The 72,089-nt window shown below is 42.9% G+C and overlaps 2 protein-coding genes and 1 long non-coding RNA gene across 3 annotated transcripts; 1 reads left to right on the top strand and 2 right to left on the bottom strand.

The window, feature by feature from the left end:
• Positions 1–3,351: 3,351 nt before the first annotated feature.
• Positions 3,352–4,025, bottom strand: LOC117830460 (nuclear apoptosis-inducing factor 1-like). The gene is made up of 2 exons (XM_034708595.1): positions 3,599–4,025; positions 3,352–3,521 (listed from the first exon to the last, which is right to left on the bottom strand). The coding sequence occupies exons 1-2, from the start codon at positions 4,008–4,010 to the stop codon at positions 3,352–3,354; spliced, it is 582 nt and encodes a 193-aa protein (XP_034564486.1). The 5' UTR covers positions 4,011–4,025.
• A 4,967-nt stretch (positions 4,026–8,992) lies between these two features.
• Positions 8,993–13,499, top strand: LOC117830459 (G-protein coupled receptor 4-like). Its single transcript, XM_034708594.1, has 3 exons — positions 8,993–9,187; positions 12,694–12,869; positions 12,974–13,499. The coding sequence occupies exons 1-3, from the start codon at positions 8,993–8,995 to the stop codon at positions 13,497–13,499; spliced, it is 897 nt and encodes a 298-aa protein (XP_034564485.1).
• Positions 13,500–35,949: 22,450 nt separating this feature from the next.
• Positions 35,950–36,805, bottom strand: LOC117829611. Its single transcript, XR_004634645.1, has 4 exons — positions 36,729–36,805; positions 36,517–36,621; positions 36,237–36,390; positions 35,950–36,098 (listed from the first exon to the last, which is right to left on the bottom strand). It is a non-coding gene; the product is annotated as an uncharacterized LOC117829611 (long non-coding RNA).
• Between the last annotated feature and the right edge of the window lie 35,284 nt (positions 36,806–72,089).

The following is a 72,089-nucleotide window of genomic DNA, read 5'->3' as shown; positions in this document are numbered from 1 at the left end:
CTCGGTGTCATTACCGATATCAAAATGGGAGTCAGATCTCTCAATAACAACTAACTGTGACTTCTGGAATCGAATCTGTATATACAACTTCAATAAAAGCATTAGCAAAAACTTACAACTTATCCAGTATAAAACCATCCATAGGACACACTACACTGTGGCAAAACTACACAAAATGGGATTATCAGAAACAGACAAATGCACCAACTGTATTCAAGATACAACAGACACATATCTCCATGCATTTTGGACCTGCACACCGGTCCGCCAATTCTGGCAACAAGTCATCGACAGATTGTCAACCATGCTCAACTGCAACATCCAGCTGTGCCCAACAACTTGCATCCTTGGCGACATATCGGAAATAACACAACATAATAAACATTCCACCATTCTCTTAACGGCCCTAATCATAGCAAAGAAGACTATCCTCTTAAATTGGAAATCAAAGAGGAATCTAAACATTAAGATTTGGGAGAATCTTCTAATGGACCAAATATCAATAGAGAAATGTTGTGCGACAGTTAATAATACACTGGACTCATTTGAAAGCAGCTGGCTTCCAATCATCACTAAATTAACAGCTTTAACTAACTGATCTCCAAAACAACCACAAAACAAAACAAAACAAAATAGTAGACTGCCAAATATTTTCATGACTTGAGTTTTCCCATATACTTCTCTCCAACCTATTGACTTACACCCACATTCACAAACACATGGACACCCTCTTACCAGGGTTCATCATATACACACAATCACAAACCACACACATACACGTTAATATGCTCACACCCGCATACATATACAGGAGCTTTAAAGGAGCCTTGCGGTAACTCTCGGATGGCCCTTGGGATTCGGCCTGGCACGGGTGGTCGGCCCTGCGCCCGGGGTGGTTGGGGTGTTGGGTTTGGTGGGGCCCTTCGTGGTGTGGGTGGCTGGGGCCTGTGGTTGGGCTCGGGGCCTTTTGACGGGGGGCTGGCGGTGGTTGGGTGGACCGGTTTTATACTGGGGGGGGGGGCAGATTGTGGTGCGGTAGTGCGCTGCGGCTCTCCCCCCTCTCTCCCGCCCCCCATCTGCCTCCCCCCCTATTTTAATGCACCTCACTAGATACTGATATAGGTAAAGATATAGGGTCGGGGGGGCGGGTTTTATACGGGGGGGGGGGGCGGCGGATTGTGATGCAGTAGTGCACTACGGCTCCCCCCCCTCTCTCCTGCCTCCCTTCCTGCCCCCCCTATTTTAATCCACCTCACTAGCAAACATGCATACAACAAAAAAAACAAACAAAAGAAAGTTCAAATCATATCACACACACACAGATCAGGTTTGGCGGGGCCTTAGTGTTTGGCTCAGCCCTACTCGTTGGGGGCCCATCGGGGCTGGGTGGGTGGCTGGTGTCCCTGTCACCCTCCGCCCCCCCTGCTGCCCCCTCCCCTGTGGGGGCCTGGTCCGCGGCTGCCCTCGGGGCCGGGTTTCCCGGGGTTCCCTCGCGGTCCTCTTGGGGGGGTGGGGTGGTGCGCAGCTGGGGGGGTGTTACTACGGCAGCCATTGGGGTGTCCCTCCATGCCCCCGCGGCCTGGTCCATCAGTCGCAGGGCATGGGTGGGGGGCGTGGCTTGGGGGAGTGGTCGGGCCGTCTGGGGGGGGCAGGTGGGATTGGCCCTGCCGCCTCCGCCCTCCCCCCGCTCCGCCGCGCCGGTTGGTGGGCTCTAGTCCTGGTCCTGCCCGTCTGCCTGGCTGTCTGCTCCTGGTGCCGGGCCCCCTCGGCCCTGGTGGCTCCTTTGGCTCCGTCTTGGGGGGCTGTGGGGGTGGTGTTGTGGGGGTGTCCCTTGGGGGGGCTGCGGGATCTCTCCCCCCTCGCCCCCCTTTCCTCCTACTGGGTGACCTGGCGGTCGCCCTGGGTGCTCCGGCGGTACCTGCTTGCTTCCGGTCTGGGTCCTTGGCTTGTCCCCTGGCCTGGGTCTCCCGCGGCGGTTTGGGTCCTTCGGTCTGACTGCTCTCGCGGCCCGGGTGCTGGGCCGTACCGCTCGGCTGGTCTGACCCAGGTGGTTTCATCTGCACCAGTGGTGGACTTGTTACACAAATAGAACACAGCACGGCGGCAACCCTCTGCGACCCAAGCTTCAGTAATGATTGTGGACACTAAGGGTTGCTTAATCATTAGTATCACCCCACGGATTTTCTTTTTGGCATCATGGTGAGATGGTCCCTCTCCATCTAAGTGTGTTAGGTCTCTCTCTCCTTCTCTCTCCCTGTCCCTTTGTATATCCTTATGTAATCTTTCTTTCACTTTATCTTATTTTTTTTATTTTTTTTGGCCCACCTAGGTGTGCACGCCCTCTTTTACAGAACATGATATTAGCTGTCAATAAAAGATAGGCCAGAGTTCTAAGAGGGATGGTGATGGTTGCATGCACACAGTCACAAGCACAGAAGAAAAAGGTTTTCCTTCTTTTCTTTTGCTGCAAGAATAAATTGCATTAATATTTGACAGTTTGTGACAAACATGACACAAACCAGAAATATATATGCAGACAAGAGGGGAAAAAAAAAAGAAAGAAGAAAAAAAAAAAAAAAAAAAAAAAAAGAAAACGAATATGTGTATATAAACAGAAAGCATGTTCATTCAGTCAACGTGCAAGTAATATGTGACCCGAACATGGTGTTTGAAAATATAGTGGCAAGATGGCCTGGCTCAACACATGATTCATTCATCCTGACGCACAGCAATGTAGGCAGGAGACTACAGGCAGGCACTGTGCCTGATGGCTGGCTTCTTGGTAAGTAAAACTATCTAATTGATTACAACTATTTATGTTATGTGTTTAATTGCTCTTAAATTGTCTTGCAGGTGATAGTGGCTATCCCCTGAGGCGCTGGCTCCTCACCCCCTTCCAGAACCCACAGAGCGAAGAGGAAACGCGCTTTAATAACATTCACGCTCATGCGCGCTCAGTTGTGGAGCGTGCAATCGGCCTTCTAAAATGCAGGTGGAGGTGTCTCGATGCCTCTGGTGGCAAGCTATTATACCACCCTACAAAAGTTTGCAGGATTGTGAGGGCGTGTGGGGTTCTTCACAACATGGCGCAGAGGTTTGGTGTCCCTCTCCCCCCTGGACCCCCTCCCCCACGAAGTGAGGAACCTGAACCCCAACCCCCTCCTCGACAAGAGGGGTTTCAACAAGGGGTAAGGGCACGAGAGGATGTAATGCAGCGTATATGAAAAAGACAGTAAGTTTAACTTTTTAACAAGATCTTTTAATGTTGTTGATATTTCACTCAAAACAGTGACGATGTTGCTCATTACAGCTCTCATTTGGCGAAGCTCCTCAGAGACTGTATGAATAGCACTAATTGTGTCTCTGTGACTGCAGAACAGCGTCGGTGAGCACGCGGCCAGACGCGCCATGTGCGCGGGGCTCACTTGTGCCGGCATGGTCTGTGCGCACAGGCCTCGCACCTCGGGCCTCCACGCCGGCAGCCTCCCCGCCGGGAGCCTCCCCACCGGGAACCTCCAATTCTGGAAGATGAAAGATGCATGAGCCCACTGTATTCTATAAAATGTCATTGTTCATTTATACAAATAAAGTGACTTACCTGGTTCATCCGTAGCCTGTGCCATGTCTGTGTCTCCCTCCCTCTCCGACACTATGCCACAGACACTGGCAACCCCGAGGATTGAGGCCATTCTGTCCTCCAGCGGTGTGAGCTCGGGGGTGCCCGTACCCCCTCCTGTTGCAGTCACGCTCTGGCGGTGGGTAGCGATCCTCCTTTTAGCCTCTACCTTTAAATCGGACCACTTCTTTTTTAGCTCTGGCACCGTCCTCTCCGTCCCACTCACCGTATTAACTGCTGCAGCAACCTGTTGCCACTCGCTGCACTTTTTTTTATTTGTCACCCCAGTGCCATGACTCCCGAACAAAACGTTTTTCCTGGACTCCACCTCACCAACCAGCGTCTCGATCTCCGACTCTGAGAAGTTTCTCTTTTTGGTTCTTTTGTCTGCCATTTTTGAGTATAAAACCATTTAATCAGTCGGCTTATTGATATGCACGGATATTCATGAGGCACTTTGCATTGACCATCTATGGTTGAATGTGGGTGTGTTAAGGGAGGACTTTGATCATGATTCACGTGCGCACATTTCCAGGTGGTTTGTGATTTATAAACGGAACATTGCCTAAAGTTTGCGTGCGAACGGTTTTATAAATCAGAACTATTTTTGGCTCACGCCATTTCCGGGTTTTCGGAGTACGTACTCTTTTAGTAGGGATTCTACGCACTCTTTTATAAATGAGACCCCAGGACCAGAGCACACCAACCGGCGCGCCGGCAGAGGCGGCAGGGCCAATCCCCCCCGCCCCCCCCAGACGGCCCGACCACTCCCCCCAGCCACGCCCCCCAGCCACGCCCCGCGACTGATGGACCAGGCCGCGGGGGCATGGAGGGACACCCCAATGGCTGCCGTAGTAACACCCCCCCAGCTGCGCGCCACCCCACCCCCCAAAGAGGACCGCAAGGGAACCCCGGGAAACCCGGCCCCGAGGGCAGCCGCGGACCAGGCCCCCACAGGGGAGGGGGCAGCAGGGGGACGGAGGGTGACAGGGACACCAGCCACCCACCCAGCCCCGATGGACCCCCAACGAGTAGGGCCGAGCCAAACACTAAGGCCCCGCCAAACCTGATCTGTGTGTGTGAACCTGATCTGTGTGTGTGAATAGATAACCCTCTCCTATCGGGTGCTCTAAATATGAACCCCTTTCTATCAACCCCAGACCCTGAAACAAATAGAAACCTACCCACACTCATACCTACCACTTAGTTCAGTTTACTCGTTCTTACCCTCAGAACACATTTACAGGGAGTAACTTTTTCCTCTGGCACTAATCACCCCCTATACCTCTCTATCTGATGGAAACCTCCCAGCATGATGAAGAGGCTGTTAGTTTCCCCGGGGACTCTTTGCTCCCAGAGACATTGGCTGTTTTCAAAACCGCCTACTATACTAGTAGTTCAGAATCAGAATCAGAATCAGAATCAGAATCAGATTTATTGGCCAGGTATGCTTGAACACACAAGGAATTTGACTTGGTAAACTGTGCTCTCTTTGTACAAGGCATAAGAATAAGACCTACAAATAAAAAAAAAAAAATGTAATAACAATAACATCAGCTATAAATACAAAAGAACAACAAATAGGCTTGACTAATATGTACAGGCTAAAATAGTGGTGAGTATGTTATTTAACTATACTTTAACTGTTTCTTTTCATTGGTTGTCTGCAACATAAACACCTGCAACTTAAGATATCTCAATTCCTGAGCTCGATAGTCCAGTAATGTAGACTGACAAGACCTCTTATACAGAGATCATCATACCCTCTCAGAGGTCCTCTTGAAGCTCTTGTAAAGGATCGGTCGCCATAGCAACTGATCTAGAAGAATGGTTAAGAGTTATAAGTTAAAGGTTATCAAATGCATGACATTAAAACGCTACATGTACACAGTGTACTGGTTGTGATTGCTGTAAGTGCTAACACTGTTAGAGGAGTTTGTTAGTTGGTTGATGGATCTTGTTTTTCATGTGTGGATGTTTTCTGTAGGAGCATTATGGGTTCCCTTGGTTGTGGGGTTCTTGTGTTGTATAACTTTTATTGAAGAATAAAAATATTGAAATCAATATGCTGCTCTCCTTTTCAGGGGAGTGGGTGGGGCTTGGAACAGGTGAATTTGCAGGGACTGCACAGGGCTTCTGTGAGACTCTCCTAGAACGCCAGTCCTCAGGTACCCGCCCGGCTGGGGACCCTGAGTTACAGTGACTGGCCTGACCAGGAGGAAAAAAGCCTCTCTCAACCTTGTTGGCAAAGTGAACAGCTCATGCACAAGGCTGGATCATTCCTGACTCTCCTCATGTGCACAGTTTGCCTAACTAGTCTGAGTAAGAGCACTTATCTCTAACCTCAGATCAGAAGTAAAAACTCATCTTCTGCTTGACACCACTTCCTGTTTGTGAGGCGATCTGTGGTTGAAATGCATCTCTTTCTCTGAAAACACATTATCATATCTGAATCATTTTTTGACTTCCTTCGAAGAGTCGAGAGATAAACTCAGGAGCCTGGTGGACGTAATATCTTAAAGTGATCACTGTAGACGGGGAAGAAGCAGAGAAACATCAGACACTTGAGCAGGGACTTCATTCAGGTAAGATCTGGACTCTTTAGAACCCTTCAGTAGTCAACAGAGTTAATATTGTGATCTTTTCAGAAACGTCAGTGAAAGAATGAGAAGAGGAACAAAAAGCCATGAAAATGAATGTTACAGTAATGACATTTGTAATGCTTCTATCTTCTAGTTTTATTTGAGATGATGTCCAGTGTGTGATTGTAAAGACAAAAAGTAAAGAATATATATCTATTTGCATATAAGCTCTGTATACCTACAATATTGTTCATAGCCTTTGACATATTCCACTCCTCATTATTCATTTTCACATTGTCTGTTCTGTATGTTTGGACCCAACAGGAAACTAATGAGGGGTAATTATGGGATGTTTTAAATGTCCAGGCAATGATAACAGCTGAGACATGAAGAGAACTTTGTCTCCTTGCAGGTTAGAGACGTGATATCTGAGGCAGATTACAGTCACTTAGAAATATAGTCAATTATCTTTTAGTGAAAAAAGCCTTTACCCAAAGAATTTATGTCCATATGTATCCTTTATTTGGCAGCCATAGACTGTAAATTAAAATGGACAGCGTTGCTCCGCCTCTTCCCGTTGTACAGTTCTGAAGCCAAAAAATCCCTCTCCTGGGCGCAGCCATTGTGCAGCCAGAGCCTGTGAAGCCACTGTAATAAGCTCTACCCAAGCGGCAAACTCCGGTCTCAAACGATGAAGCCAATGCGGAAGTGATATAAACTGCAATACATCGAAAATCCTCTTGAGGCTGGCTGCAGAAACACAGGAAACCACATAGATATGAATGGGAAAAAGACGATCTTTGCAGCATTAATAAACATGTTTACAGCCTGGTTCAAAAAACGTCTTGGCCCTACAAAGCTAATCTCTCTAATGGCACACACTGTACGGGGGGTGAATTTTTTTCTAACATGACGGTTCAGAAGATTTTAAGATTATGAGTTTTGCCCAAATAAGGACATGACTGACGTGACTCCCAATCGGGAACACACAGCCATTGGCTAAGAGACTCACACTACGTCACACTCTGCCTAGTTGAGTTCCGCATTACCAATATGGCTGCTGCCGTCGATTTGCTTCAAAACAGCTCTCAGGAACAGATGGGTGACGTCACGGATACTACGTCCATATTTTTTACAGTCTATGGCTCTACCCTACAGCGTGACGTCACAAGACGCTGTGTACTTTGAAGTTTCACTCCACGGCGGCTGTGAATCAAAGGAAACCCAGAAGTAAAACCCCGTTTTTTAAACTCTAATAACTAACGAAAAAGAAACTGTTCAGGAAAAAGAGTCCTTGAACACAAAACACTCAGATACTAACTACATATAACCACAGCATACGGATGTGAGAAACATTCGTATGACGAGTATTCATTTTTTAGGGGAGACGGATTTTTTGACCTATACTGCACCCAGCCACCAGGGGGCAGACACACTGCTGAAAGCCTCACCACCGGCCACCGGAACCTCTCCCTTGTTGGCAGCCTAAACACGCCCTAATCAATCAATCAATCAATCAATCAATCAATCAATCAATCAATCAACCAACCAACCAACCAACCAACCAACCAACCAATCAATCAATCAATCAATCAATCAATCAATCAATCAATCAATCAACCAACCAACCAACCAACCAATCAATCAATCAATCAATCAATCAATCAGCCTTTATTTTATGTTTTATTTAAAGGGTAACCCCAGGGGTGCATCTCGCTCGGCTGGAAGTGAAGCTTCCACCAAAACTCTTCCCCCTAGTGGCTGGCTGCAGTATAGGTCTCCCCGTTCATGTGAATGGGGCTGCAGTCAAATTTTAAAAAATAAATACACGTGGTACGAATGTTTCTCCCATCCGTATGCTGTGGTGATATGTAGTTATTATTTGACTGTTTTGTGTTCAAGGCCTCTTTTTCCTGAAAAGTCTCTTTTTCGTTAGTTATTACAGGTTAAAAAACGGGGTTCTGCTTCTGGGTTTACTTTGATTGACAGCTGCCGGAGAGAGAAACTCCGTAGGGCCTCGTGACGCTACGCTGTAGGGCGGAGCTCGTTACTGTGGCAACACATAAATTACCATGGCAACACATAAATTCTGTGGCTTCGCAGACTCTGACTGCACAATGGCTGCGCCCTGGAGCGGGGTTTTTGGCTTCAGAACCGTACAACGGGAAGAGGCAGAGCAACGCTGTCCCTTTTTATTTACAGTCTATGGGTAACGAGTCAATTACAGAGGCATTTAAAAACACAGAACTAGACTTGAAGGTCTAGTACTGAAATGTTGCCATGAAACATGTATTATTTCCAAGTTGAACATTGTGCAGGATTCTTCAAAGTCCAACCCTGAACACAACTATATACAGATTTCCAACTGCAGTCATAGCTCCACCCTGTGGGAATACAGAGTACCAACTCTTACACACAGTGTCTGATCTAACAGGGTTGATGTCGGTCCCAGCCTCAACTCATCTACATACACACTGTGGTCATAGTCAGACCCCCACCTATTGGAAGCAGACAAGATAAACCCCCGTATACAGGTTTTATCTTTCAATCTTAACTGTATGATTCATGTTCTGTCATGAACATTCACAACATGAACACAGGTGATAACTCAGTCAAGGTCCATTAAAGTATTCACACTGATCTCAAACGTTTGAATAAACTGAGCAGGTTAGATGAAATGCTGATGTTTAGTTAGTTTTAGTTTTGTGATAACCACGTTATTCATGTTTCTGCACTATGTTTTTTAGTAACTGTTATTTTTCCTGATCTCTATAACTTTAGATTACACTGAAGAATGGAAGCAGAATTCAATGACACCATCTACGACACAGACTACTACTATGACACAGACTTCACAGGACTTCAGGATGACATTGACATATATAAGGAGTACATGGATATGCATTACATATTCTATGTTGTGACATGCATAATCATCAGTATCGGCCTTCTTTTGATGCTCGTGACCATCTATGCTCTTCTGTCTCTGGTATGTACTTTGTGACTTTATTTACTGTCTATGTCATGTTTCTGTGGAACTGTGTTCTTGTCTGTAGAGGATCTGGATCTGGGTTTGGTGCTAGCTTTGATATCAACCCAAAGATAATGTGAGTTTATACACATGCAGAATGCTTCTGCTTACACTGTAGAGCAGGGGTAAATACAAATCTTGAACTCAACTCAACTCAAGTCAACTTTATTTATAAAGCACTTTAAAACAACCACAGCCGGAACCGAGTGGTGTACATACATAGACAAACAACGCAGGCAAAAAACAATTAAAACACAGGATAATAAAACAATAAAAACAAGCCATAAAACACTAAAACAGGAGCAGAGTCTCATGCAGGGTTTTAAGATGAGTTTTAAAAATGGACAGTGAGGAGGCTTGTCTAATGTGGAGGGGAAGCTCATTCCATAATTTTGGAGCAGCAACAGAAAAAGCTCTGTCCCCTCTGAGCTTCCGTTTTGCCCTCGGTACCTCCAGGAGCAGCAGACCAGCTGACCTGAGGCACCAAGCAGGAGCGTAGGGGTGAAGGAGCTCAGAGAGGTAAGGCGGGGACCATTTAAAGATTTAAATACAAATAACAGAATCTTAAAATGGACTCTAAAGTGGAGGGAGGCCAGGATCGGAGTAATGTGCTCCCTCTTACGTACTCCAGTTAAGAGGCGAGCGGCTGTATTTTGCACCAATTGGAGACGTGCGAGGGAGGACTGACTAACTCCAATATACAGTGAATTACAGTAATCCAGCCGAGAAGTAATAAAGGCATGGATTACTGAGCTCCAAGTTAGACACAGATAAACCATGAGAGAGGATGAGGTCTAATGTGTGTCCATGTTCATGCGTGGGACCAGACACACACTGCACCAAATTAAAAGAGTTAATAAGGCTTAAAAAGTCCTTCACCAAAGACTTGTCAGGACAACACACATGAAGATTAAAATCACCAAGAAAAAGGACACGGTCATACTTGGGCATGATTTCAGCCAGAAGACCAGAAAAGTCATTCAGAAAGTCCTTCTTGTATTTGGGGGGTCTGTAAATGACAGCGCACAGCACCGGATCGGAAAGACCCACCTCAAACAAAGTTACCTCAAAGCTGGAAAATGAGGATGAGACAGTGCGCTGTTTGCATTTAAACACATTTTTTTATATACCGTCGCTGTTCCTCCACCAAGACCCGACGTCCGCGGGGAGTTAAAATAACAACAGTCAGCAGGTGAAAGTTCGACAAGATCGCTGCACTCACCGATCCAAGTCTTTATCACACAAAGGAAATCCAAGGCCCGGGAGCTGAAGAAATCCCTCTGGATGAAAATTTTGTTTGCCAGGGATCCGGTCGTTAACCAAGCCAATCCTGGTGGGAGCTGGGGCCTGAGGTCCGGTGGAACGGGGAGCCCAGGGCAGCGTCTTCAGGAGCCGGTGGTTTACCCCGCGCTGAGGGAGCCGAAGAGGGCAGAGGCGGAGGGGCTGGAGTCCCTCAACTGAGCCGGTGACAGGTACCAGGCAGGCGTCGATCGGGTCAAGGAAACACCGGGGCACAGTGAGAGGAGGGAATAATCCATGTCCTGTCCGGAAAAATGGATGAAGAGCGTGACAGCCAGACCTTCAGCTTCACTAGCCGACTGCCGCGTCTACCGCGGCAACGGGGATGCTTCCGCCGAGGAAGCAGGGCCGGGGCCCGGTACAGGTGAGACGGGATCCCCACCAATAGTGAGGGCACAGTATTTTGTCTACCGTGATCAAATGCATCTAAATCTCTGACATTGTGCCAGAGAGACAAAAGAGACTGGCGATCATACACAAGCAGAGAATTAGTTTAGTGCCAATGGTTAAAAACAGTACAAACACAAAGCATTGCAGGAGTAGCAGGCGTAGCAGACGGCCAGCCACACACACAGGCGCCATCTTAAAGGGCAACAGATCATTTTTTCAATGAGCCAAAGGTCCATTTAATGAGGTTGGTCAGACCATATGCAATAATACTGTAATATTCAAAACAAAATGTCCTTTTTGTTCAAAATAACAACAAAAATATGAACTCCAGTTGTGCTCATAAGTTTACGTACCCTGGCAGAATTTGTGATTTTTTTGGCCATTTTTCAGAGAATATGAAAGATAAAAGAAAACCTTTTTTTTTTACTCATGGTTAGTGGTTGGGTGAAGCAAATTATTATCAAACAACTGTGTTTACTCTTTTTATATCAGAATGACAGAAACTTCCCAAGAAATCATACATTCTGCCAGGGTATACATACTTATGAGCTTATGAACTGTAAATGTTGTTGTGTGTTTTTGTGTCATAGATGTGTCAAGAGTCCTGCTTGCAGCTTGATATGATGATTTCAGTGTATTTATTTTGTAGTTCTTACCTTTGAATTTTGAGGAAATGTCTCTTCAAAATTCCTATGCTTCGTCTCATAATACCGTTTCAAATTGGAAATCTTCAGCACAGCTTTAGTCTCCTGGTATATTAAGCACATGGGTCTTGTGTTGGTTGGAGGGTGAGTGAATTCAAAAGTTTCACTCCATTCTTCTTTCAATCGCTGATTTTCACCGTCCACTTTTCTTTGAGCTGCAAACTGAACACACCATTTTCGTGCATTCTAGGGTCCTACAGCTGGCAAAGTGCCAATATGTGAACTGCTCCATAAACCAAAGTGAAAGTTAAAAATTGTTCTGCAGCAGTGGACTTTAAGTGACCCAGTAACAGCCTGTCTGTGCATCGTTGACATGGAGACAAGTCCTGGTAAACACGTGGTGACCCGACCAAAACACAGAGTGTTAACAGTTTGGGGGCCACAAATAACACTATTGAGGGCCTCTGCTGTAGAGGAAGACACAGCAAAACACACTAAACTTGGTCAGTAAGTTTGATTAAAAAAGGTCAAAGGAGTGTTCAATTCTGTCAGCGTTCATGGTCGTCAGAGGATGAAGCCAACCTACTTTTTTATTTCATGACTTTTGGGCAAAGAATAAGTAAAACATAGTCTATTCCATCAGTTCTCAACATTTGTGTTTTAAAAACTAGAATAAAAACTATGGAGAAGTGTTCCACTTTGTGAGTATTCATGGTCTCCAGAGGCTGACTTTCCCTCACCATTAAAGATACTCTTAAATTAACCAGAGATGGACTTTTTGTGAAATGTCTGAAGTGTCTATAGATATATATAGTTAGTTCAGTGTAATACATAGTTCACATAAAACATAATTCACTAGTGAAAAATCATCTTCTCCATTAGTTTCAGGATAGTCCCTGAAATGTGTGTAAAGTTATAGAGGTACAGCTTCTGAATGCAAACATGACACAACCCACACTTCAGCCTTGTGCTCCTGTTTGACTGGGTCAGAGTGCCTCCCCATGAGAGCATGAAACACAGGTCAAAGTCTGAATACAGTGAAATGCCAGGATGTCATGAGAGTCATAGTTTGATGAATCATGGCTGTTACTGCAGAGAGTGATGTTTACTTCTACCTCTATTCTTCTGCAGGTACGCCAGGGTCAAGTTGCTCCGATATACGTCATCAACCTTCTCATTTCAGACATCATTCAGCTCTGCTGCATGATTGCATTTGTGTCAGATCATGAGACTCTTATGACTGATGATGTCTACCGCTGTGGTCTACTGTCGAGTGTTGGCTTCATGGTGTGCATCTCACTGGAAAGGTAAGGTCTGTTTAAAGCCGTGTGTAGTGCTACAGTGTCTGATAATCATGTTTCTGAATGTTCCTGCACCTCCTCAAAGACAGTGTGTCCCTCTGGTTTTGCAGGTACCTGGTCATCGTCCACCCACTGTGGTACCGATTCAAACGAACCATCAAGATCTCTGTGGCGGTCTGTGCCGTGGTCTGGGCCTTCCCTCCTGTTTGTTTCTTTATTATGATTCCCTGGGCTACTTATATGGTTCAATTCATGGTATTCTCAATTATCCTCATCATCCCCTTCCCACTGTTCATCTTCTTCCTGGTCAGGACCCTCAGAGCCCTCTCTTCTTCCGTCTCGGTCCACTCTGATGAGAAACGACGAATAGTTGGAACTTTGGTGGTGGTGCTGCTCATTTACACCCTGCTGTTCCTGCCCATCATCATTAGGTTCCTGTTACAGGCGACTGGCTTTTACTCTTTTAAGCTTGACTTTGCGTCCGATGCGTTTGTTAGTCTGAGTCCTCTGGCAGACTTGCTTCTGTATATCTTCATCAGAAAGCAGACCATGGGCAACTGTCTGGCCTCTGTGTGTTGTTGCATAAAGGAGAGCAATGATCCCACGGCATCAGCAGTGACTGTTGACGACATTTAGACAGAAAGCTTTAAAGGGATATTTTAGGTTTTTTGAAGTGGGGTCGTATGAGTTACAGTACACTATTGCTCCTTCAAGCCACAAGGAGTGCCGGTGAGGTCCTCTGGGAATTTTTTTTTTCTTAAAGGGGAAGAGCTCACCGGCGCTCATTGTGGCTTGCATCTTTTTTTTTTTTCTCACAAATGAAATCCTTCAAAATAAGCTTTTGGAATATTCAGGGTTTATACTCTAACACTTTTGGTCTTAAGACCACAGACCCTGATTTCTTAAATAATATAAAGGATATTGATATTTTGATTTTGTTAGAAGCATGGTGTCGATCCGATACAGTGACTCAGTGTCCCCCAGGCTACCATGAAATCATAGTGCCTTCAGTTAAGATGAAAACAGTACACCGTGGTAGAGACTCAGGAGGAATAATAATTTGGCTCAAAATTAATATTACCAAACACATAACAATCATTAAACAAAGCAAAAACCACATTTGGCTAAAAATTAATAAACACATAGACATTTGCGAGGTAGATTTATATCTATGTGCAATATACGCCCCTCCATCAGAGTCACCATACCACGAAGAAGAGTTCCTCAGCTCCCTACACACAGAGATATGCCACCTTCAAGCCCAAGGGAAAATACTCCTGTGTGGAGACTTTAATGCCCGAACAGGTACAGATCCTGACTGTATAGACCACACAGGAGATAAATATATATTCAAAGAGTCCCCTTTGACCCCCACACCTACAGCAATGAGGAACAACCCTGACAAAACCATGAACAGAAATGGGAAAGAGTTAATGAACCTCTGCAGGGCCTCCGGCCTGTATATGTTAAATGGTAGGATCAGAGGAGACAGTTTGGGACGTTTTACTTATAGTTCAGCTCTTGGGACAAGTGTTGTTGACTATGCCATCTCAGACATGGATCCCTCCTCATTCAGTGCTTTCACTGTTCAAACACAAACCCCCCTTTCAGATCACAGCCAGATTAATGTATACTTGAAACAACACATGAGATATAGTATTAAGGAACGACCCAGTAAGCTGTACAATCTGAACCAATCATACAGATGGGCTCCAAACAGTGCTGAACAATTTGAACAAGCTCTTAATTCAATTGAATTAAGACATGCAATAAACACATTCAACTGTTCACACTACCACAGTAACTCTGAAGGTGTCAACAAAGCCACGGAAGTTATTAACAATATCTTCCAAAAAGCTGCATTAGATGCAAAGCTTAAAAAAAGTAAGAAACCCCACAGTCAGCACTGTAATCAAAACCCTCTGAAAAACAATGGTTTGATAAGGAATGTAAAGACATGAGAAAACACTTAAGACAGCTATCAAACCAGAAACACAGAAACCAACATGACCCAACACTATTACATGAATACTCTGAACACCTGAAACAGTACAAACAGACCATCAGACAAAAGAAATCCCACTACACCAACAAAACACTGGAGGAGATTGAAAATGCAGTAGACCAGGGTCAGTTCTGGAACATGTTGAACAGTTTAGAGACCACAAAGCCTCAACAATTAGCAATACAAGATGGAGATATCTGGGAAAAAATTTTCATGACCTCTACAAAAGTATCCCACCTGAAGATCTAAACATTAATCAAACTGAAATTAAAACTAAATTAGACAACCTTGAATCAGCCATCAAGAATAACCAAAACCCATTAGATTACCCAATTACACAGAAAGAGTTAACAGAGAAACTGAAAACTCTTCAATCCAAAAAGGCTCATGGCACAGATTGCATCAAGAATGAGATGCTGAAGAACAGTACTCCTGAATTTCAAACTGCAATTATTAAACTGTTCAACATGGTGCTGACTGCAGGCTGCTTTCCTGATGTCTGCAACCAGGGGCTGATCACCCCCATCTATAAAGATGGTAATAAAACAGACCCCAATAACTACAGAGGGATCTGTGTCAACAGCAACCTGGGAAAAATATTCTGTAGTATCCTAAACTCCAGGATACAAGCTTTTGTTGAAGAAAAAAATATTCTTAGTAAATGTCAAATTGGCTTTCTCCCAAATCACCGAACATCTGATCATATATACACCTTACACACTTTAATTGACCAACATGTCCACCAAAAAAAGGGGGGAAAAATATTTGCCTGCTTCATTGACTTTAAAAAAGCATTCGATTCCATTTGGCATGAAGGACTTTTCTTCAAAATCCTTCAAAGTGGAATAGGTGGTAAGGTTTATGATCTCATTAAATATATGTACGAGCACAACCAATGTGCCGTGAAAATCAACAATCAGAGAACAGAATATTTCACTCAAGGGCGCAGTGTGAAGCAAGGATGCTGTTTAAGTCCCACATTATTCAATCTGTATATAAATGAACTTGCAGAGCAGCTGGATGGTTCAGCAGCTCCAGGCCTCACACTCTTAGACACAGAAGTTAGATACCTGCTTTATGCAGTTGACCTTATTCTGTTGTCTCCAACCAGAGATGGTCTCCAACATAACCTGACCATCCTGGAACAATACTGCCAGAACTGGGCATTGGAGGTCAATTTTAAGAAGACACAAATAATGATCTTTCAAAAAAAGCCCAGATGTCTTGAAAATAAATATATTTTTACTTTGAATAACACTCAAATTAAACACACAAAGAATTATACTTACCTTGGTCTGAACATATCTGCATCAGGACATTTTAACATGGCAATAAATGCACTTAAAGAAAAAGCACAGAGGGCAATCTATGCATTAAAAACCAAATTATTCAAGATTAACATTCCAATTAGAATCTGGACCAAAATATTCGATAGTGTGATTGTACCTATAGCTCTGTATGGAAGTGAGATCTGGGGCCCCCTCAGTAGACTGGAGCATGGCTCATGGGACAAACACCCAATAGAAGCTCTCCATACTGAATTCTGTAGAAGAATCCTAAATGTTCAAAGAAAAACTCCAAATAACGCCTGCCGAGCAGAGCTGGGACGTTTCCCATTACTATTAAACATTCAGAAACGGGCAATCAAATTTTGGACCCATCTAAATTTAAGCCCAAAAGACTCACTTCAATATAAAGCACTAAAAACCCAAGAGCTGAACCCTGAAAACTGTCCCCTTAGTCAGCTGGTGAGGAAGCTAATCAGCCAGACTCCAGTCAGCACTGATCCAAAACACAACCAAATGAAACTCATCATGAAGCACTCCAAAGATCTGTATTTAGATCACTGGAGAAACCAAACAAAGACCCAAAGTAGAATGAATTGTTATTTGACCCTAAACCGTGATTATAAATTATCTGAATATCTGTACAGTGTCAGAGATACAAAACAAAGATGTATCCTGACCAAATACAGGCTGAGTGACCACCAGCTGGCTATAGAGACAGGGAGATACAGGCAGACATGGCTGCCCAGAGAGGAGCGTCTATGTGCTCACTGCTCTACAGGGGACATAGAGACAGAGATGCACTTCCTCCTCCACTGCAGCAAGTTCTCTTCTCTAAGAGATTCCCACTACAGGGACATTACTAACATGGTACCAAACTTCCCAACATTAACCCCAGAAGAGAAACTGTCAGTTCTCCTGGGGGAAGGGTCAGCAGCTCCTCTGGCTGCTAAATATGTGTCTGCCTGTCACAGCCTGAGGGACGCACCATCCCATCCCATGGGGTTTGATTTTGGGTGGAGGTTTTGTGAGCGCGCCGAATCGGGTGAGGACATTGAGATATGCTGTATAGGTGACACCATCGTTCATTAATGCATATAAAATATGTAATATATGGTTGATATGTATGTGATGAATATAATATGTAATGAATATGGTGTGTGATTAATGTATATATGGTGAGTGTAATGTGTTGTGAATATATATAATGTACTGTATGAATTTATGTGCTTTGGCAATAATATCTCGTTGTTCATGCCAATAAAGCAAATTTGAATTTGAATTTGAATTTGAGAGAGAGAGAGAGAGAAAAAAAAGAAAACAAAGCAAATGTACTCTATAATCATAGTATATCCAAAATGTACATTCATGTCTATCCAAAACCCTTATTGCATGAAGAAGGACCATGTTTGTCATGTTGTTAATCATCTTTGAAAGCATGAAAACTAGCTACACACACTTGTGGATCTTTAATAAGTATATCTTTTACTTCTGCAGCAACCAGAACTTAGCTTCATGACTCCTCCCACTCCAGGAGTCAGTTAACAGATTCAGTGATACAGCTGCTAGGCAATTCTGATTACTACTGATAGTTAGCAGAAGAAAAGCGCTAGGCTAACGTAACTTTCCATCTCTATCCAATTCAGCTTGAGAAGGCATTTGACAGAGTAGAGTGAGGCTTTCTGATAAAGGTCTGGGAAAACCTGGTTTGGGGCAGAATTGATCAAATGGGTTAAAGTGGTCTACGCAGGGCCGAGAGCATCAGTGCTCACCAACGGACAAACGTCCCCCTTTCTTCAACTCCTACGCTTCCATCTTCAAATGTTCTTCCTGGCACAGAAATAAATCACATGATGAATTATGTGTAAATGTGTGTTTTCTTTCAAGTGCAGACACAAAACTGAAATAAATCCAGTAACCTCTACAAAACTACACATGGACTGTGCAGAGGCTACTTGTAGAAATCTAAAGCTCTGTGAACTCGGAGATCCCTCATCTCTGTGCTGCATTTCTTCTTGCACGCCGGCTGCCAATCACGTGGATCTCCGTCCCCGCACACCGCCCTCCTGCTTCCTTTTCCGTGTCGTGAACCCGTTGTGTCTCGTTCTTCTCTCAGTTTGCACCGTCTCTCGATATGCACCCAGCGTCCTGTTTCGTTCCCCTTTTTGGCCGACTGAAAGCTCCTCTTGTATTGTTCTCCTTGTCTGCAGCCACCGCCGCACCTGCTACTGATGACCTAATTAAAGGTGGAGGTTTGACTCAGCAGGTCCCAGTTCAGTGTCTTCTAGACCAGGGGTTCTCAAACTTTTTCGGGCCAGGGACCCCTTACAGGTGAGAAAAAATACCAAGGACCCCCTCATAATTGTAGCATAGATTAAGCACATGCTCACTACCATTTGCCCTCTCAGATACCCTTGGAACGATTTGTATTGTACAACTTAGTAATCTAAATACTTCAGACCTGTTCCACAGTGATAAATAGAAGCCACTTCAATTTGAATCAAGTAATTACCACTTGTATACTTTAAAACAGAGGCTCATTTTATTCCTTGCGGACACAACATTACAGCATTTATACCTTTCAAGAAATTGATATTAAAAACTTTCAGAAAATTTAAAGTAGCAAGACTGGTATAACCCTTTTCATAAATCCAGACATTTAAAATTACCAGTCTAATTCTGACTTTTATTAAGTGCTTCAACTTTAAAGTGATGAACTAATGATTGCTTCTTATTCAAATCATTTGCAGAAAGCACTGAGCAAATCATAACAGAAGTTATCATAACAGTGTTGCAGACTACATCATATTAATTAAGCATATTACTTCAGAACATTTTGATTGGAATTTTTGCAATAGGACTTCTTATCTCAAACTATTAAAGGGGACATATCACGCTTTTTTCATCAATATATATTGGTCTAAGAGGTCCCAAAAACATGTCTTTAAAGTTTATGCTCAAAAAAACACTTTGAAATCAGATTTTGGCATGCCTGAAAAGTCCTCTTCTTTATTCCTCATCAGAACACTGTTTTCCCTCTGACCACGCCCCCTCAGGAAGTGGATGTGCCTCGGCTCTCCAGCACGTTGATCTAATGTTTACATGTTGGCTGAATATACACGGCTGCTCACAGATCACGTTACTTCAACCCTCTGAATCTGATCCTGACGGAGAGGCGCCTGTAGCAGGACCTTTCTGAACGATTGGTCATAGATTTAGTGTTTCTTGTTGTTTTATTTATCAGTATGTAGACGTGTGTCTTGGTACACAGCTACGAACATGTAGCTATGTGGCTTTGCTAACTAGCGCTAGCACTTATCCATGATAAATAAAAATCATCCACTAGATCTTCAAATCTGCAGACGTGGGGAGTAAAACCGACCTCTGCCAGAAAGGCAGCAGGACCTTTTATGAAGGATTGGTCACAGATTTAGTGTTTCTTGTTGTTTTATTTGTCAGTATGTCGACGTGTGTCATGGTACACAGCTACAGCTACAGCTACAGCTATGAACATATAGCTATGTGGCTATGCTAACTAGTGCTAGCACTTATCCATGATAAATAAAAATCATCCACTAGATCTACAAATCTGCAGACGTGGGGAGTAAAACCGACCTTTGTGTTTATTAAGACAGCCTACAACTAGCATGCCTCCCTCCTAAGCTCCTTGTTAGCACACATTTGTGCAGGTAATGAAAAACGGGGGAGGGATTCAGTATTATTTTATACAGTCTATGGGCTGAACAAGCTCCGAGCTCTGACTCCATGACAGACCGGATATTGTTGTTACGTAACAAAAACACTGAAGTCTGAAACGGCTCGTTTCACACACATTTACAGAAAGGTGGAGAAATCAGAACAGGGGCAGAATGGATTTTTTTCATTCTCGGGGGGTTTGTAGACATGCCAGGGAAACATATTTCAGGTAAAGAACCATTAAAAAGTCAATTTTGCATGGTATGTCACCTTTAACAATTACTCAAGTGATGAGCTCACCTAATAATTAATGAGATGGGTGAGCCTGTCTCACACTGCACAGTTTCTCAATTCTTGGAGTGATGGATGACAGGCACACTCTAAGATCGTTCTCCACATGCAAGCGAGCCCTGGACTTAGTCTTCATTGCAGTCAATGTGGAGAATGATGATTCACAGAGGTAATCTGTAGGAAAGGGGAGCAATATTCGCATGGCCTCAGCAATGAGTTCAGGATACTCACGTGGGAGGAAGGGCCAAAAGTCTGCATGAGGTACCTGCTGGAATCGGGCTTTCAATGTCCTATCACAGGATAGGACTTGGAATCATCTACCAGTCAGGGTCCGGGAGGCAGACCCCCTCTCTACTTTTAAGAGTAGGCTTCAAACTTTCCTTTTTGATAAAGCTTATAGTTAGAGCTGGATCAGGCTTGGACCAGCTTTTGTCATGCTGCTATAGGCACACTGACACACTGGGATCCTATCTCATCTCAACCCCCCCTCATCACTTACTTTAACTCTGCCTGTCCCATTAAAGTTACTAACCATAGACCTTTCTGGAGTCCCTGAGCTCCCTTGTCTCGTAGATTCCTCTGAGCTGCCGTAGACGTCCTCCTGCTGCGGACGATCTGGACTCCAGCTGATACGGACGTGCTGGACTCCAGCGGCAACAGCTTCTACGACTCGTCTCATCACTATCACCTCTCTCTTACTCCCCTCTATCTGTCTTTCCAGACCCAACTCGGTCGAGGCATGATGGCTGTCTAACATGAGTCTGGTTCTGCTCGAGGTTTCTGCCTGTTAAAGGAAGTTTGTCCTCACCACTGTAACTAGCTAAATACTGTGAGGTGTAATGCTCATGGTGGATTAAGGTGGGGTCAGACTGAGTCTTACCCTGTCTTGAAGTTGGGTCTCTGTTCATAATTTGACATAGAGTGGTCTAGACCTCCTATGTTTGTAAAAGCGTCTTGAGATAACGTTTGTTGTGATTTGGCGCTATACAAATAAAGATTGATTGATTGATTGATTGATAAGTTCACCAGCTCCTCTTCTGCCCTACCAGAAAGGCCACTTGTTGCAGCTGGGGCAAAGGGATCGCGCACCCAGTCCCAAGCATCGGTGTTCACATCAGAGAAGAACAAGCTGAAGTGCTTGCTCAGTGCTGTGAGGCGAGAGGTGGCTACCTCTCTCATGATAGCCACAGACAGGTTGAAATGCAGCCAGTTGGGGGAACATGTCTATTTCTCAGTCTCGTATCTTTCTTCTCCATAGCTCTGTTTTCTTCATAAAGCCGGTTATTTTGTCGCTGACTTCCAGGATAGATGCATAGCCTCCTTGAATTGAGAGGTTCAGGCAGTTTAGCAAGTTGAATATGTCTGCAAGATATGCCAATTTGGCAACACACTCCGGCAATGTCAGGTTTGTGCTCTCTCATAAACTGACATCTCACAGCGCAGCTTAAACACCTGCTGCAAAACTTTACCACAAGACAGCCAACACACTTCAGAGTGATACAGCAGTGCGTCATGCCCAGCTTCCATCTCCCCACAAAGCTGTCCAAACAAATGTGACTGCAGTGCCCGTGACTTCACAAAATGAACTGCAGTCACAACTGTGTTCTAAACAGACCGCCTTTATCCGTGCAATAACCTCACTCTTTCGGCCCGTCATCGCCGCTGCACCATCCGTACAAACGCCCACACTTTTTCGCCAATTCAGTCCAGCTTCAGTCATGAAAGCATCCAGGAGTCTAAATGTTTCCTCACCCGTTGTCCTGCCAGGCACTGTCCAGTAGTAGCTGTGACTCAATGTCAAACAAAAGGTCTTTAATTCTTCTGCTCACAGTGTCATTTGAGAGCGGTATACCTTTCAGTGTATTAGCTGCCTCGGTCCCAAGCATAATTTCACAAATTTCAATCGCCACTGGAAGCATGAGATCTTGTGCAATTGTGTGTGGCTTCCATAGACTGTAAAAAATATGGACGTAGTATCTGTGACGTCACCAATCTGTTTCTGAACGCTGTTTTGAGACCAATCGGCTGCAGCAGCCATATTGCTTCTGTGGAGCCAGTGTGACGTAAAGAGGCGGGCTTTGAGCCTCCTAGCCAACAGCTGCAGTGTTCCCACAGGCAGCTGTGCCTCTCATTGGAAGACTAGTAATCTCAATATCTTCCAAATTGCCGAATTAGATAAAAATTCACCCCCCTCACAGTGAGAGGACGTCGAGAAATTAGCTATCCAGACTACACTCATCTTTTGTACCAGGCTGTGACACACATATTTACATCACCATATCACCAGGGGATTATAGTCCCATACAAACACTGAGTAAATGCATCGAACAAATCAATGACTGGACGAGACAGAACTTTCTTCAGTTAAACAAAGAAAAAACTGAAATGATTGTTTTTGGAGTCAAGGAAGAAAGGTTAAAGGTTACTGCTCAGCTCCAATCTGCAATGATGAAATGTTCAAACCAAGCCATAATTTCAGCAGCCACATTAAGACAATTACAAAGTCAGCCTACTATCACCTTAAGAATATATCAAGGATTAAAGGACTTATGTCTCAGCAGGATGCAGAAAAACTGGTCCATGCATTTATCTTTAGCAGACTAGACTACTGTAACGGGGTCTTTACAGGACTCCCTAAAAAGTCCATCAGACGGCTGCAGCTCATACAGAATGCTGCTGCTCGAGTCCTAACAAGGACCAAAAAAGTAGATCACATCACTCCAGTTCTTAGATCTCTACACTGGCTTCCTGTCTGTCAGAGAATAGACTTTAAAATCCTGCTGATGGTTTATAAAGACCTGAATGGTTTAGGCCCAAAATACATTGCTGATCTGCTACTACTTTATGAACCACCTCGACCTCTGAGGTCATCAGGTACTGGTCTGCTTTCAGTCCCTAGAGTCAGAACGAAACATGGTGAAGCAGCGTTTAGTCATTATGCACCACATATCTGGAACACACTCCCTGAAAGCTGTAGGTCTGCTCCAACTCTCAACTCTTTTAAATCAAAGACTAAGACTTTTTTATTTGCCACTGCCTTCCTATCTTAGATTATTTTAACCCACTTTAAATTAAAATTTTAATGTAATTTTTAATATATTTCTAATTTTCCTTTTCTTTTCTGTTTTATCATATTTGTCATTTTAATTGTGTTCTTTTATGCTTGTCTGAATGTCTCCAATGCTTTTAATGTGTTAATGTAAAGCACATTGAGTTGCCCTCGTGTATGAAATGCGCTATACAAATAAAGCTGCCTTGCCTTGCCTTGTAAACATGTTTATTAATGCTGTAAAGATCGGCTTTTCCCCATTCATGTGTATGTGACTTCTGGTACTTCCGGAGCCAGCCTCAAGCGGATCCTCCATGAACAGCAGCTTTTAACACTTCCACATTGGACTCATATTTTTAGACCGGAGGTTGCCGCTTGGTGGCTTCTTAGTGTAGCGCCCTTAGTCTTTCTCAAGGATAACAACAATGCTAGTGACACAACTTTTAATTATTCTACTGATCCGCTCAAAAGAGAGAAACGTTAAAGGTGACATATCATGCAAAATAGACTTTTTAATGGTTCTCTACCTGAAATATGTTTCCCTGGCATGTCTACAAACCCCCCGAGAATGAAAAAAATCCATTCTGCCCCTGTTCTGATTTCTCCACCTTTCTGTAAATGTGTGTGAAACGAGCCGTTTCAGACTTCAGTGTTTTTGTTACGTCACAACAATATCCGGTCTGTCACGGAGTCAGAGCTCGGAGCTTGTTCAGCCCATAGACTGTATAAAATAATACTGAATCCCTCCTCTGTTTTTCATTCCCTGCACACATGTGTGCTAACAAGGAGCTTAGGAGGGAGGCATGCTAGTTGTAGGCTGTCTTAATAAACACAGAGGTCGGTTTGACTCCCCACGTCTGCAGATTTGAAGATCTAGTGGATGATTTTTATTTGTCATGGATAAGTGCTAGCGCTAGTTAGCATAGCTAGATAGCTACATGTCGTAGCTGTAGCTGTGTAGCAAGACACACATCTACATACTGACAAATAAAACAACAAGAAACACTAAATCTGTGACCAATCCTTCAGAAAGGTCCCGCTGCCTTTCTGGCAGAGGTCGGTTTTACTCCACACGTCTGCAGATTTGAAGATCTAGTGGATGATTTTTATTTTTCATGGATAAGTGCTAGCGCTAATTAGCATAGCCACATCGCTACATGTTCGTAGCTGTAGCTGTGTACCAAGACACATGTCGACATACTGACAAATAAAACAACAAGAAACACTAAATCTGTGACCAATCGTTCAGAAAGGTCCTGCTGCCTTTCTGGCAGAGGTCGGTTTTACTCCCCACGTCTGCAGATTTGAAGATCTAGTGGATGATTTTTATTTATCATGGATAAGTGCTAGCGCTAGTTAGCATAGCCACATAGCTACATGTTCGTAGCTGTGTACCAAGACACACGTCTACATAATGATAAATAAAACAACAAGAAACACTAAATCTGTGACCAATCCTTCAGAGAGGTCCTGCTGCAGGCGCCTCTCCGTCAGGATCAGATTCTGGATCAGATTCAGAGGGTTGAAGTAACGTGATCTCTGAGCAGCCGTGTATATTCAGCCAACATGTAAACATTAGATCAACGTGCTGGACAGCCGAGGCACATCCACTTCCTGGGGGGCGTGGTCAGAGAGAAAACGGAGTGTTCTGAGGACTGCTGAAGAAGAGGGATTTTCAGGCAGACCAAAATCTGATTTCAAAGTGTTTTTTTGAGCATAAACTTTAAAGACATGTTTTGGGGACCTCTTAGACCAATATATATTGATGAAAAAAGCGTGATATGTCCCCTTTAAGTTGAACAGTGACCGTTTTATTGCCTTAGAACAGTCAATGGGCAATATTAGCACAAGATACAAAAATAAAATATCAACATAAAATACAAAAATAAACCTCCTTTAGAATAATAAAGTGAAAGTTTAAATCCAAATGTCCTTTCTTTGGGTGAAAGTGAAAGTTCAGATTCTCATGAGATTCTCCTTTGAGGAAAAGAGAACAAAAATCTCTTTGACTCGTATGAAAACAGTTCCTATTACTACCCGGGTAGATTTTGTAGTGTTTTGTGTCTTATCTGAATCTTAGTGACTGAAGTGAATCGATGTCTGAAGGTCGCTGAGGGCAGAACATCCGGCTGGCCACACTGCGTGTTTGGTCCGTCCACAGGTAACTTTTATGGTACTGGCTCGCCACTGAACCCTCCAAGGTTCAGATTCAGAAGGATCAACTCTGACTCCACTGAGGGGAAAAAACCAATCTACACACACAGTGTAGAATATACATTACTATTTCTTTCTGTTCATCATATTACTTCAATCATTCTAAATATCTTTTCATGTGAATTCAATTACACAGGTTACATGTTGCTTTAATCATTGTGAAATGAATTGACATGAACCACAATAAAAGTATTTTAGTGTAATCAAATAACACATCATGAATTTCTAAGTCACAGTTAAAGTTTTAAGTAAATCATGTAGTATCAATGAAATCATACAGTATCATGAAATCACCAATTTTCTCAACATTTCACCTCTATATTTATATTTTTAAACTCAGTAGATGAACTAAATCACCACTCCTTTTAGAAATGAACTACATCTGCATTATGAACATCAGAGTGAGAGAATACTTTCCAACAAAATGACTTTTCAGTCAACAGAACTGAGTTGAATGCACCTTCAATGCTATACCACATTATCACTGCTTCAGAGTGTTATCAGGACGACAGCTACTTAGCTGCATAGCATTAGTGGTAACACTCTCATTGAATTTAACCTTAACATTAGCGGTTAGCATCGCGCTAACGTTAGCCGCTAGCATCGCGCTAACGTTATTAGCGTCTTTTTTCCAACCCTTCTTTACAATTACAATGACATTAGTTACACCACTGTACTTTAAAACGTTAGGCATCATACCTCCGATTGGTTTTTAATCAAATATCATTACCAGAAACTAACCATCATGGCTCTATATGCCTACTACTCACTAGTGCTAGCATTTCGTGATGAGAGGCTCGCTGGGTGAAAGCGGCTCCTCGATTCAGTTTTATAAACAGGATTCGTTCCTAACAAGCAAGCACTTATTAATACATGACATGTGAGGATTAATCATGGATTTATGTTTTATCATGACTCATACTTAGGGTCTCTTCAGATTGAGCTCGGAGGGACTGTGCTCTCTGGACAATGACTCAGATGAAAAAGAAAGAGAAACTCGCGGTGCTACATGGTTAAACACCAACAGTGTGGCACTGTTGGAGCAACGTGCCACCTTATGGCAGGGAATGAAACTACACCTCTAAATAACATGTATGGGTTTAGTAACCAGATGTTTCATGTGGGTTACATTAGCTTTAGCAATCCGTCAAGCCACTAAATAGGAAGCCTTCTGTGCTTTCTCTGAAGTTGTGGCCAGGTTCACCATCTGTGTTTTCTGGCGGATGTATTCCTCACTCGTTCGCTGGAAAAAGTCTTTAGTCTTGTCCTTATATTCCAGGGTGCTTTGTGATAAGGTGTCGCTTTAGCTTGGCTGGCTTCATAGCTTCGTTCGCTAGCTCCTGAAGACACATGACGCATTTTGGTCTCCTGTCACTGTTCTCAATAAATCCAAACTCTATATACCTGTCGTCATATTGTCTTAATTTAGCTAGCTTGGGCCTAGCATAATTTGAGGAGTAAGCAAAGCTACATTGTAGCGGGAACAGTTTGTTGTGACCGGAGTGATGAGTGAATGAGTGATACATGACAGATTGATTTGACGTGTCACAATCATATCAGTTTCTGCTAACTAGGGTGCTAACTAGGGTGGGAGTATTGGGCACATGCTGGTTTCATTGCACAAATGGTCCTCATCTGTATATATGCAGTTTTTAATGACACAGCACAATTTTATAATTTATCAGAAATGTATTTTAATTTTTCACGGACCCCCCCCGTTGTGGTGCACGGACCACCAGGGGTCCAAGGACCCCACTTTGAGAACCACTGTTCACAATCCACTGATTAAAACATCTAAAACATAATAAAATCAGTTCATAAAAACATTACACAAATGCACAAAAACACAGCAATCCATTAAAGTATAACTGAAACATACATGGAAATAAAAATGTAAGTTAAAACACACATTTATCCATTCTGTCGATTCAGCGTTTATATGAACACCGTTGCTATGTACGTGCCTGCTTTGTTTACTATTCCACCGCAGAAAAAGCGTCCAACGTCAAGACAATAGTTTCACACAAGTTCCCCTGGCCGCACGCACCCCCCCCCCTGTCAAGTGGCCACACCTCACACTTTGGGAACTACTGGACTAAAGCCGTTTCGCTCTGAGGTTGTAGAGAAACACATGAAGCTCTGTGAGCAAACATGGCCACATAACACAGGACTTCCACCAGCTCCGTGTCTGGTCCGTCTCTGATCTGCTGCAGTCCGGCTCCGTGCTCTCTCATCCCTCAACACCCACCGGTTGCGTTTTCAGAATGCAGCACAGAGCAGGAACGCCGGACAGCTGGAGTCATGTGACCGAGGTTTTCCTGCAGTAATCACTGAATCAAGGATTCTCCTCCTCCTCTCCTCATCCATGTTGTCTTTCTGGTCCTCTGAAAACCTCTGACCTGTTGACTCCAGGCCTGGCTCCACTCATCATGACTTTGGTTTGTTGTTGTAGTTAAGTGAAATACGATCTGGTGATAACACAGAGTGTTTTATTCTGAAAATTAACCGGATGTTTTCATTTTGTTTTGGTGAAACCTGACTTCCTGTCCCGCTCCATCTGCTCTGTTGAGATTGATGCGTCATCCTCCGGCATCCGGCAAAAATAGAAGTCTTGTGAATCTGATCCGGAGGACTCCGACCTGCTTGATCAGAGACGCAGCCGGAACGCATTGGAGCAGATCCAGTGGAAGTTAACACCCATCCATTCATCCATCCATCCATCCATTTTCTTCCACTTATCCGGGGTCGGGTCGCGGGGGTAGCAGTCCAAGCAAATTGACCCAGACATCCCTCTCCCCGGCGACACTTTCCAGCTCCTCCTTGGGAATCCCGAGGCGTTCCCAGACCAGGCGGGAGATATAATCCCTCCACCGCGTTCTGGGTCTACCCCGGGGCCTTCTCCCAGTTGGACGTGTCCGGAACACCTCTAAAGGGAGGCGTCCGGGAGGCATCCTTATCAGATGCCCGAACCACCTCAGCTGACTCCTTTCGACGCGGAGGAGCAGCGGCTCTACTCCGAGCTCCCTCCGGATGTCCGAGCTCCTGACCCTCTCTCTAAGGTTGAGCCCAGACACCCTTCGCAGGAAACTCATTTCAGCCGCGTGTATCCGCGATCTTATCCTTTCAGTCATGACCCACAGCTCATGACCATAGGTGAGGGTTGGAACGTAGAAGCTTTACCTTCCGGCTCAGCTCCCTCTTCACCACAATGGTCCGATACAACGTCCGCATCACTGCTGACGCCGCACCAATCCGCCTGTGGATCTCACGCTCCATTTTACCCTCACTCGCGAACAAGACCCCGAGATACTCCCCCACTTGGAGCAAAGTCTCACTCCCCACCGAGAGAGAGCAATCCACCGTTTTCCGGCAGAGAACCATGGCCTCAGACTTGGAGGTGCTAACTCTCATCCCGGCCGCTTCGCACTCTGCAAACCGTCCCAATGCCCGCTGGAGGTCCCCGCTCGAGGAAGCCAACAGAACCACATCGTCTGCAAAAAGCAGAGATGAGATTAACACATTGACTAGAATAGAAACCTATTAGATCCGGTGCTGTGACGGATCGGAGATGGACCGGACATGGATCTGGTGTAATTTGGCCATATAAGGAACATAGAGTCATGGTAGCAGTTAGACTGAACAGCAGCAGAGAACAGACTTAATAAAGCTGATGTTGTGCCAGCCAGCGTTTAATGAAGCTGCTGCATTTCAGACTTTCAGAGTGAGATAACAAACCTAAACACACTGTGAGATAAAGCAAAGGATTGTGGGAGTCCCGCTGACAGCTCGCTGCTCTTTACAGAGATCTATGAAGTGAGGCTGTTTATCTGAGCGGTGACTGTGTGGTGGAGTGTTCACCTCTACGTCAGGATTAAACACAGATTAAACAGGTAATCTCAGCTCATTCATCCAGATCTGTGCTCAATAACTCATCAGCTGACACAGAGCTGATCCATCAGTCAGACTGACTCCTTTCAGAAAAGTGTGTTTTTCAGGATGTTTAAAACCTCAGTCCGTCTTAATCTAAGTAATCCTTTCTTTCACTGAGGACATCGATCCCCACCCAGTTTATATGTTTGGGGTTCAAGAATTAGAGAATGAGAGTCAATGCAGAAGTTTGAATTTCTCATCAATCAACATTAAGTATTATAATTACAAATATATTTCTTGGGTTTGAGTTACATCCCTCTCTGAAACAGAAAACCTGTCAGTAAAATAACAGAACGTCTTCATCATGGAGCCTGCTGACTGTGTTCCTAATCTGTAATCTCATCGGTTATAAAATGTCATGTTTTAAAAAGGCCACCCTTATTAAAAGACGAGCCCTCCTTTGCTAACACAAATTTAATTAAATGGAATTAAATATGGTTACACGTCTATATGATGGTATCAGTAATTAAGTCCCATAAAGATTAGAATAACCTGCAGTCTACGACGGCTCAGATAGGGGTACACGTTTTTCAGTGACATACTCTCATGTGCATTTAAAGACCACCTCCGGTTGTTACGCTCTGTGATACCAACCAACCAACCAACCAACCAACCAACCAACCAACCAACCAACCAATCAATCAATCAATCAATCAATCAATCAATCAATCTTTATTTGTATAGCGCAGAATCACAACAAACATTATCTCAAGACGCTTCTACAAACAGAGCAGGTCTAGTCCACTCTATGTCAAATTATGAACAGAGACCCAACACCAAGACAGGGTAAGACTCAGTCAGACCCTACCTTACAGCATTACACTGGCATAACTGGTTCAGCCCTCTCCTGGCTCTCATCCTACCTCACAGACAGACAGCAATTCATCTCCATTAACAACTGCTCATCCCACTCCATTTCAGTAACCCATGGTGTCCCTCAAGGCTCGGTGCTTGGTCCCCTCCTTTTCATTCTGTACATCCTACCCCTTGGTCACATCATTCGCCATCATGGACTCCAATTTCACTGTTACGCCGACGACACCCAACTCTACCTTTCCACCAAAACAATCAGCGCTGCCACTGTTTCCACCCTCACCACCTGCCTATCTGCAATAAAATCATGGATGACCACCAATTTTCTAAAACTCAATAGTAACAAATCTGAAATCATCATCATCGGCCCCAAATCCCTCCTCCCCTCCGCCCAGGACTTCAAGCTCTCCATAGACGGTCACTCAGTCACCCCCTCCCCTCAGATCAAAAATCTTGGCGTCATCTTCGATCAGACTCTCTCCTTCCAACCCCACATCCGTCACATCACCAAAACTGCCTTCTTTCACCTCCGCAACATCGCCCGCCTCCGTCCCACTCTCTCCAAATCCGCTGCTGAAACCCTAATTCATGCTTTTATATCCTCACGACTCGACTACTGCAATAGCCTCCTGTATTGTCTTCCCTCCTCCCATCTACAAAAACTACAATACGTACAGAACTCTGCTGCCCGGCTACTCACCCACTCCCGCTCCAGAGACCACATCACCCCTGTCCTTCAACAGCTCCACTGGCTCCCCGTAAAACAGCGCATCCATTTCAAGATCCTGCTCACTACGTACAAATCCCTCAATAACCTGGCCCCCCCATACCTCACTGACCTTCTTCAGTACTACCACCCCTCCCGCCGCCTCCGATCCTCTGACTCCAACCTCCTCACTCCCATCACTAAATCCAAGCACCGTACCTTGGGGGACCGGGCCTTTGCCATAGCCGCCCCCACCCTCTGGAACTCTCTCCCCCCACACATCCGTGCTTCTGACTCACTTCATTCATTTAAGAAACAGTTAAAAACTTACCTTTTCAAACAGGCATTCCCCTCACATTCATTATTCCACCTCTTCCCTTGTCGTCTGCTTGTCTTATATGTCTTTATTTGTATTTATTTATTTATTTGTAAAGCGTCTTTGAGTTATTTAAAAGCGCTATATAAAACTTAGGTATTATTATTATTATTATTACCTTAAAGCTAGGGTTGGTAATCATGGAAAACTAGCATGAATTTGAATGTAGCATTTCCTCAAGACTCCGTCTAACCCCTCCCCTTGGAGCTCCTCCAAAACGACGCCCCCTCTCACATGGACGAGCGCCGCTGATTCACGACCATATGACCGTGACTGAATCAAAAGCGGTCCTCAGCACATGGTTTGTTTTGCACTACGTCAACTCATGTCTCACACAGCGGTAAGAAAACACCAAAACATTATCATAGTGAGAGTTAAAAACACAAACAAACATGGCTATTGTTAGTGTCTCACAACTGTCATGCTAGCATTATCCAGTTATACTGGTGACACGATATCAGGAGAAAAGCTATAATACATCTAAATGTTCTGTAGGACTTACTTAATGTCATTAATTCTTTTGCTTGTCAGAGCCCCCGTGGTGAGAGCTTTTTTGACTGATCCGGACTGCAGTCCTGAGCAACTACATTAAGTTGCCAACAAAAGACTCAGAGATAAGGATGCCAAACAATAGGGACGCAGCAGTCCAGCGTGCACTCACCCTCAAGAAGAAGCTCTGCAGGAAACGGGACTTTCATGAAGAATACACTGACTGCATCACAGACATGTTAAAAAAGGGATATGCAGTTAAAGTTTCAGAAGCACAGTTGACACGACAGGATGGCAAAGTCTGGTATATTCCGCATCATGGGGTCTACCATCCACAAAAGAAAAAACTGCGAGTGGTTTTTGACTGTGCTGCTAGTTATCAGGGAGTGTCTCTCAACCAAAAGCTGCTACAGGGCCCTGATTTAACTAGCACGCTCATAGGAGTGCTGACTCGCTTCAGACAGGAGAATGTGGCTATGATGGCTGACATTGAGGCCATGTACCATCAGGTACGAGTTCCAGAAGAGGACACAGACCTTCTGCGCTTTCTCTGGTGGCCAGAAGGAGATCTGACTCAAGAGATGACTGAATACAGAATGACTGTTCATCTGTTTGGGGCTACCTCATCTGCCAGCTGTGCAAATTTTGCTTTGCGCCAAACTGCAGAAGATAACAAAACTAAGTCAACGCCTGATGCAGTGAAAACTGTGTTGAATAACTTTTATGTGGGTGATTGCTTGAAGGCGGTCAGCAATGTGAAGGAAGCCATCACGCTAAGGAAAAACCGAACAGCCCTGTGTGCGCATCAGGGGGTTTTAAACTCTCAAAGTGGACCAGCAATAGCCGCTCACTTTTGCAATCTGTGCCTGAGAGTGAAAGGGCCAAGGAGGTGAAAGACCTGGATCTTGCAAAGGATGCACTTCCCATAGAGCGAGCACTAGGTGTGCTGTGGTGTGAAAATTCAGACTCCTTCAAATTCAAAGTAATCATGAAGGATAAACCAATGACGAGAAGAGGAGTTCTTTCAGTTGTGAGTTCCATTTATGACCCGCTTGGGTTCCGTGCTCCTGTAGTGCTCCCTGCAAAAACAATCCTTCAAAGGCTGTGCAAAGAAAAGGTTTCCTGGGATCAGGAAATCCCGCAACTACTTTTGCAAGACTGGTTTACCTGGGTGAACCAGCTACCTCAGATAACCAGCTTCCAGATAAAGAGGTGCATAAAGCCGAGTGACTTTGGACCTGTCGTAGCAGCCCAGCTTAATCACTTCTCAGACGCTAGTGAGAGCGGCTATGGAACAGTGTCATATCTAAAATTAACAAATGCCAAAGGACATGTTCACCTTGCTTTTATGATGGGAAAAGCTAGAGTTGCACCATTGAAACAAACAACCATCCCACGTATGGAGCTTACTGCAGCAGTGATGGCCGTAAACATTGACAAGATGATGAGAAAAGAGCTCGAGATTGATCTTCAGGCCTCAGTGTTTTGGACTGATAGCACAGCTGTGCTAAAATACATCGCAAACGAAGCACTGCGGCTGAAGACTTTTGTTGCTAACAGGATTGCAGTTATCAGAGAGACTACAAATGTGGAACAGTGGAATCACGTGGCTACTTCTGAAAATCCAGCTGATTGTGCATCACGTGGGCTCACAGTGGAACGGTTTTTGGCACATCGGGTCTTGACACAGGGTCCAGCATTCTTAAAGGATGCAAGCTGGAAAAAGACAAAGACACAAATGCATGAAACTTTCAGAGGAGGACCAGGAAGTGAGAAAATCAATGTTGGTGCTCTCATCAGTTGCAGTGGATTCATGTGTTATAGGGAGACTGATAAGTCACTACTCCAGCTGGTGGTGGTTGAAAAAGGCCATAGCCTGGATGCTCAGAGTCAAAGATCATCTGGTTTCAAAAGGTCACAAAAGGGCAAAGGCTGCTGTTACTGTTACACCATCCCCTCATCAAGGGCCGTTAACTGTGAAAGAGCTGAACAGAGCAGAAATGGAGATTGTTCGGTATTGTCAGCGTTGCAGTTTCCACACTGACATCAAAGACTTGGAAAGAGGAGAACAAGTGCGGAAAAGTCCTAGGATTAAATTAGTGTTAACAGAATTCTGGTCCGATTAAAATTGTGGGCGTGGCATGTGTTTAGGCGGGGCATCAAAATGCAACTGAGAAACAAGCCCTGCAGAACTCATTTAAACAGCAAGGAAGGAGATCCAGCAGCAAAAATGCCAAAAATAAGGGTGCATACTTTTGAGAGCTCCTCCTAGAGTTTTTATCAGATTCAGTCCAAATAAAGCACATTCTATAGCAGACATATTGAGGATTAAATTAGTGTTAACAGAATTGTGTTCTGATTAAAATTGTGGGCGTGGCATGTGTTGAGGCGGGGCATCAAAATGCAACTGAGAAACAAGCCCTGCAGAACTCATTTAAACAGCAAGGAAGGAGATCCAGCAGCAAAAATCTGTTGTGATGAGTGAAGCTGCACATCTGGAAATAAAGGACAACACCATCCAGGAGTTACAGGACAAAACAAAATGGAGCAAACTAAAACGTTGTCCAAGCATTTGCTGAAGGAAGTAAGTACTTTCATTATCCTTGTTTAAACTATTCATGTAGTTACTAATTAATGCTTAAACAAGACATGAACAAACTTTGGTATCATCAAACTATCCTGACAACTTGAACTAAGCAGTTTGACAACACAACAACAACAACACAATTGAACAAACAATGCACACTTTTCCATACAAAACATCATTGCCTAATGAATCTTTTTATGTTTCAACTCTTCAGTGGATGCAGACTGGATAGATGACCAAGAAGTACAAGCAGGTCCATCTTACAGTGCACATGGTGCTTTCCTACAAATTTCATTCATATACCAATTCCTGTCTTAGTGATTCTAGTGTTTTCTTATCACTCATTATAATCTAAATGTAAGGTAGTAGCCTAAAAAGGCCACCAGGTGTCCCTGTTGAGCTGTGTATCACAGCCAGATTGAGCAATTCCTGATGTTTTGCTTTGTTTAGTTCCTCCTGTGTACATATGCTGTTGTGTATAAGCTGTTTCTTAATTGTTGGTAATATATATTATTTCTTGGACATATAAATTACTGTTATTAATGTGTTATATTGTTTTTTTTGGGCTACATTTTTTAAATATATCTTTAAAATGTCCCCTATTTGTATTTCCTTTGAGTTCTTCTTAAAATTGGTAATAAATGTCTGCTTTCTAAAAATCTGTCTGTTTCATATCATCTCTGACTGAACCATATTAATACATAAATATAAATCAAAAAAATGTTTTTTTAAGACTTTCAAATGCCCAAATCTCCCAAAATCATCAGGCAGTGGCCAGAACAGGAGATGCTGACTTTCAGACACATATCAACGCACATACAGATTTCAATGTGAAAATGTAAAAATGATTAAAGGAATTCTGTTCAGACTGAAATTGTGGGCGTGGGACACTGTCAAGTTTGGAGGTTTTCTTGTCAATCTGCCAGAAACTTGGAACATTTGCACCACCTAAGCCAGCGTATACTCTCAGATCTTGCTCTCGCATCACGCGGCGGCAAATACCAAGCGGCGGGTAACGTGTGGGGGCGGCTCGCGTATGTGGGGGTGGCTCGCGTAGGCGGCGGCTGCAGGTGTGCGAGGGCCCGTTCATCGCCGCTTGCGGCTTTAATTTTAATTGTTCTTATGCACAGAAGTATGTCAGTACTTGATGCTCAAGTTACATTACCCTACATCAACTCACCTGATCATCTGCTGAGTTGCATCTGCAACAGCTCCTGGGTGGTTGGGGCAGGGACACCTGACAAAACCCCTAGTTGACGGGGATCATTGGGCCTTCTTGCCATTGTTCGTGGCAACCCCCTCAGCAGCAGACAACCTTTTTCGCAGAATCCCAGTCTGGAGGTCTGCGATGTAGCTGTAGTCCTTGTCTTCGTTCAGCGTGTACAGGCTCCACTTCTTTGACTTTTTATTGTAAACCTTGCCGTATCTGGGAAAAGAGAAAGTGATACATTCATAAACCCCAACAATGTACAGGAGCTTTGCATTTCCACATAAAAGGCCATCCAAACCCCACATATAAATCATGTATAACGTTCATGTCTCACACACACACACAGGATATACATTTGATTATTGTATGAGTATACATTAATCAAAGAGTAAGTGAGAGTACTAAGTGTACAACATACTGTATAGTGCCATCAGCCGTTCTCTTGGCTGCTCTGTGAAGGTGGTGGTTGTTGTCCAGGCCAGCCAGCATGACTCCAGCTTTGTACACTGGTGGAGAGAAGCTGAAGCGTTTGCTTGCATACATTAGAATGTGGTTGTGGAAGGACTCCAGCTCTACAGTTGACCTGGAAGCACAGTGTAGACAATATACAATAGCTGTACTTTTTTGTAACACTATTCAAGACCTGGTGGCACACATTCAGAAGTAATGTGAAATATCTGAATCAGAGAACACAGTAGAATATAGACCGATGTTGATCTACCTGAAATGGAGATATTTGTAGACGTTCTTCAGCCAGCGTTCATCAAGAACTATTAGTCAGTCTCTGGTGTGCCACAGAGTTCGTCTGGATCCACTCCTACTCTGTGTCCTCCAGGGACCATGCTGACAGGCCCCAAAGGCCCAGGCATGTTGTCCTGTCACATGGTGAAGAACAGTTACAAATGTATTGTTATGATGTCAGCAATAAATAAAACTAGATTCACACAAAACTATCCAATGACAGGGTCTGATCTAGGTAGTAACATTTATTGTATACTTACAAAGAACTCTTTATAGTGATCTGCAGTCTTGCAACAATACCAAAAGTGGTCACAGATGTCCTTGTTCAAAGTCTGCAGAATATTGCACTCACTTTGCAGTCCAGCCTAGACAAAAAAAAACAGAGGCAGTCGACAAGGTTTGTGAGAATAGATTTGATTTAGAAGATTAAAAAGTAAAGCCATATCTATCTATAAAGTGAACATAAACTTACTGCATGGATTTTCTTGCTCAAGCTCTTGGATCTATGCCACATATCCAGGGTGTGTTGGACTCCAGCATCTTTATATTTCCCTTTGTCTATAGGAGAAAAGGAGAAAGTACTTATATGCAAAGAAAAAATAGAAACAACAAAAACCCTAACTCTAAAGATGGAGGTGATTATTGTGGTCTTGGACTTTATGCATACAGTTGGATTGATGGAAGAGTCCCTCCTAAAAATATAATAAATCCACTTACTGAAGAGGGCTGATATCTGCGAATGAGCATCCGTGCAGATTTCGGATATGATGAGGTCTTCATGCAGTGTCTCGAATGCTCGTATGAAACCTTCCTTTTCCATGGCAACAGAATTCCGCATTGTCTCACGCTTGTCGGCGTTGACCATACAGATGAACTGTTTTGATTGGTTGTCCATTACAGTGTACTGTATGTACAATATTGGGCACAAAATCCAGGACTTGTCCATACGAGCATCTCCTTTAAAGACAATTGACAGGAAGAGATACAAATTATTTTTAAAAGTGTTTTCTATTTCATGCTGATCCAACTACCCAACTGCATAAAAAGTTATAATCCTATTATAACTTTAATATTACTTTAAAAAAAATCACGCAAAAGTAGCCTGCCATCAGCCTACAATCAGTCCCTCCAGGATTTCGTGGGATTTGTTTGTGATTGTTGCGTCCCAAAAAGCCTGAATTTGCGACAGCTTTTTGAAAAAATTGCGATTTTTTTTTCTTTTTTCCCCCAATAACATCTCAGGGGCAAGTAAATACGCTAAATTACAGTTTTTAGAAAGCATTCTTCATGTGGCCACTGTGACTGTATTTTGATTCAATCAATCAATCAATCAATCTTTATTTGTATAGCGCCAAATCACAACAAACGTTATCTCAAGACGCTTTTACAAACATAGGAGGTCTAGACCACTCTATGTCAAATTATGAACAGAGACCCAACACCAAGACAGGGTAAGACTCAGTCTGACCCCACCTTAATCCATCATGAGCATTGCACATCGCAGTATTTAGCTAGTTACAGTGGTGAGGAAAAACTTCCTTTTAACAGGCAGAAACCTCGAGCAGAACCAGACTCATGTTAGACACACATCATGCCTCGACTGAGTTGGGTCTGGAAAGACAGATAGAGGGGAGTAAGAGAGAGAGGTGATAGTGATGAGACGAGTCGTAGAAGCTGTTGCCGCTGGAGTCCAGCACGTCCGTATCAGCTGGAGTCCAGATCGTCCACAGCAGGAGGACGTCTACGGCAGCTCAGAGGAATCTACGAGACAATGGAGCTCAGGGACTCCAGAAAGGTCCATGGTTAGTAACTTTAATGGGACAGGCAGAGTTAAAGTAAGTGATGAAGGGGTTGGGGGGAAGAGGGTGAGCTAGGATCCCAGTGTGTCAGTGTGCCAGTTCCCCCGGCAGTCTAGGCCTATAGCAGCATGACAAAAGCTGGTCCAAGCCTGATCCAGCTCTAACTATAAGCTTTATCAAAAAGGAAAGTTTGAAGCCTACTCTTAAAAGTAGAGAGGGTGTCTGCCTCCCGGACCCTGACTGGTAGATGATTCCAAAGGAGAGGGGCCTGATAACTGAAGGTTCTACCTCCCACACTGATTCTCTTGATTCTCAGAAAATTGCCATGAAAGGACTGTAATTGCACATTTACGACGGTCCCTGAATGCAACTCCCAGTGACAGAGGCACAGACAGTCAGTTCACGGCACTCTGAAACGAACCTGAATCTTTGATGACAAGGAGTTGATCAAACCTTACTGAATGTGTCTGATGTATCACCAAACTGGATTAAATCAAGCTGTAGATGCAGAGCTTTTTACGGTAATGGCGGCAAAAACGTCAAACATCAAATATTAAACAGACGTCCCCCGGTTGTGTCTTTGTCACTAACGCACACCGGGGGTAAAAATCCTCAATGAAGATAAGACAGATGCATGGAGGTGAGCTGGTCCATAAGGCACACCTGCTGCAGGTAGGTGACCAAGCGAACACTGAGCCCCTCAGATAATTACTCTAGTATCTATAAATAACAACGTTGTCATGGTCACTTGTCCTGCCTGCTGTCCCCTCTCTTCACCCGTTCTCTGTGCGTGTTTTGATAAGTGCCGATCAAGTGAGGACTTATGTTTATGTTCCAATGAAGTAAAATTGATGACAAAACCGATGACGTACAGGGGCTGAGGTTAAGGTAATTGGTCAAATTTGCAGGAAAGTTGCGGTGATTGTATAAAATTGCAAGGCCGCGCTGATTGGTTGAATTTGCGTTGATAGTTGCGATCGCGAAATGGCAACTTCCTGGAGGGACTGTACAATGAAGTAGGTCAGAAATTAGCCAAATACCAGAAAACAACTCAAGCAAGGCATATCCAGGCACCCTATATCATTGCCTATGGGAATGTGCTGAGGTTCAAAAATTCTGGAGGTCAGTGGTTGGCTTTGTTTCTCAGATTACCTTGACACCTATTGCCCGAAATCCCAAAATGTGTTTGTTTGGTTTGTTTCCTGATAACTGTACTCTGCCTAAAAGAGAGAAAATAATGGTGGACCTTTGTGTGTTACAGGCGAGGCGTTTAATTGCATCGTATTGGAAGAATGTGTGTTGCCCCTCTCTTGGTCGATGGTTAAAGGAATTAACGGCAAGTCTAGCTCTTGAAAAACGTACTTATGTTGTAAGGAAGAAGGCTTCTGAGTTTAGTGATATCTGGGAGACATTTTTAAATTTTATACAAAGTGTTGACATTGAGGAAGTGCTGGAACTGTGATGTGATGACAAGAATGACATTTTGCTACATTTGAGTTTTTATCAATTAATCAATCAATCAATAAATCAGTAAATCAAGCTTTATTTATACAGCACCTTTCATACAAATGTTATGTGTTTTCTGTAAATGTTGATACATTCTGTAAATACCCTTAAAAAATGTGAAAATCAATAAAACATATGTTTATAAAGAAAACAACTCATCAACATTCAGGGCCTGATCTACTAAGATCCCAAATAACGAGCACTAATTTGCGTGTGCAAATAATAATTTTGCACGTGTTATTTCTGGGCGTGTTGCGGGTGATCTACTATGACTGCGTGCGCAAATGATAACGAGTGCAAAAGTGGTGTGGACCGCCCTATTATACGAGGATTTTGCGTGTGCTATCGGCTGTCTCCATGGAGAGTTTGAGAGAGCAGAGTGGTCTTAAGTGATAAATGAAGTTTGAAGTCATGGAGTTGGAGGTCTTTGTGGAGGAGGGAAATAAACACATCGGTGAACTCCAGCAGAGACATCTCAGCGTTAGAAACGCGATGTGGGAGGCCATCTGTGAAAAGGTGAATGATGTGAGAAAAAACAGAAGATCTGCCGATGAAATAAACACATCTACTCTACTCCAAAACACAATCAGTGTTTTGATGGAGTTTAGAGAGCGATTTGATGAGGCTTAGTCTGCCACTCTTGCTCTAGAAAAGTTAGGCGTCACTTGGATGAAGACAGTCGCCTCACTGTCCCAGAGAGCAACTTTCGGGTGAACGTTTTTAATGCCTGATATCATCATCCAGCAACTGTCCCAAAGATTCACCAGCTTAAATGGAACTGGGAACATGTTTGAGTCAATTCACCCCAACACACTGCTGCAAGCACGAGATGAGGAGTTACACATAGCTGCCTGGCGCAGCTCAGTGAGCGCTCATTCTCCAAGTTAAAACTAACTAAAAACCCCTTGATGAGCACGATGGGACAGAATAGACTGAGTGGACATGTCATGTTATCTATTGAGAATGACAGATCAAAGAAAATGGACATACAGTGCATCGTGGACAAGTCCGCAGAGCTTAAGGCTCCTTCAAACAGTGGTGAGTAGGCCGAGTACTTCATATTGATTTTGTGTTTGTATGTGAACATGTGGGCCGCTGTGCCAATTTGACTAAACTGTATATCTGTTGATACAGTGACCTACTGTGCTCTCATTATATGAAAAAGTTAAAGTGGGTGTCAGAATGATGCGGTTGCTATCCGTGGTGCTGAACTGCTTTGAATTTGTGTTGTTTTATTATTATTATTTTGTTCTCTTGGTTTGATTGACTAAAACATGTAGTAATACTTGTAAGCCTCGCTGTTGTGGGCATGTTGTAAAGCGATGGTATGATGAGCTTTACAGTGACCGCAGCCATGTGTGCGTAACGCTGTGCCAGTTTGCACCTGCTTTTCAAACGTGCTAAATATAGATGCAAAAACAGCGCCCGCTATCTGCTTCAGGTTTGATAGATCACATTGCGTGTGCTAAATGATTACATTTACATCTCCTCCCAGTATTTTGTGCGTTCTGATGATCAACATGTATTCTGCATATTCATGAAGGCAAACACGCTAAATGATTTGCGAGTGCTATTTTGCTCATTTGACAGACGCAATCCTCGGTGCTCCCAGTTAGTACGTCAGCTTTGTGCGCGCTATCAAGTTTGCACGTGTTTTTATACACGCAAACCTTTAGTAGATCGGGCCCTCAGTGTACTGAATTTGATGTTCAACTTCATCCAACTTGTTTTTGACAGCATTTCAAATTTGAATTGTTTATGGTCTTTGTATCACCATGTCCCTGCCATGCTTTTATGATCTTTTTGACACCCAAAGTTATAATGTTTAGTGTGTGCGCGTGTGTGCGTGTGTGCGTGTGTGTGTGTGTGTGTGTGTGTGTGTGTGTGTAAAACTCACCCAAGGCCACAACACGGCCTTTTGAATGAAGCTGGCTGATCAGCTCAGCTCTCCTTTCACTCCAGAACTCCCCAACTGTGTCCACACAGTAGGAGTCCTGGATCCTAAAGAATGTTGACCTGTCCACCATCCCCATTTTCATGAACTTGAAGAGCAGAGAAATCTTGGCGTAGTTATTACCCGATAGCAGGATATTGCTGGACAACATGAAGTCTCCCATTAGCATCCCATATTTCAACTGGGGCTGGGAAGCCCATTTCCAAACCTACATGACCATTAGAACAAATCTGGGGAAGAAGAAAGAGTGGAAAAGGAAACATATCAAATAAACAACAACTTTTTTATAAACATATGAAAATCAAGGTCAAAATTAGTCCAAATTGGATGCCGAATAAAGACTCACCCATTCGATTATAGCAGCTGTTCCCCTGGACTTAATGTTAACTTCAAATGGTCCTGGGACCTGGCATACTACCTTCTGTTTTTGATCATGAGCAGGACATTTGTTGACAGGTAGCAGGAGATACTCTGCAAGCTGCCTTAGACTGTCATGAGAAGCAATGGATGCAGGATGGCCAATAATGTCATCCTCCACCATCACCTTGGATGACTCTGGGAATGGAGGCACGTCTGGGGCATCTGATCCTGGGGCATTGTCTGGAGTGTCATGGACAGTATCCTCCATGCTGATTGTAGGAAGCGCATCCAAGCAAATGTTGGTTCTGATAGCACCACCAGTCCTATCGCAATAAAAAAAAAACATTACAAATCCAAAATGAAATACAATATCATGGCTGCAAGTACAGCCAGAGGTTCTTTTTTATACCTCACACAAATACGAGGCCTATAAGTTGCATCATCACTGTCTTCATCCTCTGAGTCAACTTCCTGTGTTACATCTTCTTCTAGTGATGACACAGACTTTGTGTCTTTATCTGGATACCGAGTGCTATCTTCCCAGTCGATGCTGGGGCAGAAAGAATACATCCATACAGTGTTATTTATACAACATGTACATTTTTTAGAGTAAAAGTAAAAACATCTCTGCAGTTCACAAAAAAACTTACATGGAGTTTCAAATGTCATTGAATTCCTCAGCATCAACATCTAAATTGAGTTCAAGTGACGCCATACTGAAAAGACAAAGCAACAACAGTTGAAGTAATGTGACAACATGTTGAAGAAGTAAAGCTGGGACTCAGACTTAGTCCATAATTTTGGGGGAAATAGGAGACACATTTCTTACAACAATTACTATACTTTGCATCCAATTGCTCAACAGCTGTTACTGCTGGTCTGCTGCTGTCTAACTCCTCAACCCCAGCTACTAAGAAGTCCTCATCTCTGTGAAGATTACAAAATAATACAATATTTACAGCATCTGACAACAAGGAATTGTGTCAGCTTCATTCTATAGAGGAAGCAAAACTGGGCTGTTGCTACAATGAAGTACACTTAGTATAGCCATCAGTCATACCGCATTTTGTATGCAATCATAGCACATTCTCAGATTTATCTCTGACAAGGCGCACTTTTGTGTACGTAAAACGAGCAAGAAAGTAATCTCACCAGTTTCCATTCACACATCAAGTTTTACTCAGCGGTCGGAGGGAGACTATGAAGCAACAATTGACACGGGGGGGGTCTCATGAAACCGGGTTTGACTGGCGTCGACGTTGACGGATCCTTCACATAACTGAAACAACACACAGATACCAGACATCACCACAGTTACAAAACATCCAGTTCAAAGCCTGTGTGTCTATATGAACTACACAAACGCACAGACACATGCTGAGAAATGTTATCAAATATGTTAGTCTGGATTTTACAAACATAACAAATGTAAAGGCTTTCACCAACAGAGAAGTTAACGTTAGCGTTGGGCTAATATGGCCACATGAATGTCAACTTGACTTCCTATTTCAAGAAGAAAACCCTGCAAACAACATGAAACCTCACATGGCTAAAATGATAGATAAATACACTGAATCATCACAGTCACAACTGTTTGTCAAAGCTAATGCACACAATGTTAAATTTGAATGTCTGGGCATAGCTAATGTAATGGCTTACACCGACAGAAGCTAATGTTAGCATCAGGCTAACATGACCACATAACTAGCAACATGACTGATATTAAAAATCGCCCTGAAACAAACCCACAGCTTACTTTTCCAGCAAAAAAATGGGCGACCATGACATCACTTTTAAAGCCCTTGACCTCTTTGAGTTGTCTCCATTGCTGAAAAGACGTCCCTACGTTGACTCTCGTTTGTGTCCTGGCTTTGTCCAAATTCTTTCTCAATTCGGCCTTCTCTGCCTCCATCTTTCTTTTCTTGCTCTGTTTAGCAGGAGGAGCCGTTACCAGTAATTGGGGTGTAGGTAGTTTCTCTGCCATTCTCCAGTGTACCTGGATCCCTCTGAGCTGGGCTACACGCATTGAATCTGGGCTAGTGCACGCCGGGGAAATGTACGCGCAGGAGGCGGGCAGAACGGCAGGACGGGATTTGATTGGTTTCATAATTTGAACCCTAAAGGCGGTGATTGGTTGGTGTTTTCCCAGGTTTACTCCAGCTGTAGATAGCAGCTTTTTTCACTCTTTTTTAAGAACACATTATGTATTGATTACCATCGGGACACAAAGATCATTTTAACCAGTGTAACAAAAAGTGGATCTAAATCTGATTACCAACCCCAGCTTTAATCCACCATGAGCATTGCACCTCACAGTATTTAGCTAGTTACAGTGGTGAGGCAAAACTTCCTGTAACAGGCAGAAACCTCGAGCAGAACCAGACTCATGTTAGACACACATCTGCCTCGACCGAGTTGGGTCTGGAAAGAGGGATAGAGGAGAATAAGAGAGAGAGAGAGCGGTGATAGTGATGAGATGAGTAGTAGTAGCTGTTGCCGCTGGAGTCCAGCACGTCCGTATCAAGAACTACATAATAAAACAGGAAACACAGGGATCAAGAACTACAAAATAAAACAGGAAACACAGGGATCAAGAACTACAAAATAAAACAGAAAACACAGGGATCAAGAACTACATAATAAAACAGGAAACAGGAATCAAGAACTACAAAATAAAACAGGAAACAAAGGGATCAAGAACTACAAATTAAACAGGAAACACAGGGATCAAGAACTACAAAATAAAACAGGAAACACAGGGATCAAGAACTACAAAATAAAAGAGGAAACACAGGGATCAAGAACTACAAAATAAAACATGAAACACAGGGATCAAGAACTACAAAATAAAACAGGAAACACAGGGATCAAGAACTACAAAATAAAACAGGAAACAGGGATCAAGAACTACAAAATAAAACAGGAAACACAGGGATCAAAAACTACAAAATAAAACAGGAAACACAGGGATCAAGAACTACAAAATAAAACAGGAACCAGGGATCAAGAATTACAAATTAACACAGGAAACACAGTTATCAAGAACTACAAAATAAAACAGGAAACAAAGGGATCAAGAACTACAAAATAAAACAGGAAACAGGGATCAAGAACTACAAAATAAAACAGGAAACACAGGGATCAAGAACTACAAAATAAAACAGGAAACACAGGGATAAAGAACTACAAAATAAAACAGGAAACAAAGGGATCAAGAACTACAAAATAAAACAGGAAACACAGGCATCAAGAACTACAAAATAAAACAGGAAACACAGGGATCAAGAACTACAAAATAAAACAGGAAACAGGGATCAAGAACTACAAAATAAAAGAGGAAACAGGGATCAAGAACTACAAAATAAAACAGGAAACACAGGGATCAAGAACTACAAAATAAAACAGGAAACACAGGGATCAAGAACTACAAAATAAAACAAGAAAACACGGATCGAGAACTACAAAATAAAACAGGAAACACAGGGATCAAGAACTACAAAATAAAACAGGAAACACAGGGATCAAGAACTACAAAATAAAACAGGAAACACAGGGATCAAGAACTACAAAATAAAACAGGAAACACAGGGATCAAGAATTACAAAATAAAACAGGAAACACAGTTAGCAAGAACTACAAAATAAAACAGGAAACACAGGGATCAAGAATTACAAATTAACACAGGAAACACAGTTATCAAGAACTACAAAATAAAACAGGAAACAAAGGGATCAAGAACTACAAAATAAAACAGGAAACAGGGATCAAGAACTACAAAATAAAACAGGAAACACAGGGATCAAGAACTACAAAATAAAACAGGAAACACAGGCATAAAGAACTACAAAATAAAACAGGAAACAAAGGGATCAAGAACTACAAAATAAAACAGGAAACACAGGGATCAAGAACTACAAAATAAAACAGGAAACACAGGGATCAAGAACTACAAAATAAAACAGGGAACAGGGATCAAGAACTACAAAATAAAAGAGGAAACAGGGATCAAGAACTACAAAATAAAACAGGAAACACAGGGATCAAGAACTACAAAATAAAACAGGAAACACAGGGATCAAGAACTACAAAATAAAACAAGAAAACACGTATCGAGAACTACAAAATAAAACAGGAAACACAGGGATCAAGAACTACAAAATAAAACAGGAAACACAGGGATCAAGAACTACAAAATAAAACAGGAAACACAGGGATCAAGAACTACAAAATAAAACAGGAAACACAGGGATCAAGAATTACAAAATAAAACAGGAAACACAGTTAGCAAGAACTACAAAATAAAACAGGAAACACAGTTAGCAAGAACTACAAAATAAAACAGGAAACACAGGGATCAAGAACTACAAAATAAAACAGGAAACAAAGGGATCAAGAACTACAAAATAAAACAGGAAACACAGGGATCAAGATCTACAAAATAAAACAGGAAACACAGGGATCAAGAACTACAAAATAAAACAGGAAACACAGGGATCAAGAACTACAAAATAAAAAAGGAAACACAAGGATCAATAACTACAAAATAAAACAGGAAACACAGGGATCAAGAACTACAAAATAAAACAGGAAACACAGGGATCAAGAACTACAAAATAAAACAGGAAACACAGGGATCAAGAACTACAAAATAAATCAGGAAACACAGGGATCAAGAACTACAAAATAAAACAGGAAACACAAGGATCAATAACTACAAAATAAAACAGGAAACACAGGGATCAAGAACTACAAAATAAAACAGGAAACAGGGATCAAGATCTACAAAATAAAACAGGAAACACAGGGATCAAGAACTACAAAATAAAACAGGAAACACAGGGATCAAGAACTACAAAATAAAACAGGAAACACAGGGATCAATAATAATAACCGATACAGAATAAACACGGGGCATGAAACACAAGGACAAAACTAAACTAACCATCAACTTATGACAAATCAAAGAAGAAGGTGAAGAGTTTTTCTCTTTGGGATCATTACCTTACTTTATTATCTGTAAAATACAAATCTATTCCTTCCACCTGGTTCTTCTGTTTCCTGGAAACCAGCATCCATCCTGAAGAACAGCAAGGTAAATGATAAACTCTGTGCTGGGATTTGTAGGAAATCTGAAGAATCTCTGAAGTGGTCTTAAACAGCAGCAGACAAATTCCCCAAACTCTGTAACAGAAGGTCCAGAGTCAACATTACAAACAGTATTAATGATTACTTCTCTTGTTTTATAGTGTCTCCTGTAATCTGTTGTGTTTCTGTGTGACATTGCTGATCTTAAGGAGCTCAGACTCATAGAGAGTCATAGTCGATTCAGGAACTTACAGCTTCAAATAATTAGCCATGTTAGTTTAATGAAAAATCTGCACAGATGTTCACATCGAGCTGCAGACTGAAGAATATATGGACCAAACTTTTTATCTCTCTCCCCATGCCTCTCCAGCTTTCTCTCTATTCTTCTTCTTTTGACGTGAGTGACACTTCTTCTTCTCCTTCTCCCCCTCCTGCCATCCTTAGCAGGCACCTGACAGGCTCAATGAAAGGCAGCTGGCAGGACAGAGCTGAAGAATAGAGTGAATAATTTATCTGAGCAGCTGGGCTCATGTCCCTCATTCAGCTGAGCCCGCCACCTCATCCTCCACCTCTTCATCTCTCCGTACCCTACACCCACTCATCCATCAGAAGAGGCTTTCTTATTCTGCTTCTTTTTGGGCTGAAACTATCTGGGTGCTGTCCCTCCATCTCCTGGCTCTGTCCTCTTTAACCCGCCTTTGTTCCCTGCATTCAGCTCATAGTGCAGCATGGACTGATTCTGTGAGACAAACTCAACGCTGATGTGAGATCTAACGGTCAAATTCCACCTGATCTGAGTCTAGTCTGTCTCCGATCTGTCACAGCACCGGATCTGATAGGTTTCTATTCTAGTCAGTGTGTTAACTTCCACTGGATCCGCTCCGTTGCGTTCTCTGATCCTGCAGGTCGGAGTCCTCCGGATCAGAGACCCAAAACTTCTATGTTTACCGGATGCCGGAGCACGACGCATCAATCTCAACAGAGCAGATGGAGCGGGACAGGAAGTCAGGTTTCACCAAAACAAAATGAAAACATCCGGTTAATTTTCAGAATAAAACACTCTGTGTCATCACCAGATCGTATTTCACTTAACTACAACAACAAACCAAAGTCATGATGAGCGGAGCCAGGCCTGGAGTCAACAGGTCAGAGGTTTTCAGAGGACCAGAAAGACAACATGGATGAGGAGAGGAGGAGGAGAATCCTTGATTCAGTGATTACTGCAGGAAAACCTCGGTCACATGACTCCAGCTGTCCGGATGTCCTGCTCCGAGCTGAATTCTGAAAACACGGAAACAGACTGGACAGAGTGGATCCAGTGGAAGTTAACACATTGACTAGAGTTAAAACCTATCAGATCCGTTGCTGTGACGGATCGGGGACGGACCGGACATGGACCCAGTGGAATTTAGCCGTTAAAAAGAGAGCTGCAGATTCAGAGCGTCTCACAGGAGGTGGTTCTGGATCAGAAAGGGTTTGTGATTCCAGGAAATGTGATCATGAGAGGATTTCTGTGTGAAAGTCGTCAAGCAGATTTTCTCAGGTGGTCTGACTAAATGTCTGTCACACTGAGATGTTTTCAAATGTGACTCCAGTTTGGTGAAATGCATGTATGTGATTGAAGAATGAAACTGACTAGAGTGAACAAACCAACAGACTCTTATGGGTGAGGTGTGGAAGGGTGGATGGGAGTGTTTCAGCAGCCGGGCAGGATGCTGAAACACTCCTTTTTAATCCCTGGCCTGGTTTCATCAGAGCGAGCCGTTATTCGTCATCGATCACTGAGTGTCATGGAGGATCTGGGGCAGCCTGCAGCCTGTCGGCCCTCCTGCTTCATGCTGAGACCTTAATGGAGTGATTCAGACAGACAGAGAGAGAGAGAGAGAGAGAGGGACAGAGGCTGCTGGCTGTTTAACCCCTTAACAGAGAGACAGTTAGACGGTGTTCGAGTCCCAGCGTGGATTCAATGGTTCCTGTGTTTCTCAGAGTGAGGATGATTCCTTCACAGGTCACTGCTGAGCACAGCTAGTCATTATAGATCCAAATAAACTATCATCCAGTTAACCTCCTTTAGATGAGTCTGGAGTCTGGAGACACCTCTTACAGGCATTCAGGGCAAAACCCTGAAGACAGACAAACCAACAAACATCACTCAGCCTTAATAATGCTCATTTCCTATGATTGATCATCTCTGAAGGGACCTTACAACATCAGGGAATACTCCGACATCAGACTTCCACCAGATCTGTGTTTGGTCCGGCTCCGATCCGCTGTGGTCCTGCTCTGTGCTCTCTCGTCCGTCAACACCCACCCGCTGCATTTTCAGATTGTAGCATGGAGCAGGACCTCCAGACAGCTGGAGTCATGTGACCGAGGTTTTCCCGCGGTAATCACTGAATCACTGGGAGAGATAACTACAGGAAAAACGATAGACAAGAAACACATAAGGAATACAACACGGGATAAGGTACCAAAAGACACAAGGAGGACTTAGGAAACTTACAGAATAAACTTGAAACCTAAGAAAGAGAACAACAAGGAAAATACAACACAAAAAACAAAAGCAACTCGTGATGAAGACAAGGAGTGTGATGATGAAGACAGAGCAGAATTCAAAGACAAAGAAGTTGATTAGAAGATGATGGAGAGCAGGACTCCCTGCCGGTGTACACCTCCCACAGAGACTCATAAAGCAAAGAGGGTTTTATTGGAGTGTGACTTAGTTCTGCTCTCACTAAGATGCAGAGAAAGACGTTTGTCATTATTGAGACATAGGGTTGGGGGTGCGGGTTGGGTGGGCGGGTTTTATATGGGGGGGGGGGGGGGGGGGGGGCAGATTGTGGTGCAGTAGTGCACTACGGCTCTCCCCCCTCTCTCCCGCCTCCCTTCCTGCCCCCCCTATTTTAATCCACCTCACTAGCAAACATACATGAAAAATGGTTTTACCCGATGGTTCCCTCGCAGTCCTCTTGGGGGGGTGGGGTGGTGTTACTGCGGCAGCTATTGGGGTGTCCCTCCATGCCCCCGCGGCCTGGTCCCTCGGTCGCGGGGAGTGGCTGGGGGAGTGGTCGGATCGGCTGGGGCGGGGGGGATTGGCCCTGCCCCCTCCCCCCACTCCGGCGTGCCGGTCGGCGGGCTGTGGTCCGGGTCCTGCCTGGTTGTCTGCTCCTGGTGCTGGGCCCCCTCAGCCCTGGTGGCTCCTTTGGCTCTGTCTTGGGGGGCTGTAGGGGCGGTGTTGTGGAGGTGTTCTTTGGGGGGGCTGCGGGATCTCTCCCCCCTCGCCCCCCTTTCCTCCTGCCGGGTGACCTGGGGGTCGCCCTGGGTGCCCCGGCGGTACCTGTTTGCTTCCGGTCTGGGTCCTTGGCTTGTCCCCTGGCCTGGGTCTCCCACGGCGCGTTGGGTCCTTCGGTCTGACTGCTCTGGTGGCCCGGGTGCCGGGCTGAACCGCTCGGCTGATCTGACCCAAGTGGTTTCATCTGCACCAGTGGTGGTCTTGTTACACAAATAGAACACAGCACGGCGGCAACCCTCTGACCCAAGCTTCAGTAATGATTGTGGACACTAAGGGTTGCTTAATCATTAGTATCACCCCACAGAGTTTTTGGTGTCATAGTGAGATGGTCCCTCTCCATCTAAGTGTGTTAGGTCTCTCTCTCCTTCTCTTTCCCTGTCCCTTTGTATATCTTTATGTAATCTTTCTTTTACTTTCTTTTTTTTTTTTTTTTTTGGCCCACCTAGGTGTGCACGCCCTCTTTTACAGAACATGATATAAGCTGTCAATAAAAGATAGGCCAGAGTTCTAAGAGGGATGGTGATGGTTGCATGCACACAGTCACAAGCACAGAAGAAAAAGGTTTTCTTTCTTTTCTTTTGCTGCAAGAATAAATTGCATTAATATTTGACAGTTTGTGACAAACATGACACAAACCAGAAATATATATGCAGACAAGAGGAGAAAGACGTTTGTCATTATGAATGTAAAATGAAAACGTGACCCGTCTGGATGAGCTCTGCAGCAGCAGTACAGTACAGATGTTCCTCCAGATGAACTCTGCAGAATGAAGCAGCAGACTGTGACGACGTGTCTGCAGACGGAGGACGAGATGCTGCTGCTGCAGCAGAGAATTCAATCCTGCACACTGAGACAAATTGTTCCATTAGCAGCTCACTGTCCTTTGGCTTTCTCCGCCTGTTGATTAAAAGCTAAAGAGCTCTGTCCGTCACAGTCGGGGGCTAACTTGGCATGTCTCACCAGCTACCCCCCCATAATGAGGCTTCGCTCTGTGGCCGGCTGCAGATGACTTTGATGCTCCTGTTTACAGCTTCAGTACAGAGACCCACAAATCCACCCACTCAGCAACCCCCTGCCTGGAAATTACAACCATAGGCTCAGTGTAATGGGAAAAAATGAGACAGCAGCGCCTCCACAAATGAAAACCAGCACCCTATTGTCACTCACTGTAATGTCACACAGTAAGACCTGCATTTCCAATCCCCATCAGCCCTTTGGTTTGACTCCTTCTCCTGACATGGATCATCAGGAGCTTCTGCCAAGGAGACGGTGAACACACAGGGAGCTTCACGTGTCATGCTGAAGATAAAATTAGACAAAGACTGAGAATAATCAATTAGGTTTGGTGAAGCAGACGAGTCATGCTTCATAGCTGGAGAGGAATGCTGATGTTGTTCCTCCTCTTCATCAGCTCCACACAGAGATGGACACCAAGCTGCTTTCTGAACACAGATTGTATGACCAAAAAACCCCTCTGAAGAAGTTTGTGTCTTAGAGGAGGATTTCAGGGGGAGGGTGACAAAAGCATCCTAATGAGCAATAAAGATTTTTAATCTTTTCTTATTTTCTGCAGATGGAAGATCTGCTCTGACTGTTCGTAATCTTTGTTTGTAGTAAACCGATCAATATGACTAGATGAAAAAAGATGCTCCAGAGCAGAGCCAGACAGACACACACTGATCACGAGCTCAGCAGGGATTAACATCTCCATTATAACATTTCTACCTGATGAAGGTGTGTTTGAACTGAGGACTCGCTCCTCTTGAGCCATTCATGGTGAAAAGAAGCAGAATCAGGCTGTGACTGTGACTCAGAAGGAGCGACCGTAAACTCTTCACAGAGTTATTGATAACAGCTGAATGGAGCTTCAGGATGATGAACACGGGCTATGTCCGACAATTCTTCACAATAAAAGTCCTCACTTATTATGTTCCTGTAGTACCTTTGTGCGCTCTACATTTGAATATGCATTCATAAACGCACTCACACAATGAAATGTAGGTTTCCAGCTGCAGCCTGTGTGTTTGTGACGACTCTCCTCATAAAGGCATGATTCATGATTCAAAAAAAAATGATTCAATGATTTCTGCAGTATAAAGCGCAGTAACTGTAACGTGGTGTGCTTCTGCAGTATAAAGTGCAGTAACTGTAATGTGGTGTGTTTCTGCAGTATAAAGCGCAGTAACTGTAATGTGGTGTGTTTCTGCAGTATAAAGTGCAGTAACTGTAACGTGGTGTGTTTCTGCAGTATAAAGCGCAGTAACTTTAACGTGGTGTGTTTCTGCAGTATAAAGCTCAGTAACTATAACGTGGTGTGTTTCTGCAGTATAAAGCGCAGTAACTGTAATGTGGTGTGTTTCTGCAGTATAAAGTGCAGTAACTGTAATGTGGTGTGTTTCTGCAGTATAAAGTGCAGTAACTGTAATGTGGTGTGTTTCTGCAGTATAAAGCGCAGTAACTGTAACGTGGTGTGTTTCTGCAGTATAAAGTGCAGTAACTGTAATGTGGTGTGTTTCTGCAGTATAAAGCGCAGTAATTATAATGTGGTGTGTTTCTGCAGTATAAAGCGCAGTAACTGTAATGTGGTGTGTTTCTGCAGTATAAAGTGCAGTAACTGTAACGTGGTGTGTTTCTGCAGTATAAAGTGCAGTAACTGTAACGTGGTGTGTTTCTGCAGTATAAAGTGCAGTAACTGTAACGTGGTGTGTTTCTGCAGTATAAAGCGCAGTAACTTTAACGTGGTGTGTTTCTGCAGTATAAAGCTCAGTAACTATAACGTGGTGTGTTTCTGCAGTATAAAGCGCAGTAACTGTAACGTGGTGTGTTTCTGCAGTATAAAGCTCAGTAACTATAACGTGGTGTGTTTCTGCAGTATAAAGCGCAGTAACTGTAATGTGGTGTGTTTCTGCAGTATAAAGTGCAGTAACTGTAATGTGGTGTGTTTCTGCAGTATAAAGTGCAGTAACTGTAATGTGGTGTGTTTCTGCAGTATAAAGCGCAGTAACTGTAACGTGGTGTGTTTCTGCAGTATAAAGTGCAGTAACTGTAATGTGGTGTGTTTCTGCAGTATAAAGCGCAGTAATTATAATGTGGTGTGTTTCTGCAGTATAAAGCGCAGTAACTGTAATGTGGTGTGTTTCTGCAGTATAAAGTGCAGTAACTGTAACGTGGTGTGTTTCTGCAGTATAAAGTGCAGTAACTGTAACGTGGTGTGTTTCTGCAGTATAAAGTGCAGTAACTGTAACGTGGTGTGTTTCTGCAGTATAAAGCGCAGTAACTTTAACGTGGTGTGTTTCTGCAGTATAAAGCTCAGTAACTATAACGTGGTGTGTTTCTGCAGTATAAAGCGCAGTAACTGTAATGTGGTGTGTTTCTGCAGTATAAAGCGCAGTAACTGTAACGTGGTGTGTTTCTGCAGTATAAAGTGCAGTAACTGTAATGTGGTGTGTTTCTGCAGTATAAAGCGCAGTAACTGTAACGTGGTGTGTTTCTGCAGTATAAAGCGCAGTAATTATAATGTGGCGTGTTTCTGCAGTATAAAGCGCAGTAACTGTAATGTGGTGTGTTTCTGCAGTATAAAGCGCAGTAAATGTAACGTGGTGTGTTTCTGCAGTATAAAGCGCAGTAACTGTAATGTGGTGTGTTTCTGCAGTATAAAGCGCAGTAACTGTAATGTGGTGTGTTTCTGCAGTATAAAGCGCAGTAACTGTAACGTGGTGTGTTTCTGCAGTATAAAGCGCAGTAACTGTAATGTGGTGTGTTTCTGCAGTATAAAGTGCAGTAACTGTAACGTGGTGTGTTTCTGCAGTATAAAGCGCAGTAACTGTAATGTGGTGTGTTTCTGCAGTATAAAGCGCAGTAACTGTAACGTGGTGTGTTTCTGCAGTATAAAGCGCAGTAACTGTAACGTGGTGTGTTTCTGCAATATAAAGCGCAGTAACTATAATGTGGCGTGTTTCTGCAGTATAAAGCGCAGTAACTGTAACGTGGTGTGTTTCTGCAGTATAAAGCGCAGTAACTGTAATGTGGTGTGTTTCTGCAGTATAAAGCGCAGTAACTGTAACGTGGTGTGTTTCTGCAGTATAAAGCGCAGTAACTGTAACGTGGTGTGTTTCTGCAATATAAAGCGCAGTAACTGTAACGTGGTGTGTTTCTGCAATATAAAGCGCAGTAACTATAATGTGACGTGTTTCTGCAGTATAAAGCGCAGTAACTGTAACGTGGTGTGTTTCTGCAGTATAAAGAGAAATCATTTTACAACAGTACACTTATTCTCTCTCCTCTCAGTCAGCGTTCAGTGTCAGATGAATCAGCCTTAGGGAACATGGCTGCAATAAAGGCACTAAACAGTCTCAAATTAATAAACCAAAATGAATAGAAGTTGAAATATTTATCTTTAGAATTTAACATATTAGTTGAATATGTGTAATATGCGTACGCCAGGACACAGTGGTATTGGTTAAAAATAATTGACAGTTAAAAATAATTAGTAGCTGGTAGGTTTAGAAATCAGAAAGCATCAGTGGCAGGAGGTGGCAAAACAGCTAATGTTTGATGGGAAATATTATGATTGATATCATTATCGCACATTTTCTTGAAATATCGTGATATCATTTTGAGGCCATATCGCCCACCCCTGCCTTGACGCCATGTCATGAAATGCTCGACCATGGTTAGCAAGATTTTTCTCTAAACTGCGGCCATAATAACCACTTCACTGCAGCCCACTATGACACTTTACTGTGAGAGGTAAATACCTTTTAACTGTGACGATCTAACCCAGAGAACACGGTTAAATATGTACTCTATGGGCCTGATCTACTAAGATCCCAAATAACAAGTGCTAATTTGCGTGTGCAAATAATAATTTTGCACGTGTTATTTCTGGGCGTGTTGCGGGTGATCTACTATGACTGCGTGCGCAAATGATAACAAGTGCAAAAGTGATGCGGACCGCCCTTTAATGAGTATTTTGCGTGTGCTGTCGGCTGTCACCATGGAGAGTTTGAGAGAGCAGAGTGGTCTTAAAGGTGACATATCATGCAAAATTGACTTTTTAATGGTTCTTTACCTGAAATATGTTTCCCTGGCATGTCTACAAACCCCCCGAGAGTGAAAAAAATCCATTCTGCCCCTGTTCTGATTTCTCCACCTTTCTGTAAATGTGTGTGAAACGAGCCGTTTCAGACTTCAGTGTTTTTGTTACGTAACAACAATATCCGGTCTGTCACGGAGTCAGAGCTCGGAGCTTGTTCAGCCCATAGACTGTATAAAATAATACTGAATCCCTCCTCTGTTTTTCATTACCTGCACAAATGTGTGCTAACAAGGAGCTTAGGAGGGAGGCATGCTAGTTGTAGGCTGTCTTAATAAACACAGAGGTCGGTTTTACTCCCCACGTCTGCAGATTTGAAGATCTAGTGGATGATTTTTATTTATCATGGATAAGTGCTAGCGCTAGTTAGCATAGCCACATAGCTACATGTTGGTAGCTGTGTACCAAGACACACGTCGACATACTGATAAATAAAACAACAAGAAACACTAAATCTGTGACCAAGGGTTCAGAAAGGTCCTGCTACAGGCGCCTCTCCGTCAGGATCAGATTCTGGATCAGATTCAGAGGGTTGAAGTAACGCGATCTCTGAGCAGCCGTGTATATTCAGTAAACATTAGATCAACGTGCTGGACAGCCGACGCACATCCACTTCCTGAGGGGGCGTGGTCAGAGAGAAAACAGAGTGTTCTGAGGAGGACTGAAAAAGAGGGATTTTCAGGCATGCCAAAACCTGATTTCAAAGTGTTTTTTTGAGCATAAACTTTAAAGACATGTTTTGGGGACCTCTTAGACCAATATATATTGATGAAAAAAGCGTGATATGTCACCTTTAAGCGATAAATGAAGTTTGAAGTCATGGAGTTGGAGGTCTTTGTGGAGGAGGGAAATAAACACATCGGTGAACTCCAGCAAAGGTGAATGCTGTAAGAAAAAAACAGAAGATCTGCCGATGAAATAAACGCATCTACTCTGCTCCAAAACGCAATCAGCGTTTTGATGGAGTTTAGAGAGCAATTTGATGAGGCCTGTCCCTGCTTTCATTTTTTTACTCTTCTTCTGAGCGCTCATTCTCCAAGTTAAAACTAACTAAAAACCCCTTGATGAGCACGATGGAACAGAATAGACTGAGTGGACAAGTCATGTTATCTATTGAGAATGACAGATCAAAGAAAATGGACATACAGTGCATCGTGGACAAGTCCGCGGAGCTTAAGGCTCCTTCAAACAGTGGTGAGTAGGCCGAGTACTTCATGTTGATGTTTTGTTTGTATGTGAACATGTGGGCCGCTGTGCCAATTTGACTAAACTGTATATCTGTTGATACAGTGACCTACTGTGCTCTCATTATATGAAAAAGTTAAAGTGGGTGTCAGAATGATGCGGTCGCTATCCGTGGTGCTGAACTGCTTTGAATTTGTGTTGTTTTATTTATTTATTTGTGTTGTTCTCTTGGTTTGTTAGACTTCATGTCCGTTTGATTGACTTCAAAATGACATAAACTGTGTGTAAAAACTGTAGTAATGCTTGTAAGCCCAGCTGTTGTGGGCATGTTGTAAAGTTATGATGAGCTTTACAGTGACCGCAGCCAAGTGTGCGTAACGCTGTGCCAGTTTGCACCTGCCATTAAAACGTGCTAAATATAGACACAAAAATACCGCTCGCTATCTGCTTCAGGTTTGATAGATCACATTGCGTGTGCTAAATGATTACATTTGTATATCCTCCTCCCAGTATTTTGTGCGTTCTGATGATCTACATGTATTCTGCATATTCATGAAGGCAAACACGCTAAATGGATGGCGAGTACTATTTTGCTCATTTGAAAGACGCAATCCTCGGTGCTCCTGGTTAGTAGATCTGCTTTGCGCGCGCTATCAAGTTTGCACGTGTTTTTATACACGCAAACCCTTAGTAGATCGGGCCCTATGACGGTTTAGGTGGAGCCGTGGGAACACAATGCAGGTGGTATTTTCAAGTCGTGTGTGGCGAATCTTCTGACCGAAGCAGCGCTCAACGCCTGCTGTTTGGTAAACACAACAACAGCTGGACCTTCTGAAAAACTAAACAATTCCTCCACGAATGACTGAGATGTCGATTTGGATTGGTTTAATACAGTATTATCAGGACCTCTGTCTGTCCTGAAATATGGTCAGTCATTTGCCATGGAGAGCTAAATTAATAATTAATAGAGAGATCAAACATTAAATTACAAAAAATTAATCAATTAATAATAGTAATAATAATAGTTCAATTAATAAAAAGAAATACTAATAGAATAGAATAATAATAACAATAATCATCACAAATAACAATAATAATAAAAAATATATTAATAATAGTAATAATAATAATAATAATAATAATAATATTACCATCACATACAAATTTAAAAATAAATAAATAATCATTTAAAATAGGGAACATAGTTCAGTGGGCAAGTAAGAAATTGAGTAAATACAAATAAAGACATATACTACTACTACTAATAGTGATAATAGTAATAATAATAAGAGTTCAGTCAGACAACTCACGTTTAAATTGTTTATTGTAGCAGCAAATACATATTCATGTTTGGCGCCCAGGCTCTGTCCTCATCACTCCCTGCGGATAAGTTTACATGCAGACTTTGAGGAGTGATGAGCAAAACATACTAAACACCCCCGGAGCCTGCAGGTGGAGGCTGGGGAGGCGGCGGGGAAGAAGAAAATATCAGCAATGGCATGCAGCAGCAGAGGCGTTGACAGGCAGAGGGAGAGATGGGAGATTTTCCCCCAGTTTAAATGGACCGCTAATTTGAGAGGCAGAGGGCAGGATTGGATGATGGTTATGAGAGTGGGACATGTGACGTGTATGGCATTGCAGCTCGAGTTGTCTGCCTGAACTAGCTCGCAGGCGTCGCTCCATTTATAATAATTATGATTAATTTGATATATAAAAAAAAAAAAAATAATAATAATAATAATAATAATAATAATAATAATAATATACCTAAATACTAAATAATTCATACTAATAATAATACTGATAATAATAGCAATTGTACTAACTATAATTCTTAGTATAATTTACACCATAACCATCATCATCACTGCGTCTTCCTTTCACCCTGAATTCCGTCTGCTCCCTTTAAGTTCAGTAAGTTGTTTTATTTAATTCTGTATTATTATTATTTTCCCCGGATTTGTGGGGTCGCTGTATCTCTGATTATGGAATTTGACTTTACAAATAACAGACATGATCGATTCCCACGGGATTTTAAACACAGACGTCCGCCGCAATTATTACAAATCACCTGAGGTCCCTAGGTGATACTAATCCTGTGTGAATAGGGCTTTAGCCTCAACACACGAGGGGCGTTTCAGACCTACAGTGATGGAAATATTCCCAATTAGCTTAACCAACTAGTAATTCTGGTGCTTACTGGTTAGATATGTAACAACGTTTAATTGTATAGTCTTTTAAATTTGTCAAGTAGACTTCGACAAAAGATTGGCTTTTTTTTACAGAAACAAGTCCTGTTTTCCTCTCCACTGCAGGAAAACTCTGATAGAGGCAACATTTTTATCAGTCCTCGATTACGGTGACATATTGTACAGGCATGCTTCAGCCTCTACATTAAAGCCACTTGATGCTGTATTTCACTCTGCCCTACGTTTTATTACTGGTGATAGTTACAGCACTCATCACTGCATATGTAGGGGCCATAATGTTGATTTTCTATCTTATTCGTTAACCATGATTATTTCCTTTTTTTATTGCTTACTTCATTTCCGGTTTGGGGTTCATGGGTGTGGTTTACCTTTTATCTACCTGTTCAGTTGGGGGTGGGGCACACACATAGAGGGTGAGTGGGGTTGAGTATTTTTTGTTGACCGCCACCGCCACCGCCACCGTCATCGTCATTTTCATTGTTTGTTTCGAACCTTTTTGATATTGATTTATTTTGAGTGTTTGATAATAAATAGTAAACATACTTTGAACTTTGATTTTGATTTAATGGCAAGACGCGTCGCAAGCACAACCCCATTTAGTCTCTGCGGCACCTTACAAACTGAGCCGCTTCAGCATACTTTACCAAAAGGTGGGATGGTCTTCTCTGGCAGAAAGACGTGATTTGCATTTTTACTTGTTCATTTATAAAGCACTTATTGGAATGCTACCGTCATATTTATCTTCGATGCTAGTTTGGTCTTCTGGGGCAAAACAGACCAGATCAACTGGTTGGCTCACTCTCCAGGTTCCCAGAGTTCATTCTGAGCTGGGAAAATCTGCCTTTTGCGTATTTGCACCATCTGCATGGAACTCCCTGCAAAGCACTTTAAAAATAAATGCACTGGTTTCTTTTAATCATTTTAAATCATTAGTTTTAAAATGTTTAACCTCTGATTGTACCTGTTTTCACTAACTTTGTGTAACATTATTTTTTCAATGGTTGTAACATTACTTTTAACTGTCGTCTGTTTTTAATTGATCATCATTCTTTTAGGGTTATATCTTTTATTTGCTTGTCATGCATTTTAATGTTTCTTTTATATACTCGTCGTCATTGTAAATGAGGGCTTGCCCTCAATGATTTTCGAGTTTAAATAAAGAGAGTGAGTGAGTGAGTGTATAGTCTGCCTACACAAACGAGCATCAGAGAAACAGACTGTATGTGTGACATGTTTTTACTGTGATCATATTTGAAGTTAAAGGGGACATATCACGCTTTTTTCATCAATATATATTGGTCTAAGAGATCCCCAAAACATGTCTTTAAAGTTTATGCTCAAAAAAACACTTTGAAATCAGATTTTGGCATGCCTGAAAAGTCCTCTTCTTCATTCCTCATCAGAACACTCTGTTTTCCCTCTGACCACGCCCCTTCAGGAAGTGGATGTGACTCGGCTCTCCAGCACGTTGATCTAATGTTTACATGTTGGCTGAATATACACGGCTGCTCAGAGATCACGTTACTTCAACCCTCTGAATCTGATCCTGACGGAGAGGCGCCTGTAGCAGGACCTTTCTGAACGATTGGTCATAGATTTAGTGTTTCTTGTTGTTTTATTTATCAGTATGTAGACGTGTGTCTTGGTACACAGCTACGAACATGTAGCTATGTGGCTATGCTAACTAGCGCTAGCACTTATCCATGATAAATAAAAATCATCCACTAGATCTTCAAATCTGCAGACGTGGGGAGTAAAACCGACCTCTACCAGAAAGGCAGCAGGACCTTTTCTGAAGGATTGGTCACAGATTTAGTGTTTCTTGTTGTTTTATTTGTCAGTATGTCGACGTGTGTCTTGGTACACAGCTACAGCTACAGCTACAGCTATGAACATATAGCTATGTAGCTATGCTAATTAGCGCTAGCACTTATCCATGACAAATAAAAATCATCCACTAGATCTTCAAATCTGCAGACGTGGGGAGTAAAACCGACCTTTGTGTTTATGAAGATAGCCTACAACTAGCATGCCTCCCTCCTAAGCTCCTTGTTAGCACACATTTGTGCAGGTAATGAAAAACAGAGGAGGGGTTGAGTTGTATTTTATACAGTCTATGGGCTGAACAAGCTCCGAGCTCTGACTCCGTGACAGACCGGATATTGTTGTTACGTAACAAAAACACTGAAGTCTGAAACGGCTGGTTTCACACACATTTACAGAAAGGTGGAGAAATCAGAACAGGGGCAGAATGGATTTTTTTCATTCTCGGGGGGTTTGTAGACATGCCAGGGACACATATTTCAGGTAAAGAACCATTAAAAAGTCCATTTTGCATGATATGTCACCTTTAATCCATTTTTTTTTTTTTAAGCTAACGTAAGCATCAAAATGATTATCACAGTCATATCCCTGACTTATTACGGTCACTTCTGGCTCCAAGAAAGCACCAAGGTGATGAACAAAATGCCAAAACTAAGGCTTCAAATGATAGTCCAGAAAAACAATCTGTGATGTAACGTTAAGCTTCTCCTCACACAGTCTCAATACAGCGCTCGATCAATCTGAGGCTCAGAAGATGTATGTGGAGGCTTTCACAGGCTGAATAGTGGCCCTAATGATAAATAAAGTGATCTTTAGTTAAAGAATAGGTGGAGTGTCCCTTTAATGAATCTATAAATCAGCAGCTTTGTAGACGGATGGAGATGATCGATCATGCTCTTCAGAAGGAAACACGAGGATGAGAGAGTAAGAATAGCTCTTTATTTCCTGTCTGCTGTCAAGACGGAGTGCAGCTCCTCCTCAGTGTTACGTTTAATCAGCAGGCAGAGATGTGTCTGAGTTATATCTCACTGCCTGTTGGATGCATGCATGCAGTCGTCTGGGAGGCAATTTCCAACTCAACGACCGTGTTGACATGTTTCAGAGGAATGACACACGTGCAGTAAAGGACACGTTCAGCTGACTCCACACTCTCACGCAGGACGGTGGGGTTCGAGGCGGCTGGGGGGATATAAACAATAGTTTTCATGATTCCCCCGCGACAAGTAAATGGAAAAACCTCCCTGATTGATTGCAGCTAAATCCAGGCACTTACAGAGCTGTCAGCCGCAGACAAACTGTCCCCACCCGCCTGAAATGACAATCTCCCTGACAGGTATGAGCCGGGGACGAGGACATTTCTCTGCAAAGAGGAAATAGATCATTAAGCACACAGCAGAAAAACACACAGCAGCCATGTTTCACTGGATGTTCTGTGAGATTAACGAATGAAGACAGAGAGAAGTGAGAATCATCCTCCTTCTGAGCTGAACATTTCTGCAAGAAAATAAATGATAAGAAGCTTTAATGAAATCTGGAGAGTGAAAGAGCTGCAGATTATTCACTGTGTGGATAAAAGATGGTTCACTTAAAGCAGGCTCTGTATTTCTGATGACCTTCGCTCAGGCCTGCAGCTCTGCTCTCTAACGTTCAGGGAAATAACTCAGAGTAATCTGTCATCCTCTTAGCAACATAATCCACTGAGCCTATCAAATACAGCCGAGTAATCCAGTTACATGTAGTCCAGTAATCCAGTTACTTTCATTCATCTCTGGAGTTACTCTGTCTACAATCCTTAATCTTCATATCAGAAGCTCTGTTAAAAAACATTTGGAAACATTTTCAACTGAAAACATGTAAAAGGTTTCACATTGAGCCGTTAGAGTCTTCTTGCTCACACGGTGATCTCTGCAGCTCCGTGGAGATTTTGTTTTAAAACTGCTTCATGTTGTGTTGATTCTGGCGCCCCCTCTGGATGAAGTAGGTAGTGTTTTCTGGGGTGCGGACTACATTTCCCATGGTGTTGTGGTTGGGAATATCCTGATGCAGCCACGTTTCCGTAGAGCACAACATGCTACATTAATAAAACACCGTCTGACTCCTGGCTAGTGTTACGGATGTGACTGGGGCATAGCAGGAGCTGACACATGGACTGGTTTCTAGCATTTATTCACAGGAGACAATAAAACACACAAATTGCCTTCTGGACTCTGCTTTCTGTACCTCTGCTCCCTCTGTATAGAAAAACATTTAAATGACATTGAAGTATGTCATTTAAACCACTGTACTAACACATTTTAAGATCTTATCACATTAGCTGGTAAACATTTGATTTATAACATTTAGATCAAGAAGCTATGAAAAACTGTACATTGACTGGTCAAACAGGGACACCTAGTGGCCGAAGTAAAAACACACACGCCGCAAATTCTTCGAACACAATCAACAAAGGGTGCTTCTCAAAGCTCTAAACTTCAGTCTCCTCGCTCCTCGCTCCTCAGCTGAACCGAAAGTACTTACTAACGCGCCATTTTAACTTAACGTCCCAAAGCTCTAAACGCTGCTGGAGGAGAGAGGAGAGAGGAGTGAGGAGACTGATCGGAGGAGGGATAATGGAGGAAACACGAGAGCAGACTTCAGGAAGTCTTTTCTCTGACAGACACGCCCCCTTATCGAATATCACTTCCTGATTGGACGCTGCAGTGGCTCAGACTTAACTGAAACTTAACATCAGCTGAGTTTAATAACAGAGAAAAGACGGACCTTAAAACAGTCACTAAGGTTGCCCTGAAACAGACCTTAAAACAGCCACTAAGGGTGCCCTGAAACAGACCTTAAAACAGCCACTAAGGGTGCCCTGAAACAGACCTTAAAACAGTCACTAAGGTTGCCCTGAAACAGACCTTAAAACAGTCATTAAGGGTGTCCTGAAACAGACCTTAAAACAGTCACTTAGGGTGCCCTGAAACAGACCATAAAACAGTCACTAAGGGTGCCCTGAAACAGACCTTAAAACAGTCACTAAGGGTGCCCTGAAACAGACCTTAAAACAGTCACTCATGGTGCTCTGAAACAGACCTTAAAACAGTCATTAAGGGTGCCCTGAAACAGACCTTAAAACAGTCACTAAGGGTGCCCTGAAACAGACCATAAAACAGTCACTAAGGGTGCCCTGAAACAGACCTTAAAACAGTCACTCATGGTGCCCTGAAACAGACCTTAAAACAGTCATTAAGGGTGCCCTGAAACAGACCTTAAAACAGTCACTAAGGGTGCCCTGAAACAGACCTTAAAACAGTCACTAAGGGTGCCCTGAAACAGACCTTAAAACAGTCACTAAGGTTGCCCTGAAACAGACCTTAAAACAGTCATTAAGGGTGTCCTGAAACAGACCTTAAAACAGTCACTAAGGGTGCCCTGAAACAGACCATAAAACAGTCACTAAGGGTGCCCTGAAACAGACCTTAAAACAGTCACTAAGGGTGCCCTGAAACAGACCTTAAAACAGTCATTAAGGGTGTCCTGAAACAGACCTTAAAACAGTCACTAAGGGTGCCCTGAAACAGACCATAAAACAGTCACTAAGGGTGCCCTGAAACAGACCTTAAAACAGTCACTAAGGGTGCTCTGAAACAGACCTTAAAACAGTCACTAAGGTTGCCCTGAAACAGACCTTAAAACAGTCACTAAGGGTGCCCTGAAACAGACCTTAAGACAGTCACTAAGGGTGCCCTGAAACAGACCATAAAACAGTCACTAAGGGTGCCCTGAAACAGACCTTAAAACAGTCACTAAGGGTGCCCTGAAACAGACCTTAAAACAGTCACTCATGGTGCTCTGAAACAGACCTTAAAACAGTCATTAAGGGTGCCCTGAAACAGACCTTAAAACAGTCACTAAGGGTGCCCTGAAACAGACCTTAAAACAGTCACTAAGGGTGCCCTGAAACAGACCTTAAAACAGCCACTAAGGGTGCCCTGAAACAGACCTTAAAACAGTCACTAAGGGTGCCCTGAAACAGACCTTAAAACAGTCACTAAGGGTGCCCTGAAACAGACCTTAAAACAGTCACTAAGGGTGCCCTGAAACAGACCTTAAAACAGTCACTAAGGGTGCCCTGAAACAGACCTTAAAACAGTCAGTAAGGGTGCCCTGAGACAGATCATAAACATAAGTCATTTTCTAAACAGTCTGTATTTGATGAGCTGAGATTGAAAAGTGTTTGATGTGAGTTTTAAACACAACATACTGAACATAAAATCATAAATTCAATATAACAGAGGATGGATTATGTTAAATCTGATTGTTTTTGTCAGATTCACTGTCTAATGAAATAGAGTAATAGAGTCTAACATCATAGATAGAATATATATTAATGATCAGTTATTCCTCCTGTTAGTTTCCCTGTTTGTTCTGGTTTTCTTCATGAAGAGAAGTCTGACAGTAAAGTTTGTCTGTTAGTAAAAACACTTGTTATTTTTCCTGTCAGGTTAATAAAGTTTCATATGAGGCTGATCATTAATGAGCACAGGGTTTGAAAAGAGTTGCATGGTTTCTATTTTCCCTTAAAGTAATAAATCATTTAATAATGAGGCATTTTACTGAATCGATCAGTGATGCTTCAGGACAGAATAAACAGAGAGCAGATTCTCTTCATGTGCAGGTGTTTGTTAAACAGGTGTGTGTTAAACAGGTGTGTGTTAAACATGTAAACACAGAGACAGAGCTCTGTCACTGTTTATATTGATCAGAGTTATTACAGTGAACATGTGTGTTAAACAGGTGTGTGTTAAACAGGTGTGTGTTAAACAGGTGTGTGTTAAACAGGTAAACACAGAGACAGAGCTCTGTTACTGTTTATATTCATCAGTTATTACAGTGAACATGTGTGCAGACACAAACAGCTGTTCAAGATGTCATCACAAGCCGACGTCGCTTCACGTGACGCTCTGGAGGAGAGGACGTCTCTTTTCTCTAAATACAAATCTCCTCGTTTCCTCTCTCCTCTTGTTTCATTTTCTCGCATCTCTGGTGTGTGGGACTAAAACGCAAGGAAACGACGCAATGATGGACGTTTAGAGCTTTGAGATGCACCCAAAGATTCCAACATTTTCAAGGGAGATAACATACCTACAGAAGACAATAAAAACACACAAATTGCCTTCTGGACTCTGTTTTCTGCACCTCTGTTCCTGAACATATAAGATAAAAAGACACGGCCTGCTACATACTACCTACTGATGTAGTAGGCAGTGGGTACTGCCTACGACATACTGCGTTTGATTTTAGTATGTAGTATGAGTCTTCTGTTGGATCTGTGTTGCAGTATGCTGGGCCAGATGTCACTGGATTTCCGGTTTCAGAAAGCGGAAGTAAACAATGGCCAAGCTGATAGATAAACTGCTTCTTTAGCATCACTTATGATTTCAAAAGTTAGGAGGTGGTTTATATGGAATTTAATAATTTTCACTCATCCATCTTATTTGCTAGAGATCTCACGTTGCCCATGATGAGAGAGAGGAGACACGGCTTATACAGTATCTCCTCTCAAGATACACCTTTACTTCTTTTTGTGAGCAGAGCTCTGGTTGTAGCGTTTCTCTGTCTGAACCTTCAACGGGAAACGTACGTGTTTGTCCTGCTCCGGTATCAGACATGAGCACTGAACTTTCTAATGATCAAAGCAGAAAAACTCCTCCTGATTGATTACTTACTTCTCTCTGACAAACTTCACCAGCAGAGCTCTGAACAGAGACACTACTCACACTTAGTATAAAGAAATAATCTGATCTCTGATAATCTCATTTTAGTCTGGAGGTCATCAAGAGGTATCAGAGATGTAGATGCAAACATGAACACACAATGCCACCGTTTCCCCGATGGGGAACAAAAAGTAAAAAATTACCTGTTTTTAAATGCTACAGTTTTTATTTTCTTTCTGATCAACCCAGGCTGAAGCATGTCAGTGGTATGAATCTCAAAGTTTTCTTTGCAGTGTCTGATTTAAAAGAGACACTCGTTATCCTCGTACTTTGTTGTGATGTTTTTTCACAGTAATCTCTCACAGCATATTTCTAAATCTGCTCATCCTTCTCCAGGTCTGGTTCCTGTTTCAGACTCTGTGGTCCAGCTTCATTAATCCAGCAGCAGATGCAGAGGTCATGTTTACTGCCTGCAGAGGGACGTCTGTGTGTGTGTGTGTGTGTGTGTGTGTGTGTGTGTGTGTGCAGACCTGACAAACAGATTTAATGAGGCTTCATTTAAAGTCTATATGGAGCCGAGCGTCTGCAGGAGTCAGATGTTTTTGACTTGAATTTAATGATCAACAGGACGGGCTGTTTCTCAGCGAATATAAAAAAGTGTCACCGAGTTAAGCATCGTGTTTACCACGATAAAAGTCTCTGAATCTTTATTTTTGTGTTATAATTCCACTTTGTTGTCCAGACTCTGTCCATCATGGTAAAGCTCTCACTCAGACAGGTTGTTTTTGCGTCAGGCCCTGGATTGATCTCATTTCTCCACACGTGGCACTTTGTTACCAAGCGGTCAGGGAGTAATTGACTGGATCGGACGGATCCGTGCGTCTGCTCGGCCATATTAATTGCGTGCGTAAACTGGCTCTTAAAGCCGGCGTGCAGCGAGCTTTATGGATTAGTCTGCTGTCACTTCGTCTTTGGAAAGCCGTCGATCTTGGTGGGGCGGATTAAAGCTGGAATGGCCTTAAGAAGACTTGTATATTAATAAGTAATGGTGGCAGCTGGGTGCAGTCTGGAGACGGTGTACATACTGAATCATAAAGACATCAATAAATGAGAGCAGGGAGGGTGCAGGCCGGACAGGTGCTTTGTTTGGTCTTAATCCAGCTCAGAGTGAAACTGTCTCTCTGCTCAAGCATCCTAATGAGCGTCAAAATGTCAGAGAGAGCTGAGCGGAGCAAAGCTGCTGAACATTTAGCATGCATCACGAGTTGCTCCACCGTCTGGGGAGGATTCAGTTTCTAAAAGCTCAGAGAAACCCACAACTTTAGTCTGCCTTCTGGGAAACTTTGCCTGTTTGTGGAGCAGGTTGTGTTCAGTCCCATTTCTGGTCTGTGCTGCAGACTGATTTTTTTTATATCTACTGTATATAAATATAATATATATATAAAGCTCTGGGCAGATGGTTTCTGATATTTCACAACATCATTTATTTATGTAGTGTTCAGCCTTGTGACATAAACTGGTCCACTCACCTCACTGACCATGCATTTAACCTTGTTAGGATTTCATGATATGGGAAAATCTGACAAAAGTTAAACGGAATATGGGAGGTAGAACCTTCAGTTATCAGCTTTGGAGTCATCTACCAGTCAGGGTCCAGGAGGCAGACACCCTCTCTACTTTTAAGAGTAGGCTTCAAATCTTCCTTTTTGATAAAGCTTATAGTTAGAGCTGGATCAGGCTTGGACCAGCTCTTAGTTATGCTGCTATAGGCTTAAGATGTCAGGGGAACTGACACACATATACAGTTCCCTGCAGTCTTTGTTGCACCGTATGGCATAAACTCTGCAAAACATAAATTCAGAAAGATCTTAATTCATGTCGGCGTTAACGACTCCCAGCGACACAAGTCAGAAATTACAACGCTTAGTGTGGAATCGGTGTGTGTGTGTAACTGATGTGTAAAAATAATAGGCTTATAATTCACCAAAAGTCCATCCTCAGTCTCACTTTACACTTTGCCAAACATTTTCCATGGTTCAGTTTTTATTTCATGGGTATTTGTATTTTCTTTTGAGGTAACACTTTACAATAAGGGTCCCTTAATTAGCGTTAGTTAATGCATTATTAAGCATTAATTAACAGTTTAATAATAGTTTAATAATCGTTGTAATGTATTACCTAACATTAACTAACACATTAGTTAATGCATTAATAAGCAGTTAATTAATGTCCACTGCTCAGAGTTAATTAATACATTATTAAGCATTAATAAAAGTTACAAAACTTAATTAGTTAACCATTAGTGAATGCTTTCTGGACCCTTATTGTAAAGTGTAACACATGCATCACTTAAGTAACACATTATAAATGCTAAACTGCCTCATAAGCATTACTTAACCATAATTAAGCATTAGTGAATGCTTTTTGGACCCTTATTGTAAAGTGTAACACATGTATCCCTTAAAATGAGTTGAAATGTAGTTGAAGCAACACATGTAAAGAATTCAACACATTTTATTTAGAATAAAACAGATAATCACAGATAACATCTCAACTGGCACAGAGAAGTACGGTGGCCCTGAGAGCTCACAGCACTGCAACTTAAGAAAACACATGCAAAAAGACAAAACACAAGCAAATTAAGAAAACATCTTCATCAATTTGACAACACATGCGCAGCATTTAGAAAACGCGATGCAAAGACCACAACACAATACATTAGAAAAACGCGCTGCAAATAGACAGCAACACAACACAAGTGTTTCCAGAGGACACTTAAAAGTGATGCACACCCTTATGCTTATGAGGCAGTTTAGCATTTATAATGTGTTACTTAAGTGATGCATGTGTTACACTTTACAATAAGGGTCCATAAAGCATTCACTAATGGTTAACTAATTAAGTTTTGTAACTTTTATTAATGCTTAATAATGTATTAATTAACTCTGAGCAGTGGACATTAATTAACTGCTTATTAATGCACTAACTAATGTGTTAGTTAATGTTAGGTAATACATTGTAACGATTATTAAACTATTATTAAACTGTTAATTAATGCTTAATAATGCATTAACTAACGCTAATTAAGGGACCCTTATTGTAAAGTGTTACCTATTTTGAAATCTGTTTTATTTTCGCGGACTTCCAGTGATGACGTCACTTCCTCTTATGGCAAATGCCCTACTGAGGAGAGGTAAGTGTCTGTTTATGCTAGAGTTCATTCACTTTTAAAACACGGTTTAAAGGGCTAAAAGTGGTTCAAACTGTATATTGTTACGCTCACAGACATTTTCTAAATGTAATGTACGTTGTGCAAAACGTTTTTGAGTTTTTAAGTTAAGTACAGCATTTAAGTTGATGTGCTAATTTTCTGATCTAAGCTAGCTTAGCTAGATTGCATGTGTGTGTGGTTTCTCATGCAGTATGCTGCAATTTTGTGTCTCCCCTTTAGAGGTGTGCATGTTGAAGCCCAACAACATTGTGTTTTGGACAGGTATGTGAACTCTGCCTGTTCTTTTATCAATGTATTATAATTCCTGTGTTTTTGAGACAGGTTGATGGTGTTATTGTGCATTGTGTTGGCCTTTTTCTTTAGGATTTAGTCTGGCAGAAGTTTTCATGTCAGGGTGGAGCGCGGTGCAGTAAAGTAAATCTGTCTGTGGCCGAGAAGTAGAACTTATAGTAGGCTACAATGCAGTTCTAGACAGACATACAGAGGATCACAGATTCATATTTAGATCGTTCAATTAGATATGACACCTACAATGAATTTGACGTTTCACTCTCTATCGAGCCCTGCAAAATGCTTTTGAAATGACGTTGAGCAGTGCGAGCTCCGCCAGGGCTACTTTCAGGTTCCACTGCACCCTGACAGCCGCAACCTAGCAGCGTTCGTGACCCACATCGGAGTTTTCCACTACACCCGTATGCCCTTTGGCCTCAGCTCTGCCCCCAGCTGCTTTCAGAAGGTCATGTCTTGATAAAGCTTATAGTTAGAGCTGGATCAGGCTTGGACCAGCTTTTGTCATGCTGCTATAGGCCTAGACTGCTGGGGGAACTGGCGCACTGACACACTGGGATCCTAGCTCACCCCCTTCCCCCTCATCACTTACTTTAACTCTGCCTGTCCCATTAAAGTTACTAACCATAGACCTTTCTGGAGTCCCTGAGCTCCATTGTCTCATAGATTCCTCTGAGCTGCCGTAGACGTCCTCCTGCTGTGGACGTTCCAGACTCCAGCTGATACGGACGTGCTGGACTCCAGCGGCAACAGCTTCTACGACTCGTCTCATCACTATCATCTCTCTCTCTTACTCCCCTCTATCTGTCTTTCCAGACCCAACTCAGTCGAGGCATGATGTCTGTCTAACATGAGTCTGGTTCTGCTCGAGGTTTCTGCCTGTTAAAAGGAAGTTTTTCCTCACCACTGTAACTAGCTAAATACTGCGATGTGTAATGCTCATGATGGATTAAGGTGGGGTCAGACTGAGTCTTACCCTGTCTTGAAGTTGGGTCTCTGTTCATAATTTGACATAGAGTGGTCTAGACCTCCTATGTTTGTAAAAGCGTATTGAGATAACGTTTGTTGTTAACAGATAATGGCCCACAGTTTGTCTCTGCTGAGTTGGCAACCTTTGTTGGGGACCACAACATCAACCACATACACACAGCTTTCTACCACCCCAGGCGAATGGGGGGGTGGAAAGGTTCAACCAGACTCTAAAGAATGGCATCAGAGCGGACCTGGCAGAGGGCCTTCCCTTCTCAGCTGCACTGCTTAGCACACTACTGCACTACAGAGCAACACCACACTCTACAACCGGCACCTTCTTGATGATGGGGCAAGAGCTACAGCTTCCCCTGGATCGACTACGGCCACCTGCAGCTGCTACCCCAGCAGCGACCTTGCAACATGGTAGCCGGGTCAAAGTCCGCCAGCATCACATGAAGCAGCAGTTTGACAAAAAGCGGAGGGTGAGGCCACCCCACATCGAAGAGTTGGACTGGGTCCGGGTTCGCTGTCCAAGTAGAAACCAGAAGCTTCTCTCATTCTGGACCGCACCGATACAGGTCACAGGTCAGCTGGGGCCAGCCACGTTACGCCTGTCTGATGGATCACGGTGGCACGCGAGCCGACTTCGGAAGGTGGCACCACCCCTCATCACAGACCCAGGGGCAGAGAGAGATGGTGACTGTATGAGAGGGGACCTCGAGTATCCTGCGGAGCAGCTGTAGGCTCCTGCCAGACTCTAGCCTGTGCTAGAGGAACCTCTGGCTGAGCCAGCAGCCCGTCCAGCTCGGATCTGAGTCAAGCCAGGTTACCTTAAGGACTATGTCACAAACTTTTGAATTATAATATTACTTTAGAGCATAGTCTGTTTGTGGCAGAATAATCCACATGGCTATGCTGGTAACTGGTAGTCCACCCATATTATCTAGTTAGGTTGTGTTTAAATGCAATGGTGATGTTTTTGTAGTTCCCTAAGGGGAGGGGGCCTCCCGCTATGTATGATCCACACCGGCACCGGTCGTGGCTGTAGTTTATGGCAGTTTTGCAACAGTTTCCGATATACAGGTTGGTTGGGGAGAAACTACACGTGTATCATGGAGTGTTGTGCAGCGCACAATAAAGTCACCTCCTCCATCTAAGTGTGTTAGGTCTCGCTCTCCTTCTCTCTCCCTGTCCCTTTGTATATCCTTATGTAATCTTTCTTTCACTTTCTCTTATTTTTATTTATTTTTTTATTTTTATTTTTTTGGTCCACCTAGGTGTGCACGCCCTCTTTTACAGAACATGATATTAGCTGCCAATAAAAGATAGGCC

The sequence above is a fragment of the Notolabrus celidotus genome, chromosome 18, assembly GCF_009762535.1.
Source record: "Notolabrus celidotus isolate fNotCel1 chromosome 18, fNotCel1.pri, whole genome shotgun sequence".
NCBI lineage: Eukaryota > Metazoa > Chordata > Actinopteri > Labriformes > Labridae > Notolabrus > Notolabrus celidotus.
Note: the sequence above shows the minus strand (reverse complement) of the source record. Positions and strands in the feature narration are given on the sequence as shown.

What these genes read in the sequence shown, in the direction of transcription:
- LOC117830459 (XM_034708594.1), top strand. Translation starts at nt 8,993, where the DNA reads ATGGAAGCAGAATTCAATGACACCATCTACGACACAGACTACTACTAT. An exon ending in TCTATGCTCTTCTGTCTCTG is followed by an intron (nt 9,188 to 12,693) that starts GTATGTACTTTG and finishes ATTCTTCTGCAG; the next exon opens with GTACGCCAGGGTCAAGTTGC. An exon ending in GTGTGCATCTCACTGGAAAG is followed by an intron (nt 12,870 to 12,973) that starts GTAAGGTCTGTT and finishes CTGGTTTTGCAG; the next exon opens with GTACCTGGTCATCGTCCACC.
- LOC117830460 (XM_034708595.1), bottom strand. Translation starts at nt 4,010, where the DNA reads ATGGCAGACAAAAGAACCAAAAAGAGAAACTTCTCAGAGTCGGAGATC. An exon ending in ACAGGCTACGGATGAACCAG is followed by an intron (nt 3,522 to 3,598) that starts GTAAGTCACTTT and finishes TTCATCTTCCAG; the next exon opens with AATTGGAGGTTCCCGGTGGG.